Source organism: Syngnathus typhle, linkage group LG3 (assembly GCF_033458585.1).
Source record: "Syngnathus typhle isolate RoL2023-S1 ecotype Sweden linkage group LG3, RoL_Styp_1.0, whole genome shotgun sequence".
Taxonomy (NCBI): domain Eukaryota; kingdom Metazoa; phylum Chordata; class Actinopteri; order Syngnathiformes; family Syngnathidae; genus Syngnathus; species Syngnathus typhle.
In genome coordinates this window covers 22,294,114-22,366,202 of record NC_083740.1, presented here as the reverse complement: position 1 = coordinate 22,366,202, position 72,089 = coordinate 22,294,114, and the positions used below count along the sequence as shown (strand labels likewise).

Here is a 72,089-nt window from a genome sequence, read left to right as displayed (position 1 = left end):
ACGTCCATCATCATGAAGTGCTTTGAGCGGCTTGTCATGGAGCACATCAGATCCATTCTCCCCCCCACCATAGACCCCTTCCAGTTTGCGTACCAAGCCAAACGGTCCTCTGAGGATGCCATCTGCTCTGCCCTCCACTCGGCCCTCACCCACCTGGAGAGAAGGGACTCGTAAGTGAGATTGCTGTTTGTGGACTTCAGTTCTGCCTTCAACACCCTGAGCCACAACGAGTCATCCGCAAACTCGACAAGCTGGGCCTCAGTACCTACCTCTGCAACTGGGTGCTGGACTTCCTCTGTCAGAGGCCTCAGGTGGTACGTGTTGGCGACAAAATCTCCGCCAGCATCACGCTGAGCACGGGGGCCGGCCAAGGCTGCGTGCTCAGTCCGCTGCTCTTCACCCTGCTGACGCATGACTGCACTGCAACCTACAGCAACAACCGCATAGTGAAATTTGCTGACGACACGACTCTGGTGGGTCTCATCACCAAGGGCGACGAGACTCAATACAGGTTGGAGGTTGACCTTCTGACCACGTGGTGCAGGGACAACAACCTCCTGCTGAACGTCGACAAGACCAAAGAGATTGTTGTTGACTTCCCGGAAGGGTCACACCCAACACCTGCCGACGGTGCTGTGGTGGAGAGAGTGAGCAGCACCAGGTTCCTGGGGGTGCACATCAGTGAGGATCTCTCCTGGTCCACCAACACCGCAACACTGGTGAAGAAAGCTCAGCGCCACCTGTACTTCCTGCGGAAACTCAGGCGAGCAAGTGCTCCTCCGGCCGTCGTGACTACATTCTACCGTGGCACCATTGAGAGCGTCCTCTCCAGTTGTATCGCTGTTTGGCGCGGTAGCTGCACTGAATAGAACATGAAGGCCCTGCAGCGCATAGTGAACACGGCTGGTAAGATTATTGGTGCTTCACTCCCTGAAGGACATTTACACCTCCCATCTCACCCACAAGGCGACCTCGATTGTGTGATGTGCGTCACCCCGCTCACTCTTTGTTTGATCTTTTGCCCTCTGATAAGAGGTACGGGAGCCTGCCCTCCCGCACCACCAGACTCACCAACAGCTTCATACTCCAGGCTGTTAGGATCCTGAACGCTCTCCTCCCTTCTGCGTAGCGTCCTGTACTTTTGCGCTCTATTCTGACTGTCTGCTGTATGCACACTTGCTCCATTTTTGCTCCTCTTATTTATTATGTTATTTGTTTATTTATTATTTCTCATCACTCTTATTTATTCATTGTTTGTGCCTTCTTGTTTTTATTATTATTATTATGTTTATTTTTTTGTGTTGTTTACTTGTATGTATATTGTGTACTATGTCTTGTCACCGTGGGATAGTGGGAACGTAATTTCGATTTCTTTGTGTCTTGGCATGTGAAGAAATTGACAATCAAGCAGACTTTGACTTTGTCTTTTTTCGCATTACCAAAGTACCAGGCGAGACGTGGGTTTGGTAACCGGCTCTTTATTTCACAAAGCAAGAGCTCAACATATTAGCCAACACAGCAAACGATGATGGTCGTCCCCGGGGTCTCCTACCGGTGGGACATGCCCGGAACACCTCCCCAGGGAGGCGTCCAGGAAGCATCCTGATGAGATGCCCGAGCCACCTCATCTGGCTCCTTTTAACGTGGAGGAGCAGCGACTCTACTCTGAGTCTCTCCCGGATGACTGAGCTTCTCATCCTATCTCTAAGGGCGAGTCCGGAAATCCTGTGGAGAAAACTAATTTCGGCCGCTTGTATCCGGGATCTCGTTCTTTCGGTCACGACCCATAGCGTAAATCGACCGGTAAATTGAGCGCTTTGCCTTTTAACTCAGCTCTCTCTCTACCGCGACAGACCGGTACAGAGTCCGCATTACTGCCGACGCAGCACCGATCCGCCTGTCGATCTCGTGCTCCATCTTCCCCTCACTCGTGAACAAGACCCCAAGATACTTCAACTCCTCCACTTGGGGCAGGATCTCATCCCCGATCCGGAGAGGGCATTCCACCCTTTTCCGACCGAGGACCATGGACTCGGATTTGAAGGTGCTGACCCTCATCCCGACTGCTTCACACTCGGCTGCGAACCACTCCAGTGAGAGCTGAGGATCACGGCCTGAAGAAACCAACAGCACCACGTCGTCTGCAAAAAGCAGAGACGCGATGCTAAGGTCCCAAAACCGGACCCCCTCAATGCCTCGGCTGCACCTAGAAATTCTGTCCCTAAAAATTATGAACAGAATCGGTGACAAAGGGCAGCCTTGGCGGAGTCCAACCCTCACTGGGAGCGAAGCCGACTTACTGCCGGAAATGCGGACCAAACTCTGGCATCGGTGATACAGGGACCAAACCGCCCTTATTAGTTGGCTCGGCACCCCGTACTCCCGAAGCACCCTCCACAGAACCTCCCGAGGGAAACGGTCGAATGCCTTCTCCAAGTCCACAAAACACATGTGGACTGGTTGGACGAACTCCCATGCACCCTTGAGGATCCTGCCAAGAGTGTAGAGCTGGTCCACTGTTCCACGGCCTGGACGAAAGTAACACTGCTCCTCCTGAATCCAAGCTTCGACCTCTCGACGGACATTACTCTCCAGCACCCCTGAATAGACCTTACCAGGGAGGCTGAAGAGTGTGATTCCCCTGTAATTGGAACGCATCCTCCGGTCCCCCTTCTTAAAGAGGGGAACCACCACCCCAGTCTGCCAATCCAGAGGCACTGTCCCCGATGTCCACGCAATGTTGTAGAGGCGTGTCAGCCATGACAGCCCCACAACATCCAGAGCCTTTAAGAACTCCGGGCGGATCTCATCCACCCCCGGGGCCTTGCCACCAAGGAGTTTTTTAACTACCTCAGTGACTTCGACCCCAGAGATTGGAGAGTCCGCTTCAGAATCTCCAGGCTCTGCTTCCTCAATGGAAGCCGTGTAGGTGGAATTGAGGAGGTCTTCGAAGTATTCTCCCCATCGACACACGACGTCCCGAGTCGAGGTCAGCAGCACGCCATCTCCACTGTAAACAGCGTTGACGTTGCACTGCTTCCCGCTCCTGAGACGCCGGATGGTGGACCAGAATTTCCTCGAAGCCGTCTGGAAGTCATTCTCCATGGCCTCGCCAAACTCCTCCCACGCCCATGTTTTTGCCTCAGCAACAGCCGAAGCGGCGTTCTGCTTGGCCATCTGGTACCTGTCAAGCTGCCTCTGGAGTCCCGCAAGCCAGAACGGCCCGATAGGACTCCTTTTTCAGCTTGACGGCATCCCTTTCCGCCGGTGTCCACCAGCAGGTTCGGGGATTGCCGCCACGACAGGTACCAACAACCTTACGGCCACAGCTCCGGTCGGCCGCCTCAACAATGTTGGCACGGAAAATGGTCCACTCGGACTCAATGTCCCCCGCCTCCCCCGGGACGTGGGAAAAGCTCTGCCGGAGGTGGGAGTTGAAGCTCTTCCTGACAGGGGATTCTGCCAGACGTTCCCATTAGACCCTCACAGAGCGTTTGGGTCTGCGAGGTCGGACCGGCATCTTCCCCCACCATCGGGGCCAACCCACCACCAGGTGGTGATAAGTTGACAGCTCCGCCCCTCTCTTCGCCCGAGTGTCCAAAACATGCGGCCGCAAATCTGATGACACGACTACAAAGTCGATCATCGAACTGCGGCCTAGGGTGTCCTGGTAGCAAGTGCACACATGGACACCCTTATGTTTGAACATGGTGTTCATTATAGAAAATCCGTATCGAGCACAGAAGTCCAAGAATAGAACACAGCTCGGGTTCAGATCGGGGGGGGGGGGGGGCGTTCCTCCCAATCACGCCCTTCCAGGTCTGATTGTCATTGCCCACGTTAGCATTGAAGTCACCCAGTAGAACAATGGAGTCCCCAGAAGGAGCGCTCTCCAGCACTTCCTCCAGGGACCCCAAGAAGGGTGGGTACTCTGAGCTGCTGTTTGGTGCATAGACACAAGCAACAGTCAGGACCCGTCCCCCCACCTGAAGGCAGAGGGAGGCTACCTTCTCGTTCATCGGGGTGAACCCCAATGTGCAGGCGCCCAGCTGGGCAATAGACCTTCTACACTGCCATCATCCAGTCTGTCCTCTGCATCTCCATCACTGTCTGGTTTGGATCGGCCTCCAAACAAGACAAGCACAGACTACAACGGACAATCAGAACTGCAGAAAAGATCATTGGAATCAACCTCCCATCTATCCAAGACTTGTACCTGTCCAGGACCAGGAATCGGGCAAGGAACATCTCTACAGACCCTTCTCACCCAGGTTGCAGTCTGTTTGAACTACTCCCCTCCGGACGGTGTTATAGAGCTCGGTACGCCAAAACCAGCAGGCACAGAGACAGCTTCTTCCCCCAGGCTGTTGCTCTGATGAACTCACACCACTCATAGAGTCTCAGAGACATTACTGTGCAATAACATCCTGCTCTTCACACCTTTTTGAATTTGTCTACACTGTTTTTGCCATTATTCACATCTCCTGAATGTTGTTAGTCACCTAAATGTTGAACAGAGGGTGTGTTTTTACCGAAGTCAAATTCCTTGTTTGGCACGCTCAAACATGGCGAATAAAAAACTCTTGAATCTTGAATAAGTATACCCACACCTGCTCGACGCCTCTCACCGTGGGCAACTCCAAAGTGGAAGAGAGTCCAGCCCGTCTCAAGAGGGCTAGTACTGGAACCTAAACTGTGTGGAGGCAAGTCCGACTATATCTAGTGGAACTTTTCTGCCTCGCACACCAGTTCGGGCTCCTTTCCAGCCAGAGAGGTGACATTCCATGTCCCAAGAGCCAGCTTCTGCAGCCGGGGATCGGACAGCCAAGGTCCCTGCCTTTGGCCGCCGCCGAGCTCACAATGCATGTGACCCCTTTGGCCACTCCCATAGGTGGTGAGCCAATGGAAAGGGGGACCCACGTTTCCTTTTTGGGCTGTGCCCGGCCGGGCCCCATGGGCGAAGGCTCAGCCACCAGAGGCTCGCCTTTGAGCCCCACCTCCAGGCCTGGCTCCAGAGGGGGACCCCGGTGACCCGCGTCTGGGCGAGGGAAGTCCTTATATGTTTTTCTTCATAATGGGCTTTTTGAGCCGTGCTTTGTCTGGCCCCTCACCTAGGACCCTTTTGCCATGGGTGACCCTACCAGGGGCATGAAGCCCCAGACAACATGGCTCCTAGGATCATTGGGACATGCAAACCCCTCCACCACGGTAAGGTGACAACTCATGGAGGGGAAAAGCATACCAGTAAAAGTAAAAAAAAAAAGCTTCATCGTCTTCATCTTCCTCCTGTGCACTGAAACCATCGAAGTCTTCCTCCTCAGTGTCCGATTGGAATAGCGTTAGATATCTTTCGCCACATACTTTCTCAGTCTTTCTTTCGTCGTCGATTTTATGCCTTTCTTCTAGCATTTTCTATGATGAGGGTCTGTTCATGCTAATTTTAGTCATGCACGAAGCGCTAAATTACATTAAACTAGCAAGCGACACGTATAGCTCCAGAGTAGACGTGACCGGGAAATAAAGAAAACTACTGTATTTATTCTAATTCTCGCCCATATTCTAATAATCGCCCAGTGTGTTAGCGATGACATAAATAAAAAACATTGATACCTCTAATTGTCGCCCATGTTGCTAAAAATTCCCCCCAAAATGTACGTTTTCCTCCGCGACCGCATGCCGACGTCATTGCGCAAGTACAAATATGACTGATTTGACAGCACATCGAATGTCCCTTTTAAACTGTTTTCCTCCATATACTATGATACAATTACACTCGTCACTGCGCTGCAATATCCTCACATAATTACGTTATCGGGGCGTGCGCTCGAACAAGACGATCGCGATAACATGATGTGCGCAACATGCAACGTGTCGCATCGATGGAGCGTCATTTGACGCACCCCGCTGTTAGAGGTAGATCAAAACAGCCGCTGTTCTAGTGTTGAGAACACCAGTGAGATGCAAGTATTGAATACTACATAAGGAAAATATACATACTATTTTCAGTGCCCCTTGGCGATAGGACAATAATAGAATCGGCGATAATTAGAATAAATACGGTATTTGCCTGGCGGATGGACATGCGATCAACACACCACTTTTCTCCCCAGTGACAGTGTCATATATCCCTCCGCCCCGCAAAGCAAAACAGCGGTCCACAGGCTTTTTACGAGTGTATAAAAGTGATCAAGTCATCACAAAAATCACGGAAAAAATACTATATAAGCCCCCAATAATGACGGTTTGTGTATAAAAGCTTCCTTTCAGTAATGTCCATCTTGATCTCGTTCTGTCTCTTCTTTGTGTGAATTATACGGCACTATTTGCCTAGCGCAGGGGTGGCCAACCAGTCAGAGACTAAGAGCAACATTTTTTACTGTATCATCGCAAAGAGCCACATCATACACATGAGCACACGTGAACACACCCCCCCCCCACACACACACACGAACACGAACACGCACACACACACACGCACACGCACACACACACACACACACACACACACACACACACACACACACACACACACACACCTCTGCTCAGCCAAATTTAGTGTGTGACATTATTATGTCATGCACCAACATGATAATGACAAATTGACTCCTACAGTACTAAAACCACAGACCACATTTTCAACAATGAACATTGTCTGCATTGTCTCACACAGACAAACTCAGTTCAACAAATTCCACAAACAAAAACATAATACCGTTTTTTTCCGTGTATAATGCGCGAAATTTAACTAAATTATTGTCCTAAAATCTGGGGTGCGCATTATACATGGGTACAATTTTTTTTATTTTTTTTATTTTTTATTTTATTTTTTAAGAAAATCATGGTACAACAAAACCAACAACAGGACTGACCGAATTCCTCGGAAAGGGCTCAGGCACTCTCCATCTCCCTCTGCTGTTCCTGGACAGGTCCCCCCCTTCCCTTCTTGGCTCTTCTCATCCTCCACCTTCTCTGAGAGAGCAAACTACATCCCCATTACTTTTCTCTGTACAGAGGCCTACAATACCTAAACCCACACCTACCCTCCAGAGCTCTGAGTAAAACCTTTATTTTATCACAATGAATAAAGAATTCCTGTTAGTATCATTTACTTTACTTTCAGTAATACATGACATATGGACAGGGAGCTTCCTGAGTAATATTTTGTGGGGCAAAATTATTCACTCAGGACTTTCGGGACCATTTGAGCCTGGGAGGCTCCTCAAGAGTCAAGTATGTTACATTGGTCCCATTCAGAATTATAGTTTGTATTAACCTATGTGTTTTGTGTGTCCTATACCAAATACTGTGGGTGGTAAATGCATTCTTGGCCACCACGGTCAAAGGCCAGGAATCTTGTATTAAAGGTCATTTAACTGACTCTTATGAAATGACTTCCATTTGGCAGGGGAGGTCCAAGGGTCTTAGGAAGGTAAGAATGAGTTCAATTTATTCCTAAATTAACTACCATATTGGCCCGAATATAAGACAATGTTTTTTGCATTGAAATAAGACTGAAAAAGTGGGCGTCGTCTTACATTTGGCGTCTAGACCAGGGGTCACCAACAGGGTGCCCGCGGGCACCAGGTCGCCCGTGAGGACCGCATGAGTCGCCCGCAAGACTGTTCTAAAATTAGCTCAAACAGCGGCACTTGTCAGTGAGCTGCATCTATTTATTTTACAGTCAAACCTCGGTTTTCAAATGTCCTGGTTCTCAAACAAATCGGAATTCGAACAAAAAATTCGAGATGTTTTTGCTTCGGTTGTCGAACAAAATTCGGAGGTCGAACCTCGCGAGATGAGCCGGGAGGACCCGAGAAAACCCGACTGCACGGCCCAGATGCCGACTGACTCCGTTGTTATTGTATTTTTGTTACTTTGAGGATTGTATCAACCCCTAATCATGCCTCCAAAGAAAGCAAGTGGGAGCAGTAAAGTAAAACCTAAAACACATCCTAGAAAAATATTTGTTAGGGTTGGTAGATCAGTTTCATCCTATGCTTATGTTGGAATGTAACCTGTAATAATTAATCAAACATGTCCTGTCGTAACAAAGTAGTAGAATAAAGTGCTAAGATCCTTTGAACTGATTGACCAGCTGCAGAGGACGCAAATTTGTTTTGTTTACACAACATCGTAAATCACCCCCTGCTATGATTTGATCAGAGGCCAGGGGTTTCACCCCCACGCTCACCCCCACCCTGTTTCTCCCAATAAAAATGCTCTTGCAAGAGGCCTGAGTCAGACCTCATTCGATCATCAAAGGTTCAAAAGGTTCAAAGTCACTTTATTGTCAATCCCTTCATATGTCAAGACACACAAAGAAACCGAAATTCCGTTTCCTCCATCCCACGGTGACGAGACACAGTACACGATAAACATACAAGTAGACGACACAAAATAAAAACAAGAAGGCACAAACAATAACTAATAAATAATAAATAAATAAAATGAGTGATGAATAAATAATAAACAACTAACCCAATAAATAAGAGGAGCAAAACTGAGCCAGTGTGCGTACAGCAGACAGTAAGCATAGCGCAAAGTACAGGACGCTACGCAGAAAGGGGGGGCGAGTTCAGGATCCTAACAGCGACGAATGACTCTCCGCTTGCAAGTGTTTAAAAGGGCATACTGTCTCCCATGTGGTTCTTGCAAAATAAATTAGAGTGCACCACTCTAACAACAATAATGCGACCAGCACGGTGCAGTTGCGCGGTCGGCGACGCGCGACTGTTGCGCGTTCGGCGGTGGGCTGCAGTTTCGCGATCGGATAAAATTAAGCTCCCTGCGCACTGATGTCCACTTAAATTTTGGAAAGTAGCCCCCATGTATAATACGCCCCCTAAAAATGGCATGTCGATGCTGGAAAAAAGCCTGTACCCATGTATAATACGCACCCAAATTATGACTTTTTTTTTTTTTTTAAAGTCCCAATGATCGTCACACACGCATCTGGGTGTGGTGAAATTTGTCCTCTGCATTTGACCCATCCCCGTGTGATTTTGATCCATCCCCTGGGGCAGAGGGGAGCAGTGAGCAGCAGCGGCGCCGCGCTCGGGAATCATTTGGTGATCTAACCCCCCAATTCAGGCAATGGGTCCAATTTCTATAGTCTTTGGTATGACCCGGCCGGGTTACTTAAGTCCGTAAACGTAAAATTATTTCAGAAAAAAGATCATCTTTGGGAACAACCGGATGTTATTCTGCCGATCAGTATCACTGCGCTAGGAAACTCAATAGCGAAGAAATGTTTCGTATTTGTGTAGGGTACATTGTGACAGCAAACGTGCAGGTGATCGAGCAAGCGCCTGATACGAGAGCATTGTGTTCGTATGGAGCGTGTTTGAAGTGAACAGCAGAGAAGAAAGTGCATCAGTAATGGCGGCCTACGTATGATTTCCGGATAAAAAAAAATAAATAAAAAATTGTACCCATGTATAATGCGCACCCCAGATTTTAGGACAATAAATTACCGTAATTTCCGGACTAAAAGTCGCTCCGGAGTATAAATCGCACCAGCCATAAAATGCCCAAAAAAGCGAAAAAAAACCCCATATATAAGTCGCTCCGGAGTATAAGTAGCATTTTGGGGGGCAATTTATTCGACAAAATCCAACACCAAGAACAGTCATGAACGATATAGTAGATCTGTGGAATAACGACGAGGCTGACGTCAGGGTGCACGCGTGGCGATGTTGACAAAGGACGAGGAATTTGATCGATGGATTTAATGATTTAGAGTGCACAGATGGTTTGATAACATTATTGCTTATATAATAGTTATTTGATATATAATTTATATATCGTTATATGGGCCTGTGGAATATTTTGAAGTGCAAGAGCCGTCAGCGGCGCGCACGCATTGTTGATAAAGGACGATTGATGGATTTAATGAATTGGAGTGACGCAGATGGTTTTATTAACGTGTTATTTATGTAATAGTTTTTTGAATAACTCTGAATTTTACGTCAGGGCCGTTCTCAGCTCTTAGTTTGTGTTTGTCACGTTAGCATACCTATCGTTTAGCCTGTTGTTGCTCACGTGTTGTTGCTCACGTGTTGTTGCTCACGCGCGGCGGTTGTTTACATAAAGGACAAAGATTGACTCGATGAGCTGCTGCTGACGCGACGTTGCGCTGCTGTCGTCACTTGAAATTCAAATTACAGTAATCCCTTGCTACATTGCGGTTTCACTTTTTAATTTTTTTTTTTAGTTTTTGAAAAAAAAAAAACATATATGTCGCTCCTGAGTATAAGTCTTCACCCCACCCAAACTATGAAAAAAACAGCGACTTATAGTCCGAAAATTACGGTAGTTAAATTTTGCGCATTATACATGGAAAAAAACGGTAATTCATTTATGGTTATTTAGTATAGCGGAACCGTTACGCGCAGTTAGTTATGTAATGTGTGCCGTCTACTAGTGTTGTGTGACGTCAGAAATTGAGCGTGCTGTATTTCTGTCTGTTGGAGAACAACACACACGTACGCACGCACACACACACACACGCACACATCATCATCATCGGCGGTCACTCGTGACAAGTATGACGAGTATCTTCTTCGCGGGGTCGTCTACTTGTGGGTCCGCAGGTGGGCGTAGAGGCCGATCCGGGATCCACATATGTTTGTGCAGTGTGGACAGGGGAAAGTGGTGGTGGGTTGTGGTCGTGCTGGCGCCTGTTTTTGTCTTTCCCCACGGAGTTGTCATTTGGTTTCTGCGACACGGCGGAGTTCCATTTCGTGATGTGCTGCTCCTTTAAGTTTTCCTTGCATCGTACGAGTAGCCGTTACGCAGCGGCACGGCAACTAACGGTTGCCAGCAAATGTATTTTGTTGTCTCGATGACTTATGTTTGGTGTGTTGCCGAGAGTATTTCATTTATGGTTACCGTTTTTTTCCATGTGTAATGCGCAAAATTTAACTAATTTATTGTCCTAAAATCTGGGGTGTGCATTATACATGGGTACAATTTTTTTTTTCTTTTTTTCTTTTTTTTTTGATGAAAATCATGGTACAACAATTTTTGAAGAAAATCTTGTCACGGATGGAGTGTGGAAAGGAGCGGGGTGACCAAGTGCAGCTTGGACCAGGGTTTATTGAAGGAACTCAAAACACAGACTTGGTAAACTAATTGTGATAAATAACTGGAACATAACTCAAATATTGGTGATCCCGTTGAGAGTCTCACATATTTCTTCACTATCGAGTTTGCTACTGTATGCGCAGTGATACTGACCGGCAGAATAACATCCGGTTGTTCCCAAAGATGATCTTTTCTCTGAAATAATTTTACATTTACGGACTTAAGTAACCCGGGTCATTCCAAAGACTATAGAAATGGGACCATTGCCTCCCTGCTTGGCACTCAGCATTAAGGGTTGGAATTTGGGGGTTAGATCACCAAATGATTCCCGAGCGCGGCGCCGCTGCTGCTCACTGCTCCCCTTTCCCCCAGGGGATGGATCAAAATCACACGGAGATGGGTCAAATGCAGAGGACAAATTTCACCACACCCAGATGCGTGTGTGACGATCATTGGGACTTTAAAAAAAAAAAAAAAGTCATAATTTGGGTGCGTATTATACATGGGTACAGGCTTTTTTCCAGCATCGACATGCCATTTTTAGGGTGCGTATTATACATGGGGGTGCATTATACATGGAAAAAAACGGTAAATGGATTAGATTACGTCTAATATTAGATATTAATCAATCCGTTTATGCTGAGTTTTATTTTGTGCGCAGCATGGAGTTTCTTGTGCGCAGAGACTGCCCGACCAGTGCGCAATTGCGCAGCTGTGCAGCTTAGAGGGAACACTGCAGGCAAGTGGTCAAGGTAGGCAGCGATCAGAGCGTTGTCAGGACAGGCAGCGAGCAAGGCGAGTCGGGTCAGAACACGAGCAAATTCGGCAACGGGAATCGTTCGGGCAGGGCACAGTGAGCAGAGCACCGTGAGCAGTGGCATCACGGGCAGGGTAAAGAGACAAACGACAACCACTGACTTGATTCACCGAGTTTAAATAGAGCAGACACAACGAGCCATGGCAGCTGCTGGTAATTAGCTTGATTGGGGGCACGGCTGGAAGATAGGTGATGCAGGCACGTGACACAACCATTCGTGAAATTCTGTTCTCTCCACACTCTTTTTAATACGCAAAGCCAATAAATATATCATGGTGACACTGTTGCTTTAGTGCTTGGACCCATTACTTATGTGTCTAGAAAGTTGATCATGTCATAAATGCATAATGCCCTACTGCAGTTGGCGTGAAGCTTGGGAAAGCGACCCTGGTTGCAGTAGGTGTACGATAGCATAGCGGTTAAGCCAGGAGTGGGCAAACTTTTTGACTTGCGGGCTGAATTGGGTTCTAAATTTTGACCGGGGGTCCGAACCAGGAGCAGGTGGATGTAGTGTTTGTGTGAAGTATTATAAACGACATGTAAAGGTCATTGCATAAAAGGTTTTGGCATTTAGTAGGTAGTAAAGCATGGATATTCAAAAAAAGCTTTTTGAAAACAAATGCATTTATTAACAGCATTAAAAAAAGATTTCACAAAAAATCAGTGATTCTCAATAAATATGACACTGTTATCATGAATAACAGTTTCCATTATTTCAGCGCTTGCAGGTCAGATTTATGAAAGAATCATATTAAAGAATCAGTGAAAGAATACATCGAAATAAAGTAATAAAGAAATCAAAACGGCAACACGGTGACAGATATCTGAAAATCAGAGCAGAGCTTTAATTCACAAACACCTGGTGACAGAGGTGAGGAAATGGGAAACACTTCCTTAAAGTTGGGCTTAAGAATTTTAAATGTTAACAGGTGGCGCATCAATGTCCTTGAGTATCCTGCATTGTTTGAAAATGAGAATGATCGTTAGTTTCAGTCCCTGCTATTTGAACAAATTATCTTCCAAATGCATTTTCTTTTTACAACAAACTAGAGAAACTCCACTTCATTTTCAGTGGGAACAGTGTTTTTGATCTCCCTTTTTTGCTCGTGCATCATAGTCTGGAGTAAAATTTGTTGTGGCAATTCATAGGCTAGAGCCGAGGTGTTGGTCCGTTAACCTAGATCTGTGACGGGCTTTGGTGATCTTCATGTGGCTGAACGTCTGCTCACACACATGGGTCGAGCCAAATTGTCCACTCTTGAAGAGTGCCACCTTTCTTTACCTTTGGCCACTCATTTTAATGGAAGGATTCGAGGGGAGGATTTGTGGGTGGCTTTGGCGTAAAACTGTACCTGAAAGCTCAGCGTGTGAATTACGAGAATGCTAACGTCACAGCCCACACTCGAAAGTTGGCACTGATATAAATAGAGCAAGGAGTGCGCCGAGTCCGTACTACTGAGTGCGTACATGCACTTGTGAGTGTGCATCGAGCTTTCTGACACGGCTTCCGGGAGTAAATGCACGGAGGGGCGCTCGCCTATCTACTGGGGAAAAATAGTCATTGCAGGGACAATGACCAAAAAAAAATTAATAATACAATTTATTCATGTTTGGCGGGCAGGATTAAACGGCCCCGTGGGCCGGATGTGGCCCGCGGGCCGTAGTTTGCCCATATCTGGGTTAAGCCAATGGCCAGTGAGCTATTCTTTATTACTTTACATCACTGGTTCAAATCACGCTTATGTCTGTTCAGTTTTTTTTTTAGTGTTTGCTATTTCTTGCAGGCAGGCGGAAATTTAAACGAGATGTTTCATTCAACGTCCAGAACGGTGACGAGACTGCGTACAAACCGTGGAGATGACAATGGACTTCAGGAGAGACCCTTCGCCACTTCCATCCCTCACCATCCTCAGTAATGCTATTCCCACCACAGACACCTTCAAGTTCCTGGGATCCACAATCTCCTGGGACCTGAAATGGACCGGCCACTTAGATTGGCCACCAAACAGGACAAGCACAGACTGCAACGGACAAGCACAGACTGCAATGGACAATCAGGACTGCATAAAAGATAATCGGGTCCAACCTCCCATCTATTAAAGACTTGTACCTGTCCAGGACCAGGAAACGTGCAAGTAACATCTCTACAGACCCTTCTCACCCAGGTCACAGTCTGTTCGAACTACTCCCCTCCGGACGGCGTTACAGAGCGCTCTACGCCAAAACCAGCAGACACAGACACAGCTTTTTTCCCCAGGCTGTCGCTCTGATGAACTCACACCACTCATAGAGTCTCAGAGACATCACTGGGCAAAAACATCCTGCTCTTGCCACTTAAATGTTGTTAGTCACCTGAATGTTATTAGTCACTTAAATGTTGTACAGAGGCTGACATCAACCGGAGTCAAATTCCTTGTTTGCATGCACAAACTTGGACAATAAAGCTGAATCTGATTCTGATTCTGTTATTCCCGAAAGCTGCCGTCACCCTCAGTTCATCACTGCATCCGGAAGAATGTACAGCTGGCCGGTATCTTACAAATCAACACTAGCAAACACAAAAGTGCGGTGTGGAGCATACATTGCAACTTCATTAGAAAGTGTCAACTCGATGTAACTAATGTTGTGATGGTTTGTTGACACGGATGTCGATACACGCCGTCTTCTATTTCCAGTGTATTTGGTCAATCTCCCCATGTCAAAGTAATTTGTCCCAATCGCAATTGTGATGCATGAACCCGCAAGTCCGAATCGGACCAATATTTTGTGTTCATGAAAACAGCGCATCGAGTAAAACACGCAAAAACAGCAAACCCTGGGTGTCCTCCGAGATAAAGGCTCTGCTTAATGAGAAGAAGAGAGTCTTTAGTTCGGGGGACGTAGAGGAGCTGCGTAGAGTCCAGAAGGAACTCCGGCTGAAGATCAGGAAGGGGAAGGCGAACTACAGGAGGAGGCTGGAGAAGCAAATGGAGCTTAACAACGCCAGAAAAATCTGGAAAGGTCTGCAATCCATCTCAGGTCATGATAAAGGGGTTGATAGGAAACCAACTTGTGAGGACAAGGACTGGGCGGATGAACTCAATCTGTTCTTCAATAGATTTGATTCTTCCTCCCCCCAACCCTTTACCCACCCTGCTCCCATTCTTCACCTTTCCCGGCCTGCCTCCCCCCCCACCGCACCTCAGCCTAATGAGAAAAAATTGTAACAAAACGAAAACTACAGGTTCAAGATGTTCACTTTGGAGTTCCAAAGTTGAAACGGGTTGAATGGGACAAAATTGATAAAAGTTAGAGTAAATGTTATATTTAGTTGCCGTGGTGCTGAGTAACGGCTAGTCGTACAGTGCGAGGAAAACTTAAAGGAGCGCGGCGAAGCTATCACTCAAACGGTGCACACACGAAACAAACCGCGATCAGGCAAACGGCACAACAGCAGACAGTAGTAACATCCATCCATTTTCTGTACCGCTTAGTCCCCACGGGGGTCGTGGGCGTGCTGGAGCCTATCCCAGCCGTCATCGGGCAGTAGGCGGGGGACACCCTGAACCGGTTGCCAGCCAATCGCAGGGCACAGAGACAAACAACCATACGCACTCGCACTCACACCGAGGGACAATTTGGAGTGCTCAATCGGCCTACCAAGCATGTTTTTGGGATGTGGGAGTAAACCGGAGTGCCCGGAGATAACCCACGCGGGCCCGGGGAGAACAGGCAAACTCCACACAGGGAGGGCCGGAGGTGGAATCCCTCCTAACTGTGAGGCGGACGTGCTACCCAGTGCGCCACCGAGCCGCTCACAGTAGTAACAATGAAATATATATACTCACTTTGTGTCAAAGACGCACACGATCACAGCAACACACTCAGTCGATACCAACGACTTTTAACTTACAGCTGCGCACAAGCTCCAACAACTGCTGAGTTGACGTAACTGTCCAAAAATGTATAATGTCTAGACCCCGAATGTAAGACGACCCCCGTTTTTTCAGTCCTATTTCAATGCAAAAAACACCATCTTACATTCGGGCCAATACGGTATATAACATGTTCAGGATTCCAATACATGGCACATTTATACATACAATACATACATACAGACTTTTTTTTTTTTTACCAAACCCAATGATAACAGGCAATGCCAAAAATGTTTTGAGGTCATTCACTGAGTGGGGATTCTCTTCAGTTGTCGGTTTGCATGATACCAGCCGGAATAATTCCGTCATTTTCCTCATTTTATATTTTAGCATAGTTTTTATTTTGTAAATCACATTTAATCTCATATTTATTCATCAACAATTAGGCATTACAGATTTCGTTACAATTATCGTTATGTGACCACTATTTTCATTGCTTCTTGTCTCGTCACGAGAAAAAGCCTCTTTGGTGATGATATTTTGTCCTTATTTTTGTTGATGACAGCAACATAAACACCACAATGTAGATCTACACAGAGATACATAAATGTTATTTCGTTATTCAAACACATTCTTCTATTTAATTCAGTTATAAATAATAAAAATACAATTCAGCAAAAACAAAATTTTGTTTAGGATGGTTCTAGATGCCATTATGACCGGCTTCATTCTATACCACTAATCTTTATTAGGGTTGTGGGGGACCCTATCCTAGCTGACTTTAGTGGTATACAGCTGAAGTGGTCACCAGCCAATCTTAGCATGGACAGGTCTTCACAGATATTTAATACACTCTTATCGTCTTAAGGAATTATAGTTGTTTCCCTGGTGCTCAGATACATATATTTTAGATTAACATTGTGTGTGTATGTGTGCGTGCGTGCATGTGTGTGTGTGTGCATGTGTGTACTTTTATTGTGAGTCATTGGGAAGATGCTGCATCTTAAAGCCAAAGGCCATTTGGTTTAACACCTTGAATTCCCTTTCCATTAGCAGTCTCATTTGTTTAAATTAGCAGAAACTGGACCATTGCAGGCAGTGTGGATGCCTCTAATTAAAATGAATGCAAAATAAAATAAAATACACACACATAGAGAAGTAATTACTCCAAGTGTTAAAGGCTTGGTCTCCTGCCACTTTTCTTATCGTTTTATTGCTCTTATCCAAGAAAATACAGTGAAGGAGTAAATGGAACGCCAAATAGGTATGCTGCTGTTCATTACTGACTGCAGCTGATTATTAGGAACGGGAAGTTTTCAGTAAGGGCTGAGTAATTCTCTGATTTTTTTAATTGACATGGATTTGCTTTGATTGAAATTAAATATAAATGGCTTCTTAAGTAGCTTATCACAGCCTTGTGACAAGCTAGGCCAAAACGTTTTTGGTTACAAATAAAGTGCTCATGCATGAACAAAGAATTTATCAAGCATTATGTCTGGTACAATTAGAAGTTGTCACACCTCCATCCTAACATTTAACCTTTTGGGACATAAGGAAAAAAAAAAATCCGTGATGAGCATTAGCTTTCTCAGGCAGTTAAGATGGAACACATTTAGTTTTCTGGCATGTCTCTAATACACAGTCATGCCTCTGAATCATATAGCAGTGTTGTGAGAACAACCTTATACACTAGCACTATATTTTTGCCTTTTGAGCACAGGTAGTGATTCAAATATTTTTAATTCATTTTCATAATTATTCCACAAATTACCACATTTTAGAGACACACACGTCTGCTCTATGTTGGTTCTTATTTTATTTTTTTAAGTCACTAGTGGCCCTTAAGTTATAACAGCCACCTTCTTTAATTTCGAACATCTTCCGAATACCATGTCAAAGTTGGTTAATGTAAGGCTTATATGTTGTGCTGTTTTAGATTTAACTAAGTGATGAAATCTACGAGTGTTTAACCTGATAGGTCATGCATTGGTTGGAACAGTTGATAGTTTATATCGGGGTTTTTTAATGTACCGTATTTCGCGCCCTATTAGGCGCACCGGGTTATAAGGCACACCTTCAATGAACGGCCCATTTTAAAACTTTGTCCATATATAAGGCGCACCGGACTATAAGGCGCATAAAAATAGAAGCTTTACTGCAACAAACTGAGGTTGACTAGGGTTGCGGTATGCACCCACTAGCCAATAACCAACGAGCCCTCTGTAAACAATCGCGTTTCTCAAACGATCTCCTATAAAATGATTGGAATTGACCTAAGTTCGATCTAACGCATTGGTACTATTTACCTATGTTTCCCTTCCATATCGATCCGTAGATTTACTCGAAACATTAACAGAGCAGCCTATTTTGACATGAAATAGCCTCGCGCGTATAGCAGCTATCGTTATAGCATTAGCCATCCGCAATTTCCCATGAGCCTCAGCTCGCAATCTCCCATGAGCCTCAACAAAGTGTAAACAATCGCGTTTCTCAAACGATCTCGTATAAAATGATCAGAACTGACTAAAGTTCGATCTAACGCATTGGTACTGCTTACCTATGTTTCCCTTCCATATCGATCTGTAGATTTACTCAAAACATTAACAGAGCAGCCTATTTTGACATGAAATAGCCTCGCGCGTATTGGAGCTATCGTTATAGCATTAGCCATCCGCAAAATTCAAGATTCAAGAGTTCTTATTCGCCATGTTTGAGCGTGCCAAACAAGGAATTTGACTTCGGTAAAAACACACCCTCTGTTCAACATTTAGGTGATTAACAACATTCAGGACATGTGAGTAATGGAAAAAACAGTGTAGACAAATTCAAAAAGGTGTTAAGAGCAGGATGTTATTGCACAGTAATGTCTCTGAGACTCTATGAGTGGTGTGAGTTCATCCAGAGCAACAGCCTGGGGGAAGAAGCTGTCTCTGTGTCTCCTGGTTTTGGCGTACCGAGCTCTATAACGCCGTCCGGAGGGGAGTAGTTCAAACAGACTGCAACCTGAGTGAGAAGGGTCTGTAGAGATGTTCCTTGCCCGATTCCTGGTCCTGGACAGGTACAAGTCTTGGATAGATGGGAGGTTGATTCCAATGATCTTTTCTGCAGTTCTGATTGTCCGTTGTAGTCTGTGCTTGTCTTGTTTGGAGGCCGATCCAAACCAGACAGTGATGGAGGTGCAGATGACCGACTGGATGATGGCAGTGTAGAAGGTCTTCAGAAGCTCTCGCGGCAGGTTGAACTTCTTGAGCTGTCTCAGGAAGTACAGCCTCTGCTAGGCCTTCTTCCGGACAGAGTCTATGTGGCCGGTCCATTTCAGGTCCCGAGAGATTGTGGTTCCCAGGGACTTGAAGGTGTCTGTGGAGAGAATAGTATTACTGCGGATAGTGAGGGGTAAAGGTGGTGATGGGTCTCGCCTGAAGTCCACTGTCATCTCCACGGTCTTGAGCGGGTTCAGCTCCAGGTGGTTTTGGCTGCACCAGTGGACCAGCTGCTCAACCTCCTGTCTGTACGCAGTCTCATCATCGTCCTGGATCAGTCCGATGAGAGTGGTGTCGTCTGCATACTTCAGGAGCTTCACAGGAGAGTCACCTGAGGAGAAATCATTGGTGTAGAGAGAGAAGAGCAGTGGGGAGAGGACGCACCCCTGAAGGGCTCCAGTGTTGGTGGTCCGGGTGTCAGATGTGATGCCCCCCAGCCTCACACGCTGTCTCCTGTTGGTCAGGAAGCTGGTGATCCACTGACAGGTGGAGGCAGGCACCGCAAGCTGGATGAGCTTCTGTTCAAATCCCATGAGCCTCAGCTCGCAATCTCCCATGAGCCTCAGCAAAGTGTAAACAATCGCGTTTGTCAAACAATCTCCTATAAAATGATCGGATCTGACTAAAGTTCGATCTAACGCATTGGTACTACTTACCTATGTTTCCCTTCCATATCGATCCGTACATTAACGGAGCAGCCTATTTTGAAATGAAATAGCCTCACGGGTACAACAGCTATTCGGTGACGCTCCCTGACTACATTTACCGTAATGTTGGGAAGCGATGCGACCTTGTAATTTACTAGTCGTACTAAAACGTACTAAAACATTTTGGCAGAGCACTGTGTACAACCAGTATGGATCAACAAATTCATCAATTGATCCATATATAAGGCGCACCGGACTATAGGGCGCACTGTCGACTTTTGATAAAAATGTAGGTTTTTAGGTGCGCCTTATAGGGCGGACAATACCGTATTACCCCACATCTCCCCACAATAGGTCAGGTACAGTATGGCAATAATCAAGAACAGTATAAGTGTAGTATATGTGTAGAATGATTCCATTCTTAGGACATCCTTGTTTTTATGATGGATGCCTATAATTTTAGATATTTTTTTTTTTAAATTTTCTATTCGTGATTCCCAGCATCCCCTCTGTGAGTCGTCACCTTATCGTGGTGGAGGGGTTTGCGCGCCCCAATGATCCTAGGAGCCATGTTGTCTGGGGCTTCATGCCTCTGGTAGGGTCACCCATGGCAAAAGGGTCTTAAGTGAGGGGCCAGACAAGCCCCTTATGAAGAAAAACATAAATGAACTTCGTTTTCCCTTGTCCGGACACGGGTCACCCCTCTGGAGCCAGGCCTGGAGGTGGGGCTCGAAGGTGAGCGTCGGATTCAGGAGGAGCAGCGTGGCTTTTGTCCTGGCTGTGGAACAGTGGACCAGCTCTACACTCTCGCCATGATCCTCGAGGGGGCATGGGAGTTCGCTCAACAAGTCCACATGTGTTTTGCGGACTTGGAGAAGGCGTTCGACCGTGTCCTTCGGAAAGTTCTGTGGAGGGTGCTTCGGGAGTACGAGGTGCCGAGCCAACCGATAAGGGCGGTTCGGTCCCTGTATCACCGATGCCAGAGTTCGGTCCGCATTTCCGGCAATAAGTCGGATTCGTTCCCAGTGAGGCTTGGACTCCGCCAAGGCTGCCTTTTGTCACTGTTTGTGTCCATAACATTTATGGACAGAATTTCTAGTCGCAGCCGAGGCGTTTAGGGTGTCCGGTTTTGGGACCTCAGCATTGCGTCTCTGCTTTTTGCAGACGATGTGGTGCTGTTGGCTTCTTCAAGCCATGATCTCCAGCTCTCACTGGAGCGGTTCGCAGCCAAGTGTGAAGCGGTCGGGATGAGGGTCAGCACCTTCATGGTCCTCGGTCGGAAAAGGGTGGAATGCCCTCTCCGGATCGGGGATGAGATCCTGCCCCAAGTGGAAGACTTCAAGTATCTTAAGGTCTTGTTCACGAGTGAGGGCAGGATGAAGCGCGAGATCAACAGGCGGATCGGTGCAGCGTCGGCAGTAATGCAGACTCTGTACCGGTCCGTCGAGGTGAAGAGAGAGCGGAGCCAAAAGGCAAAGCTCTCAATTTCCCGGTCGATCTATGCTCCTACCCTTACCTATGGTCACGAGCTATGGGTCGTGACCGAAAGAACGAGAGCCCGGATACAAGCTGCAGAAATGAGTTTCTTCCGCAGGGTGTCCGGGCTCTCCCTTAGAGATAAGGTGAGAAGCTCGGTCATCCGTGAGGGACCCGGAGTCGAGCCGCTGACCTTCCACGTTGAGAGGAGCCAGATAAGGTGCCTCGGGCATCTCATCAGGATGCCTTCTGGACGCCTCCCTGGGGAGGTGTTCCGGGCATGTCTTACCGGTAGGAGACCTCGCGGACGACCCAGGACGCGTTGGAGAGACTATGTCTCTCGACTGGCCTGGGAACGCCTTGGGTTCCCCCAGGATGAGCTGGATGAAGTGGCTGGGGAGAGGGAAGTCTGGGAGTCCCTCCTAAAGCTGCTGCCCCCGCGACCCGACCTCGGATAAGCGGAAGAGGATGGATGGATGGATGGATTCCCAGCATCGTTTTGCATCAATTACAATACCGACAATTGAAAGCTCAAAATTAAATAATCATTTGTTAAAATTAATGGTATCACTTACAACATTCAAAGCATGATGTTACTAGCACTGTCAGGTGATTAAAGTTAGCCTAATTAATTACTGGATTTGTAAATAATTCATCGCATTTTAATCTCTTATCTGATAAATGTCCCCAAATAAAGATTTTGGAATCTAGGACATTACAAATTTGTGATGCATGACTAATCAGTTGAAATCACCAAGATGAGAAGATTTGAAATCTGCATTTTTATTATTGAGGTGTGCTTGATAAATGAAATTCAAAAGAAAAAAGGTCAAGCACATCAGCAAACACATAATGCCAGGTGCATTATTCAAGAATGCAATACAAAAACACTTAGATAAAATGTAACGTTGACTCAATACAGGAATTAAAAATTCAGAGATCTCCTGCATGAGTTGTACCTCAGGCTTCACACAGCCTGTTGCCACTCCAAATGTTTCTTTGAAATTGATCTTTTTTCTCTCTTTTTTTTACCAAGTAGATAACACTATTTACTACAAACATTTCTTAAGACGTCAACGTGACCCCCCTCCCCCTCAACAAAAAAGTGACTTGATGCACGAGTGACTCCCACCGGACGACTAGTTGGAGATTAATTCTCCCATAATGTACACAATTATTTCATGGTCCAAAATGAAAAGGTTTTAGTTGTGTGCATGTTAGTTGCTAAAGAGGTGTGTTTCACTTATTTTAATAATCTTATTATGTTTGTTAGAAACAAATTGTTGTGTAAAATTTGCACTATAGACCAAATAGGTGTGTTGATTGATGACTTGTTGGCTCATGTTAGGTTAAATCAGTGCTTCTCAATTATTTTCTGTTACGCCCCCCCTAGCAAGAAGAAATCTATTCGCGCCCCCCCTCCCCAGCGTGACTATCCTAACTTGTCTTGTAAGTCGTAAAATGTTGCACTGTCGCAAACGTGACAGAAGTAACAATGAGAGCGCCACTGCCCCCTGCTGTAGTAAACGCGCAATTACACTTTATTCTAGTACTGCCAAAAAAAAGCCTGTTCCCCAGGGTCACACGCGCGCCCCACTATTTGAGAAGCACTGGGTTAAATGATGCCTTCCTGCTACTACCACGGTGAAAAACATAATTAGTGGCCTTCACACTAATGTTATTCCACAGTATTCACTTTATTATTAGTGTGTTTATTATTAGTATATTATTCTACACATTCACTTTCTTCTTCTTCTATTTTATTCTCCTCACTTTTTGTCCTGCTACTACTTCCACATAATTCAACCAATTCACTCATTCCACTTTTGACGTATTCCACATATTCACGACATGAGCGATTGCATTTTTCTCATTCCAAAGATTTTCTGTTTTCGCAAAATTCGCAAATTTACGACTAATTTTTCTACATTCATTCTTAATGGCACATTCAACATTTACGTTGTTCCAGTTTGAAATTCACATCATTCAGCACATTCAAATCACATTTGGAAAGATTCTCGACGTTCCCAAAATTGCCAAATTAAACATTTTCACATTTCACATTTAAAATTTCCGCAAAATTGCACAAAATTTTGTTTATCACCTGTAATTATTCTCCAAATTTCATTTTTTCCTTTCTAATTTCTACATTTTTCCACCAATTCAACCCGTTCCAACTTTCAACTGTTCATCTTTAGCCTACCTATTCCACAACATTCAGCACATTCAAATCACATTCGGAAAGATTCTCGACATTCCCAAAATTAGCAATTTAAAAAATTTCACGTTTTTACGTTTAAAATTTCCGCAAAATTTCACAAAATTTCGTTTTTCACCTCTAATTTCTACATTTTTCAACTGATTCAACCCATTCAAACTTTCAACTGTTCATCTTTTGCCTACCTATTCCATAACTTCCCACTTACCAAAAATTATACATTTTCAAATTTGAAATTCCCGTCAAATTCTCCAAGATTTGATTTTTCCCCGCTAATTTCTACATTTTTCAACCGATTCAACCCATTCCAACTTTATTCACTTTGTTCACCTTATGCTTACCATATTCACCATATTCACCCCCACTTCCACTATGCTTACCCAAATCACCCCTTTACCCCTACTTCCACAGTGTGGCAACCATCTTGGATTGACCCAGAAGTGCCCCAAAATCAAAGTCAAAGTCAGCTTTATTGTCAATCTCTCCACATGTCACAACACACAAAGAGACCGAAATTACGTTTTTCTCCATCCCACGGTGACGAGACACATACCACGATAGACATACGAGTATGCGACACAATATAAAAACAAGAAGGCAAAAATTCAAACAATCAATAGTAAGAGTGATGAATAAATAATAAATAAACAGATAACACAATAAATAAGAGGAGCAAAACGGAGCGAGCAAGCATAGCGCAAAAGTAAAAAACATCATAAACAAAAAGGCACAAACAATAAATAATAAGAGTAATAATAAATAATAAATAAACAGATAACACAACAAATAAGAGCCAGTGTGCATACAGACAGTACAGACAGTAAAAGTACAGGACGCTACGCAGAACGGGGGAGCGAGTTCAGGATCCTAACAGCCTGGAGTATGAAGCAGTTTGAGAGTCTGGTGGTGCGGGAGCGCAGGCTTCTGTACCTCTTCCCAGAGGGCAGAAGCTCGAACAAAGAGTGAGCGGGGTGACTCACATCACTCACAATCGTGGTCGCCTTGCGGGTGAGATGGGAGGTGTAAATGTCCTTCAAGGAGGGGAGCGAACAAAGTGAACAGGAAGTGCCCCAAAACAAACAGGAAGGGCCCCAAAATGAACAGGAAGTGACCCAATATGAACAGGAAGTGAACCGGAAGTGCCCCAATTTTAACAGGAAACGAACCGGAAGTACCCCAAATCAAACTGGAAGTGACCCAAATTAAACCGGAAGAGCCCCAAATCAAACCAGGAGTGACCTAAATCAAACCGGAAGTTACCCAAATTAACCGGATGTGACCTAAATTAAACCGGAAGTGACCCAAATAAACCGGAAGTTACCTCAGCTAAACCAGAAGAGGCCCCAAATAAACCGAAAGTGCCCCAAATAAACTGAAAGTGACCTTATTTCAACCAGAAGTGCCCTAAATAAAACCAGAAGTGACCTAAATCAAACATTTGCTCTAACTTTTACAATTTTTGTCCGATTCAACCCGTTTCAACTTTAGAATTCCAAAGTGAACTTCTTAAACCCGTAGTTTTCATTTCGTTCCAAGTTTCCAAACATTTTGGCACAATTTGTTTTTTAAATTCCCATTCATTCTTTACGGAGCATTCAACATTTGTTCTAACTCAGGGGTGTCCAAACCTTTTGCAAGGAGGGCCCGATTTAATAAAGTGAAGGGCCCCGGGGGCCAATACTTTTTTCAGACATTTTTTAACTACAAAACATTCATGCAAATACACACTGTTATAAAACAAATTTCCTTGTCACAATTGTCTTTATTTTTCAAATGACAAAATAACCAAATATATGCCATTCAGGCAGATGTGAACAACTCTAAAAACACAAATTCTGCCTTTCATTCATATCTGAAGAGTCAGATAACATTGAACAAACTGTTTGAAATACCTTACATTTACATGAGTTTAAAATTATTTTTGCCTCATGAACATTTTAAACAGGAGTTATAAGTAATGCAAATTTGTCTGTTATTATTAAAACTTAAACAAGTGAGTTTTGCTCTTGTCATTTACAATATCTTTCAGAAAGTAATAGTTTGTGTCATGTCTACAGGTTTATAACACCAACAGTATTAACATGGCCACTTTGTATTATTTAATATTAAGTGATATTTAATTTTTATTTAATTTTGACTCACAGCCCCACGTGAAGAATCGCTGTTGTGATGCCATTTCAGCTTGGAGCTGCTTCACTTTATCAGCGCGGTTACTCCCTGTTAGCTTGTCGTATGTGTCAGCATGTTTAGTCTACTAGTGTCTCTTTAGGTTGAAATCCTTAAACAAGGCAACCGTCTCTTTAGAAATTAGAGAAACACAATTGCCTTGATTTTTAGCGAAGAAATATTGTAATTCCCATTTCTCTTGAAAGCGACGTTCCTCAATGTCAACTGTCGCCATGGCAGAAATGAGCGGCGAAGGGTGGTGCTGCCACTCTTTGGTAATATGAGGAATTACAGGTTCAAGTTTTTTTTTTTTATATATATATTCAGTTTGACAGTGCAGGCGGTCCATAAATAATACATTATAAGACCGAAGCTGCAGGCCACATGAAATCTGATCAGTGGCCGGATTTGGCCCGCTGGCCGGACTTTGAACATGGCTGTTTTTCTCCGATTCAACCCGTTTCAACTTTAGAATTTGAAAGTGAACCTCTTAAACCCGTAGTTTTCGTTTCATTGCAAATTTAAAGAAAGTTGGCGCAATTTTTTTTTAAAAATTCCCATTCATTCTCTATGCGGAATTTAACATTTGCTCTAACTTTTAAAATTTTTGTCCGATTCAACCTGTTTCAACTTTAGAATTCCAAAGTTAATCTTTTAAACCTGTAGTTTTCATTTCATTCTAAATTTATTTATTTATTTTTTTAAATTCCCATTCATTCTTTATGGGGCATTCAACATTTGCTCTAACTTCTACATTTTTCAACCGATTCAACCCATTTCAACTTTAAACTGTTCATCCTTTGCCTACCTATTCCACAATTTCCCATTTACCAAAAATTCCACATTTTCAATTTTGAAATTCATGCCAATTTTTCCAAAATTTTGTTTTTCCCTTCTAATTTCTAAATTTTTTGACCGATTCAACCCGTCCAAACTTTCAAATGTTCATCTTTTGCCTACCTATTCCACAACTTCCTACTCACCAAAAATTCAAAATATTCATTTTGGAAATTCACGCCAAATTCTCCAAAATTTCGTTTTTCCCTTCTAATTTCTACATTTTTCAACTACCGTTTTTTTCCGTGTATAGTGCGCAAAATTTACCGTTTTTTTCCGTGTATAGTGCGCAATATTTAACTAATTTATCGTCCTAAAATCTGGGGTGCGTATTATACATGGGTACAAAAACATTTTTTAATTTTTTTTTTTTTTAATTTTTTTTTTATTTTTTTAAAGAAAGTCATGGTACAACAAAACCAACAACAGGACTGACCGACAAAGTCGTGGAACAAAAAGACAGGGTGACATTACCAAAGACAGGAACAGAATGACAGTAACACATGCAATGATCCAACGGTGAGCGAGGGGCAGACAGGACTTAAATATAAAACACGTTACATCGATTGAGGTGACACAGGAAGAGCGGGGTGACGCGAACAGAAACTATGGCAACCTAGACACATAGCAAAACTTGGGACGAGACATGACAAATCTCCCCCGAAATAAAACTCACCTTTCTTCTTGTTTGTTGTCAATCGCGCATCGCATTCAGCCATCCTGCCCAACACACTTAGTAAAATTCATAATTGACGACACATCGTTTGATGCGATGGTGCGTGCAATCCTCGATGGTGTGTTATTGTCAAATATTGTTTGTTTTTTAATCTCCATCGCGGACCGGACGTCATACGGAGGCCGCCATTACAGATGCGCAGAACGGTTGCGCAAGACACGTCAGCTATATAAAGAGCGAGAGTTCAGTTCTCCACCTATTAGTTTCAATTCACAGTTTAATTAGCAGTTTCAATCAGCAAATAACAAAATGCGTATTACAGGTAATATTTTATTTCACAACACTTTGCCTTGTTCCTTTCGTCTCTGCTGTTCATTTCAAACACGCTCCATACGACCGCAATGCTCTTGTATCAGACGCTCGCTCGATCACCTGCTAGTTTGCTGTCTGTCACAATGTACCCTACACAAATCCGAAACATTTGTTGCGGCTCCGAGTCACGACGAGGGGCAAGTTTTGGTTTCCAAGGGTGTTTTTATTCCTCTTCAACGTCTCTCCCATACAGAGCCGCCTCTTTCCCGTGTGCGCACGGAGCGCGGTGGTGCGTTTAGGGGCAGTCGGAGAAATCAACGCCAACAAAAAAAATGACATCCAGCCTAGTTAAGACCATACCAAAGACTATAAAAATGGGACCCATTGCCTCCCTGCGTGTGTGACGATCTTTGGGACTTAAAAAAATAAATAAATAAATAAATAAATAAAATAAAAAAAAATTAAAAAAAATTCATAAAAATTGGGTGCGTATTATACATGGGTACAAGCTTTTTTCCAGCATCAGCATGCCATTTTTAGGGTGCGTACTATACATGGGGGCGCACTATATACGGAAAAAAACGGTAACTAATTTATTGTCCTAAAATCTGGGGTGCGCATTATACATGGGTACAAAAAAAGTTTAATCTTTTTTTTTTTTTTTTTTTAAATAAAGTCATGGTACAACAAAACCAACAACAGGACTGACCGACAAAGTCGTGGAACAAAAAGACATGGTGACATTACCAAAGACAGGAATAGAAACCACATCATGACAGTAACACATGCAATGATCCGACGGTGAGCGAGGGGCAGACAGGACTTAAATACAAAACACGTTACATCGATTGAGGTGACACAGGAAGAGAGGGGCGACGCGAACAGAAACTATGGCAACCTAGACACATAGCAAAACTGGGGACGAGACATGACAAATCTCCCACGAAATAAAACTTGAAATCACCTTTCTTCTTGTTTATTGTCAATCGCGCATCGCATTCAGCCATCCTGCCCAACACACTTAGTCAGTAAAATTCATAATTGACGACACATCGTTTGATGCGATGGTGCAATCCTTGATGGTGTGTTATTGTCATATATTGTTTGTTTTTTAATCTCCATCGCGGACCGGACGTCATACGGAGGCCGCCATTACAGATGCGCAGAACGGATGCGCAAGACACGTCAGCTATATAAAGAGCGAGAGTTGTTTTCTTCCTATTAGTTTCAATTCACAGTTTAATTAGCAGTTTCAATCAGTACCGTTTTTTTCCATGTATAATGCGCAAAATGTAACTAATTTATTGTCTTAAAATCTAGGGTGCGCATTATACATGGGTACAAAAAAAAATAATCAGACGCTTGCTCGATCACCTGCTCGTTTGCTGCCACAATGTACCCTACACAAACCCGAAATATTTCTTCGCCATTGAGTTTGCTAGCGCATGCGCAGTGATACAGACCGGCAGAATAACATCCGGTTGTTCCCAAAGATGATCTTTTTTCTGAAATAATTTTACGTTTACGGACTTAAGTAGGAGTCTGTGGTGAATTTTTATTCTGGTATCATGCAATGTTTATCTCACTAGTAAGCCTAAGTGTGACCGGGTCATGTTCGGGTCAGGTTCGTGTGGGGTTGTTTGGGGCTTGGTCCAGGAAGGTAGACTCGTTGGCGCCAGACACATCTGGCTTCCATTAACAACTGCTAAGATACCACCATGCAGAGGTAGGGAGGCAGGCAGCGCGGTCATAGGTCAGCCAACAGCCCCATGTGCGCGCTCCCGCGTGGAGGGAAGCGCAAGAGTATAAGGTTTAGGACGAGGGTAGACAAGGGGACTCGACATCTTAGCTAGGGCGCGAGACACTTCTCTCTGACATCGGTTGAATAAAATCTTTCCCCAATCAGCCATGTGTGACTGAAGTTTTCCTTCCCCAAGCCAGCCACTTTTTCACCATCTTGTTTGGAAGACCAGCTGACCATCGAAGAGAATTCACCACAAGTCAAAATTTGGGTGCGTATTATACATGGGTACAGGCTTTTTTCCAGCATCGACATGCCATTTTTAGGGTGCGTATTATACATGGGGGCGCATTATACATGGAAAGAAAGGGTAATTCAACCCGTTCCAAATTTAAACATAGCTGTCCCCAAATATTTATTCAACCTCTTCGCCTTCCCACGCAATTTCTCCAGAGATTACACTTTCTAGTGTTTAATTATGATTACATACACATTCTTGGCTCAGCATTATCAAAAACTCTGGATTGACAGCCAGAGCATGCACACTTGAGGTAAGTGTTGCAAATCTAAACATGAGAGACTCAGGGTGGAGCTTGGCAATGCAGCGCAACAAGGAAGTCTTGAGCCACCGCAGCCTTCAGGTAGCTCAATAGGCCAAAATCTTTAAGTGTACGCATTAACTTGACACTCACAAGTAATTGTGTTAATTTGTATAGTGAGTTGATTTACAACATAATTACCGTAATTTTCGGACTATAAGTCGCTCGGAGCACAAGTCGCATCAGCCATAAAATGCCCAAAAAAGTGAAAAAAAAAATATATATAAGTCGCTCCAGAGTATAAATCGCATTTTGGGGGGCAATTTTTTCGATAAAATCCAACACCATGAACAGTCATGAACGAGCAACAACAGGCTAAACAATAGGTATGCTAACGTGAACACAAACGAAGAGCTGAGAACGGCCCTGACGAAAAATTCAGAGTTATTCAAAAAACTGTTACATAAATAGCACGTTAATAAAACCATCTGTGTCACTCCAATTCATTAAATCCATCGATCGTCCTTTTTCAACAATGGGTGCGCGCAGCTGACGGCGCTTGGACTTTAGAATATTCCACAAGCCCATATAACAATATATAAATTAGATATCAAATAACTATTATATAAGCAATAATATTATCAAACCATCGTTCGGTAAACGGCTCTTTATTTAACAAAACAAACTTCCAGGTGTGTGGCGGCGTGGACTTCCACCCACGGAAGTGGAATAGAGCTCCATAGAATAGGACAGGGCGTGCGTAAAAGCCATGACCGAGCCCCATCCACCGTCCCTGGACAGCCACCCGGCCGAGCGCCTGCCCCAGACTTCCATCCACGGAGGTGAAAGAGAGCTCCATAAAATAAGACCGGGCGTGCGTAAAAGCCATAAACCTTCTGTGTCACTCCAAATCCTTAAATCCTTCAAACTCTTCGTCCGCCATGTCACCTAGAAACAAAGTCGCTAATGATGCCGGTAGTTCCTTTCTTCTCTGCTGTTCACTTCAAACACGCTCCATGCGACCGCAATGCTCTCGTATCAGACGCTTGCTCGATCACCTGCTCGTTTGCTGTCCCGTGCGCGCACGGAGCGCGGTGGTGCGTTTACGGGCAGTCGGAGAAATCAACGCCAACAAAAAAAATTACATCCAGCCTAGTTAAGACCATACCAAAGACTATAAAAATGGGACCCATTGCCTCCCTGCGTGTGTGACGATCATTGGGACTTAAAAAAAAAAAAAAAAAACTTTTTTTTGTACCCATGTATAATGCGCACCCCAGATTTTAGGACAATAAATTAGTTAAATTTTGCGCACTATACACGGAAAAAAACGGTATATATTTTTTTAAAATAAAAAATATAGAACAATATCCTGATTTATAACAATTATAAAAATTCATAAAAATTGGGTGCGTATTATACATGGGTACAGGCTTTTTTCCAGCATCAGCATGCCATTTTTAGGGTGCGTATTATACATGGGGGCGCACTATACACGGAAAAAAACGGTAACGACTGGTGCCCATCATCATCATCATCATCGGTTTAAAGTCCGCTTTCCAGGCGCCGCTGGGTTGGACTGGGTTCTCGATATGGCCTTCTTCCACCGGGAACGGTCCATGGCCATCTCGTGGTTGATGCCGAGTGCCTCCATGTCGGCTGCCACGGTCACCTGCCAGGTCTTTTTAGGTCGGCCACTGGGTCTTGTTCCCTCTACGTTATACGACATAACTTTCTTCACCCAGTCGTTCTCGTCCTTCCTCACTACATGTCCGTACCATCGCAGTCTGCCTCTCCTCACCACATCCACTATGGCCTCCACTCCCATCTTCTGTCTCAGCTCTGCACTGCTCTTTTCTTCCCTCATTGAAACACCACACATCCATCTGATCATTCTCATTTCTGCTCTGTTTAGTCTGTCTTCGTGTTCTTTTTTCAGGGCCCATGCCTCACTTCCGTACGTCATACTACCTCTAACACAGGCTGAGTACACTTGGCCTCTCATCTTCAGGGATGGGGCCTTAGATGTTAAAAAGGGCATGAGTTCCCTGAATTTCTTCCACCCGCTTCTCACCCTTGTGGTCACTGCTAGGTCCACCCCCCCATCAGCGTTAATCATGTCTCCAAGATAGCAGAAGCTGTCCACCACCTCGTACATCTCCCCATCTACCACGAGCCCCTCTCGCTCAGCTGGGTTTGCTTGGGCGACTTCTCCCCTACACCGCTTGCAATGGAAGGTCTCACTTGCAGCTAGTAGGCTGCCTTTTACTCCACTGCATCTTCGATGTACCCATCTCTGGCAACCCTTGCACCGGATAGAGTTAGCTTGCACTCCCTTCCCGCAAACTCCACATGGCCATGCTCCTGACTGCGATATCACTCCCAGGCCAGCACCACCGACCATGACCTTTGATTTTGCCGCATTCACCTTCATTCCTTTCACTTCCAGGCATGTCTTCCAGGCCGCTAGCTTGCTAGCTAGGTCTTCTCGGCTGTGAGCCATCAATACCAGGTCATCCGCGTAGAGCAGCTCCCATGGTAGTCCACCCCTCACTTCCCTCGATACCACATCCATCACGATAGCAAACAGTAATGGGCTGAGCACTGATCCCTGGTGCACCCCTACCCTTACTTCAAACCCATTACTGTCGCCAACTCTTGTTCTAACAGTTGTGCAGGCTCTGCAATAGAGAGCCATCACAGCCTTTACCAGTCCCTCTTCCACACCCGACTTCCTTAGGGCCCACCTCACCACCTCCCTTGGCACCCTGTCGAACGCTTTTTCCAGGTCGACAAAAGCAAAGTACAACCTCTTCCTCTTCTCCTGATGTTTCTCTTGAATCTGTCGGATGACAAAAATTGCATCTGTTGTACCTTTACCAGGCATGAAGCCATACTGCATCTCGTCCACCTTTACCCGTGTCCTCACCCTCCTTTCCAACACCCTCTCTAATAACTTCATTCCATGCTCCAGCAGCTTTATAGCCCTGTATGACCCGCATGCGAGTGGGTCCCCCTTCCCTTTGAATAGAGGCACCAGGACGCTTCTTGTCCATTCCTCCGGAACGTGCCCCTCAGCGATGACACTGTTACACAGGTCGGTCATCCACTGCACAGCGACGTCTCCCGCTGCCTTTAGCATCTCTGCCACCACTCCAGATGGTCCAGCTGCCTTTCCATCCTTCATGGCCTTCATGGCTTTTCCCACTTCTGTCCGTGTGATCGGGTCACATTCACCCTCCACTTCGTCGCATCCTGTCTCACCATCCCAGTCATTCTCCACATTCAGCAGCTTCTCCATGTACCTCCGCCATACTTCCTTCACTTCTCTGTTGTCTGTCACGATGTTGCCATCCTCGTCCTTCACACAGTTTGCACCGGTCACATCACGCCTCTCCTTAACCATTTGCTTCGCTATCTTGAAGAAGCTCTTTTGTCCTCTCTCACTCTCCAATTCACTTGCAAATTCTTTCCTCTTGGTCTCTTGGGCCTCCCACACTGCTGTCCGTGACGCCCTCCTTGCCTCTACATACTGCACTCGGTCTGCCTCCCTTTTAGATTTCTTCCATACTTTATGGCACCTCCTCTTCTCATTCACCGCTCTTTCGACGCTGTCATTCCACCACCATGTCTCTCTTTGTCTTGCTTTACCCTTGGACCATCCGCACACCTCCTCTGTGGCTTCAAGCAGAGCCTTCTTTATTGCCTGCCACTTGCCATCCACACCACCCGACTCCATCACCTCCTCCACTTCTTCTGCTATATGCTCAATCTTCTCCCTAAACTCGTTTTTATTCCCTCCGCTATGTAGCTTCCACACCTTCAACTTGGGAGGATACTTCTTAGCCCCCACATACTTGATCCACAGAGTTAGGTCTCCGATGACTAGGCGATGCTGAGATACACACTCTTCTCCGGGGATTGCCTTGACATCCCTAACCAGGACGCGGTCCTCCTTTCTGACCATGATGTAATCTATTGTGCTCTTACAGCCACCTGAACTGTATGTTACTAATTTGGCTTCGTCCTTCTTGAAAAACGTATTGCACAGCACCAGCTCCAGTGCGTCGCCGAACTCCAGGATCCTCTCTCCCTCTGCGTTCCGCATGCCGTACCCCTGTCCCCCATGTACCCCCTCAAAGCCATCTGACTCCCTCCCCACGTGTCCATTCAGATCACCTCCCAGAATTATAACCTCATTCTGGGGGATCCCTGACAGCACCATGATGGCCTTGTCCCAGAACGCATCCTTCTCGTCCTGACTTCTGCCAACTTGAGGGGCATAGATTGAAATTATGTTTGTCAGACGCTTCCCAACGATCAACTTCACAACAATGATCCGCTCATTTACCCTGCTAACAGTTAGCACTTGATCTATCCACTTTTCAGCAATAAGTACACCAACACCACCAGTCCCTTCGTTGCAGCCTTGCCAGAAGAACTTGTACCTTCTGCCAATTGCACCCAGCATCCTTGCACTACCACCCTTCCATCTTGACTCCTGGACACAGCAGACATCCACCCTTCTCCTGTGTAGAGCCTCAGCCACCTCCCCCGATCGGTGTGACATGCTGCCGATGTTCCATGTAGCCACCCTAACACGTGCCTCCTGCCCCTCTCTCTTCCGGTTCAGGCCTCCCCGCAGTCCATCGGGCTGAGGGCCGTCATATAATCTACCTGCGGTTTGGCCTCCTTTTCCATCATTCTTTTTGTCGTAGGCTGATGAAAATGCCCACGGAGTACTTAAGGCTGTACCCCGCCTCTCCTGTGTTTGTCTAGCCATACTGAGAATTTTTGGAGCAAAAAACTTTTTACAGCCGGATGCCCTTCCTGACACCAACCCATGGGGAAATTGATTTTCTGTAGGGGTTGACTCCCTTAGCCCATTCCTCTCCCGAGGAGCCCACTGGGCAGTGGTACTATTTAACCCATAGTTGGGGGCTGGTTCGTGGGCACCAGGGCGTGTCCACACACCGATGGGCCTGCATGCCGCACGTCTAGGGGCCAAACCTCCTCCGAGTCCCTTGTAGTTTAGCCTGGGTCCGTGTTGTACCCAGTTACCATGTGTCGCCGCGTGGAGGCACTACATAGGGCTTGCTGTTAGAGAGGCTGTGTACTGGCAGGGAGAGACTTACGCACTCGGCTCTCCCGTTCGCATACTGCTAGCCAGCGGTGAGGGTTGACAGTGAGAAGTGACATGCACTGGGCACTCCACCAACACACTAGACGCATCACAACAACCCGACTTAGTGTTATGAAGTCAGACACATCCTCCAGTCCTCACAAATATTTTCAATATCATTATTGCAACATTGACACTTTTGCTCAAAGTTGTACACCTTTATTGTGTTAATCCAGTATTGGTGCACACTGAGACTTGACGCAGGTTTTAGCATTAGAGCCAGAAAGCAATGTAATAAATATTTGGAGCTACTATATCCTGAAATTGCTGAATAAAATTAGACTCGCAACTAAAGAACAGCAAGTCTGCTTTAAGATGAATAAATAAATAAATAAATAAATAACGTTTTTTACACTATATAAAATTTTACTGAAAAAATACAGTGATTTAAACCAAATGAGTCAGAGGAGGGAGAAAATAAAGGTATACGATTTTACATTTTATAACAATCAAGTTCAGATTAATAGGCTCAGTGGCGCCCTGGTTAGCACGACCGCCTCACAGTTAGAAGGGTGCGGGTCCACCTCCGGTCCTCCCTGTGTGGAGTTTGCATGTTTTCCTCGGCCCCGCGTTGGTTTTCTCCGGGCGCTCCGGTTTCCTCCCACATCCCCAAAACATGCTCGGTAGGCCGATTGAGCACTCCAAATTGTCCCTAGGTGTGAGTGCAAGTGCGAATGATTGTTTGTCTCTGTGTGCCCTGCGACTGGCTGGACACCAGTTCAGGGTGTCTCCCGCCTGCTGCCCGATGACTGCTGGGATAGGCTCCAGCGCCCCCGTTAGAGGCGTGGTCCTATTGTCTGCCCCACAAAACCCCTCAAAACATTCAGAAGGACACTCAAAACAAAAACCTTACAGGTGGCTACACCACAACAGATGAAACCTGGAGTGGTTTGCATGATCCTTGGAACGAGGGATAAGGAATGTCACATCTCTGGGAGGGAAGGAGCCTAAGTTGGTGTGTGAGGGAGATAAGTTCAGCAAAGACAGTCAGACTCGCCTATCAAGAGGGGTTGGACTCTCTTCCACCCTGGAGTTGCCCATGGTGACAGTCAACCAGCTCTACAACCTCAACAGGGTCTCAAGGGAGCATGCGGGTTTGCCCAACCTACATGTGCTTGGAGAAGGCTGTGTCCTTCGCGGAGTTTTGTGGGGTGGTGAAGGGGCTTCAGAAGTACGGGGCACCAAACCTACTGATCAGGGCGGTTTGGTGCCTGTATTACCAATGCCACAGTCCGCATTGACAGCGGTTAGTCTGATTTGTCACCGTGAGTCGTCACCTTGTCGTGGTGGAGAGGTTTGCGTGTCCTAGTGATCCTAGGAGCCATGTTGTCTGAGGCATCATACCCCTGGCAGGGCCACCCATGGTAAAAGGGTCCTCGGTGAGGGGCCAGACAAAGCACGGCTCACAAGAACCCCTTATGATGAGTAAAATAAATGGACTTCATTTTCCCTCGCTCTGGAGCCAGGCCTGGAGGTGGGGCTCAAAGGCGAGCGTCTGGTTGGTGGGCCTTCCCATGGGCTCACCACCTGTGGGAGGGGCCAAAGGGGTCGGGTGAAAAGCAAGCTGGGCGGCGACCAAAGACCTTGGCCAGGGGTCGGCAACCCAAAATGTTCAAAGAGCCATATTGGCCCAAAAAAAAACAACCGATACCTGTCTGGAGCCGCAAAAATCTAAAAGCCTTTTATAAGGCAACATAGACTGTCAATACATAAGCTGTATTGAGGCCTACTATCAAAATAATTAAGGAAGTTAAAAATACAAAATGAACATTCACGATTAAATTTTTATTTTCCCTGCAGCGCATCCTGGAGAGAATTACGCACCACGTGACTACTCATGTTAAAGTTAAAAAAGTTAAAGTCGCAATGATCGTCACACACACATCTAGGTGTGGTGAAATTTGTCCTCTGCATTTAAGCCATCCCCGTGTGATTTTGATCCATCCCCTGGGGGAGAGGGGAGCAGTGAGCAGCAGCGGTGCCGCGCTCGGGAATTAATTGGTGATCTAACCCCCCAATTGAAACCCTTAATGCTGAGTGCCAAGCAGGGAGGCAGTGGGTCCCATTTTTAGTCTTTGGTATGACCCGGCCAGGGTTTGAACCCACAACCTTCCAGTCTCAGGGCGGACACTCTACCACTAGTCCACTGAGCTGGTTCATGTACAATAGGCTACTTCAAGTTTAGCCAAACTTCCATTACAATATTAATGTTTTGTTGCGGCCCATTAGAGTTCATGTACCTGAATCGCTGCATAGCAGAGCTGTCTGTTCGACATTGGTCACGTCACATGACTCGTCACAGGCCATTGAGAAAACTGGAGCTGAATTGATGCCCTTGATTTGCTGATATTGTTTGCCGTTTTAATTAACCTTTCCTTCACTGTTTTTGCGGCGAGAGGCATGTCTTTAATTTTCTGAATGATCTCGGTTTTGTTTTTGAAGTCCGAAAATAGGCACTCTGGTAGTTTAATGAATGAATCCTTCATGTACTCACCATTGGCGAATGGTTTTCCGAACTTTATTATCTCCCGGGCTGCAACAAAACTTACAGCAGTAGTAGAGTTTTGAGATGCAATCCACTTCTTGAAACCGTTTTTTCAGTCCTACAATTTCTCCACCAGCACTGCAATTGCACCTTTCTTTTCAGTTTCAACTGGGTGATTGGCAGCAAATTTAGCAGGTGGAAGGCACACACCTGTATCTTAGATGGGTTTGCACGTAGGTGGTTTTCTTCATAGTAGGGTGTTAGCTCTGTCAGAGCATTGGAGAGTCTGTCTTCCACAATTTTGAAATCAGTGGCCTGTACACCTATGCCAAGATCGTCTGCATAGATGAAGCGATGTGTCTGCACTTTTTGGTTGGTCGTTGGTGTAGATGTTGAAGAGAAATGGTGCAAGCACACTTCCCTGTGGGAGGCCATTCTTGAGTCTTCGTCACCTGCTTTTCTTTCCTCCAAGTTCAACAAGAAAAGCGCCTGTTTTCAAGTATGCTTTCAATCAGCTCTGTCAGACGGATGTCTCTTGTGGTCTCCAGGATCTTGCTCAGGAGACGTCTGTGGTTGACTGTATCGTAGGCAGCTGAGAGGTCGACAAACACCTCATAAGTTACCATCCCTTCCTCATATCCATCTTCAATGTACTGGGTGAGGTTGAGTACTTGGCTAGTTGTTGACTTGGTCGGGCGGAAACCTGTTTGTTCAGGGATGAGGTGTTCGTCAACAAAGGAGGCGATTCTGTTGAGGATAAGACGTTCGAAGAGCTTGTAGATATGACTCAGAAGTGAGATTGGTCTAAAGTTCTTGGGAGAGGATGGGTCTTTCCCTGGTTTCAGCAGTGCTATAATGTGGGCCTTCTTCCAGATGTTGGGGAGCTTGTGTGTTGTCAGGCACTCATTGTAGAGCTGTAGGAGCCATATCTTGGCCTTGTAACCGAAGTGCTTGATCTGTTCGGTTGCGATGTTATCCAGTCCAATGGCTTTTCCTGGTTTGAGGGTAGCGATTCCCCCTTCCAGCTCTTCCATGGTGAGCTGTCTTGCAAATGCAGGGTCCTCGATGTATTTCTTGCGGTTCAGCTTGATCTTTTTCGCGCTCTTTCCACTCTTTCCATTTTCAAGCAATTGGTTGGCATCTTGGTTGGCAGTGACTTTTGGGCACTGAGGAGCTGCTTTAGGGTCACCCCGTAGCTTCCGAGTAGGTGTCCATCCTTTTTTGCTGTTTTTTGACATGTCTGTGGACTCAATAAGAGCGTTCCAGGTCTTGCTTCGCTCTTGGGCAATGCTTTTCATCACCTTCTCACCTCGGGCAGTTGTCTCCTCTGAGAGGGGATCTGATTCAAACATGCTGATATAATTGTCATAGAGTCCTGCACAGTCCTTTGAGAGACCAGGTATATATTCAACTCTACAGCCACGGAGGATATGTTTCCGAGCAGTTTTCAGCACCAGGTTAGCAAAATGGTCATAGTTTGTGGTAACTGGTATTACATTCTTGATCTTCTCTTCCAGCTCGTTGGTGAATCCTTCCCAGTCTGCTTTCTTGTAGTTGAAGCACCTTTTGAAGGGCACAATGGTTGGGACTACAGCCGCATTTATTTGGATCCCAACGGGACGGTGTTGGCTTGATGGATTAGGGTCCAGCACTGTCTTTTTCCACAGTCCAGCGATGTTATTTGTGACCATCTGGATCTGGATTATAGCCCCGTTTCCAGTGAGCACTAAAGAACGAGTGTGGTAGCTTGGGGTCATAGATAAGACTTAATTGGTTGGCATCTATCCATTCCTCAACTGCTTCTCCATCCTTGTTCATTTCAGAGTAGCCCCACTAGATACTGTGGCTGTTGAAGTCACCAATAATGATCTGTGTGTGTGTGTGTGTTCCATCAGCACACAGGGCGTGTGATGCGTCAGTGCAGTAGTGTTGGAGTAGTAGTGCCTGTAGTTTGTGCATGCTGCATGCTGCCTCTGCTTGCCACTTTTCTGCTTTCAGCTACCGCCACCGGCTAGCCCTCTGTTTCCGGGGGTGAAAAGAGGAGCCAAGTGTGTAAGCCTCCTCGGTACACAGCCTCTCCATTGCCAAGACTTGCACACGCCTCCTCGTGGCCACACACAGTAACTGGCACCTTGCGGTCCCAGGCTAAGTTGTGCAGGGTCTCGGAGCAGCAGTGGGCCCCAGAGATGTGGCATGTAGGCCCACCGGTGTGTGGACACGCCCTACTGCCCATCAACCACTGTCCCGGCTGTGGGTAAACAGCTCCAGCTATGGGTAAATAGTGAAGACCTCAACGGTGGACCAGGCGGAGGATGATGGCTGACCTGAGGGGTGGCGTCACAACGGCTGGGAAGGCGGATGAAGGCTGCAGCAGAAAAGGGTCACCAGTCGTCTTGGTCTCCTCGCCACTGGACTCTGACCCCGATCTGTCAAGGACAGTGTGGTGACTGTCTGTGCACCAGTCTCCCCACTTTAAACAAAGTCACGCACAGGCGTCTTTTTCAGGGAATCCACCTTACATCCCGGATTAAAGTCCTGTGGCGACCAGTAAGTGGCAACGGGGGCAGGATTGTGAAGTCTGGAAGCCCCTAGTCACAAGCTGGCACATCAGGCGGTGGATGTTAGATGATCGTTGGGCTCTTGGACCGAGGCAGATAGAGCTCTTTGGTAGCTGCATCCACGACTGAGCAGCCCTTTTTAGGATCCACTCTGCTCACCCCTGAGGGGGAAGGGGCTAGAAAAGGTGCCCTAAATATAGCCTGCCTCAAACCTCCCGACTGGATTACAGCGTTCAGAGGGATCACCAATATGCGGTCGAAAACAGAGAAACATGAATTTTGGAGCATGGAATGTGCGCACACTAATGGACAGTGTAACCAGTGATAGGCCGGAGAGGAGATCCGCCATCATTGCCAGGGAACTGAGAAGATGCCGGATTGACATAGCTGCTCTTTCAGAAACCCGGCGGGCAGATGAAGGTCATCTGAAGGAGGAAAAGGGTGAATACACTTTCTTTTGGAAAGGAAAGGCCACAGATGAGCCTAGGATCCATGGGGTTGGTTTTGCCATCAAGAACCAACTGATCAGTCAGCTCTCTGAACTCCCTGTGGGAATCAGTGAGCGCCTGATGACCCTCCGTCTGGTGCTGGTCAACAACCAGACGGCAACAGTTCTTAGTGCTTATGCACCTACCCTTGTTTCCGATGAGGACAAAAAAGAGGCCTTCTATGCTTGTCTGGATGATGTATTGTCAAAAATCCCCAAAGAGGACAAGATTATTATATTGGGAGATTTCAATGCCAGAGTGGGCCGGGACCACCACCTCTGGAAGGGCACCAATGGAAAGGAAGGCATTGGAAACATCAACTCCAACGGGGTTTTGCTTCTTAGCAAATGTGCTCAATACGACCTTACCATCACGAATACCATCTTTCGCCAGAAGAACAAACTCAAGGGTTCATGAGACAGCCTCGCTCTAAACAATGGCATCTTATTGACTATGTCATTGTCAGAGCCAGGGATCAGCGCGACGTGAGCATCACAAAAGCCATGATGGATTCAGAAGCCTGCTGGACAGATCACCGCCTGATACAATCCACGATGTCCATCAGACTCTCGGGTACAAGGCCAGAAAGCATCAGGACTGGTTTGATGAGAACGACACAGAGATAGAACAGCTCATCTCCAAGAAAAGGGAAACTTTTCGTGTCTGGCAAAATGACATCACCTGCACAGCAAAGAGACAGGCCCACTCCAAAGCCAAGGCTGACGTCCAGAGCCGGGTGAGACAGATTAAAAACTCCTGGTGGACAGAAAGGGCACTGGAAATCCAGAGTTTGGCAGACTCTGGTGACACCAGAGGCTTTTTCAGCGCTACTAAGGCTGTCTACGGCCCAAGCCATCGCGGCCCAAAACCCCTACGCTCTAAAGACGGGCAGGAGCTGTTGAAGGACAATGAGTCCATAAACAACCGGTGGAGAGAGCACTTTCAGGAACTCCTCAACCGTGACAGCACAACTCAATCAGATTTCCTCAGTCACATCCCTCAGAGTCCCATCAGGGAAGACATGGGTGAACCTCCCACTTTAGTAGAGGTCCAAGAAGCCATCAGGAGCCTGAAGAACAACAAGGCCTCTGGGCCAGATGGGATCCCAGCTGAGGTCCTAAAGGAAGGTGGACTAGAGCTCCAGCGCCACCTCCATTCCCTCTTTCTGAAGGTCTGGGAAAAAGAAGTACTCCCCTCGGAGCACAGGGATGCTCTGATAGTGACCATTTTCAAGAAAGGGGACAAAGCGGATTGCGGAAACTATAGGGGCATCTCGCTCCTTTCAACAGTTGGCAAAGTACTTGCTCGTGTTCTTGCCAATCGCCTACTGCCACTGTCTGAGGAAATTCTCCCAGAATCGCAGTGCGGTTTTTGCCCATCTAGAGGCACTGCAGACATGATTTTTACAGCACGCCAACTCCAGGAGAAATGCCGTGAGCATAAACAGCCTTTGTTCATGGCTTTCATAGACCTTACAAAAGCCTTTGACACGGTGGATCGCCAGGCCCTATGGAGCATCCTTCTGAGGTATGGTTGCCCGGACAAATACGTCAGAATACTGTGTTTATTACATGACGGAATGACAGCCACAGTGCTCAACAACAGCTCCTTGACTGAGCCTTTCACTGTAGAGACAGGGGTCAAACAGGGATGCATTATTGCACCCACCCTGTTCTCTGTCTTCATTGCCGCCATACTCCACCTCATCAACAAAGAACTACCACACGGAATCCCAATATGGTACAGGACTGATGGCAGGCTCTTCAACCTTAACAGGTTCAAAGCCAAAACCAAGATCAGAACCACCACGGTCGTGGAGCTCCAGTATGCAGACGATAATGCCATTGCAGCACACTCTGCAGAAGACCTCCAGGGCATCCTGAACTCCTTCGCTAAGGCATACAGAGCCCTGGGTCTGACCGTGAACATCAAGAAGACCCAGGTGCTACATCAACCCCCACCCAACCAGCCATCTACTCCGCCCATCATAAATGCGGACAACACTGCACTTGAATATGTTCACCATTTCCCCTACCTCAGCTGCTTTCTCTCCTCCAAAGCGGACATTGACTCTGAGGTCAACCATCGCCTGAGCTGTGCCAGTGGAGCGTATGCCAGACTCCGGAAAAGAGTCTTTGAAGACAGAGACCTCCGGGTTGACACCAAGATCCTGGTTTACAAAGCTGTGGTTCTCCCCACCTTACTTTATGGGGCAGAGTCATGGACAACCTACAGCAGGCACCTAAGAGCTCTTGAACAACACCACCAGAGAACCTTGAGGAAAATACTCCGGATCAATTGGGAGGACAGACGCACAAACATCAGCGTTCTGGAGGAAGCCAGGATACCGAGCATCACCACCTTAATAATGCAGCACCAACTCCGATGGACAGGACATCTCATCCGCATGGCTGACACCCGCCTCCCCAAACAGATGTTATACTCCCAGCTGGAGAGAGGTCCGCGAGCCCCGGGCGGGCAAAAGAAACGTTTTAAGGACAACCTCAAGACCAATCTCAAGAAATTCCAAATAACATCTCGGGACTGGGAGCGCATCGCCTTGAACAGGAACTGCTGGAGGGCAGCGGTGCAAGAAGGTGCAGCACATCATGAAAAGGAACTCCGCCGTGTCGCAGAAACCAAACGACAACTCCGAAAGGAAAGACAGAAACAGGCTCCAGCACGACCACAACCCACCACCACTTTCCCCTGCCCACACTGCACAAAAATATGTGGATCGGCCTCTACGCCCACCTGCGGACCCACAAGTAGACGACCCTGAGAAGAAGACCGTCATACTCGTCCCGAGTGACCGCCGATGATGATGAAATAATGATCTGTGGTTTGTTGTGTACTTTGGGGATTAGCTGGGAAAATATGAAGTCTCCAGGTGGTGGTTTATAGACAGATGTTACTACAGCACCGCTTAGCTCTACAGATAGGACTTCGATATCACGGTCATCTGACATGTCTGTGTCTTCTATAGCTAAACCTGTTTTTACAAATATGGCACTGCCGTACTGACTGTGAGGTCGTTCAATGGCCAGGACCATTCCTGGTATGGTGGGGCGATTATTTTCTCTCCCTCTGTGCGTCTCTTGCGAGCAGAGCACATCACAGTGTTGTTTGCTGCATAGATCGGGTAAGATTGTTCGTTTTGCAGAGGAGAACCCTTCGATGTTCACAGATAGGATTGTCAATGCTGGTCGTGAGGAGGTTCCTCGTTTCCAAGATCGACCTTTGTGTCTATCTCCAGGCATGATGTTGTTTTCTGTTCTGTAGCTTTGTGGCTTGTAGCTTTCGGCGTAGCTTGTAGCTGTGTTGTATCTTGTAACTTTTGCTTGTAGTGGTGAAAGGATTAGCAGTATCTAGTCGATCTAGTTGATCTCGTCAATACTCCCGGGGCCGCGATGTGGACGCTCCTTTCATGACCCCCCTGCCCCAAGTGAAGGAGTTCAAGTATTTTGGGGTCTTGTTCACGAGCGAGGGCAGGATGGAGCGTGAGATTGACAGGCAGATCAGTGGAGCGTCGGCAGTAATGGGGACTCTGTACCGGTCTGTTGTGGTCAAGAGAGAGCTGAGCCAAAAGGCAAAGCTCTCAATTTACCAGTCGATTTACGCTCCTACCCTCACCTATGGTCACGAGCTATGGGTCGTGACCGAAAGAACGAGATCCCGGATACAAGCAGCCGAAATGAGTGATGGAGAGTGAGATCGACAGGTGGATCGGTGCAGCATCGGCTGTTATGCGGACTCTGTATCGGTCCATTGTGGTGAAGAGAGAGTTGAGCCAAAAGGCAAAGCTCTCAATTTACCGGTCGATTTACGCTCCTACCCTCACCTATGGTCACGAACTACGGAAGAACAAGATCCCGTATACAAGCGGACAAAAATTAGTTTCCTCCGCAGGGTGTCCGAGCTCTCCCTTGGAGATAGGGTGAGAAGCTCGGTCATCCGCGAGAGACTTGGAGTAGAGCCGCTGCCCTTCCACGTTGAGAGGAGCCAGATGAGGTGGCTCGGGCATCTCATCAGGATGCCTCCTGGATGCCTCCCTGGGGATGTGTTCTGGGCATGTCCCACCGGCAGGAAACCGGTCTATCAGCTGTCCTGGGAACACCTTGGGATCCCCCGGGATGAGCTGGACGAAGTGGCTGGGGAGAGGGAAGTCTGGGAGTCCCTCCTAAAGCTGCTGCCCCCGTGACCCGACCCCGGATAAGCGGAAGAGGATGGATTGATGGATGGATGGGTAGTATGATTTGTTTCTGGTGAGAGGAGACAGATGAGGTGGCTGAGGCACCTGTTTTGAATGTCTCCCGTTCCAAGCATGTCCCACCGTGAGAAAGAGGCCCCGGACACGACCTAGGGCACCTAACACTGTGGTGAGATTTTGAAGACCTCCTCCTCCTTACAACGCTGGACAGAAAATGTCTCTCGGCTGATCCTCCGGGATGAGCTGGATGAAGTGGCTAAGTAGAGGGAAGTCTGGGCTTCCCTGCTGAAGCTGCTGCCCCTGCAACCCGACTCTGGATAAGCGGTAGATGGAACAATGGATGAACTGATAGTCATTTTGAGTTTTTATTTTTCTCATTGGCTGACATTAAACAGATAGATTTATGTCCCTTAAAGTCTTACAAACATTTAAATACTATGCTTCCATTGAAGCCCTCACGTACAGTCACCAAAGTCACTTATTTTATAAAATACAAGCTGCCTTGTGATAGTTCCACTATTGAGCTGATGTCCTCATGACTGTCGTCCTCCCTTGCTCACACCGATTGGGAAGTCGACAGTTGTGCGGCACCGGCAATGGGTGGTCAACCGCTCGAAGTGCAAGGTCACCATTGCTACAATCTACTTCATAAAGTGTATTTATTGGGCTTGGCAGCGGGCAAATCTTGCTTGATTCTTAATCGTTTGTGAAGGTCTGTGTGACTGGGTGACATCATTACACTTAGAAAGTACCGTCTTCAGTACCAATGCCTACTCCCAAATGAGATCTACCACCTTTATGGTCTGTTTGAGGTGTGGCCAGTCACTTTTAATGAATACTTGGTAATAATGGGCTGATAATGTTTGATTATCCTTGGTGTGCTGCTGGTAAATAGTTAAGATACTTCTACTTACTAACTTAATTGGTTCCGCAATCGAATTTGTAAGTCGAAACATTTGTAAGTAGAAGCAACGTTTCTCATAGGAATCATAAATCATAAAAGCAAATTATGCGTGCCGGACTATCACACCTTTTGCCCTACTACTTTTTCTGTAAAACACACAGAAAACCAAAACAACACTTTTATTTTTGCTTTTTTTATTTATTACTTTATTCTTGATCTCCTAACTGCTTGGGGAGGGGGAAACCTGTTCTAATTGTCTACACTTACCGAGAAGACACACAAAAAGTCAGACTAATTATGGTATGCTTTCATGGTATGGTGTTTTGTTTTGTCGTTTAATGTGGGTTTGTCCGACAGTTTTGTGTGTTCGTCTCGTCGTACTGGGTTGTGCTACAAGTACAGCGGGCTGGTTCTGCTCGACATCGGCGAAAGCAAGTTTTGTGGCGTTCTGGACTTTGAAGCGGGGACATTAAAGGCGCTCGGTCTGCTCCGTCCTGAAGCGTCGTCAGACTCGCCTGCTATTCCTCCCCTGGTTGGGAAGCGTCGGAAGCGGTGTGCGAGGAGGCTGAAGAGGGGCGAGAGCGGGGGCGTCCGGGCCAGGCTGGCGGCCAACCCAGCTCGCCCGGCCGTGCCTTCCATTCTTTTGGCGAATGTTCGGTCGCTGGACATCAACGTGGTTTGCTTTCGCCTGCTGAGATCTACAAACCGGACAGTGCGTAACTGCTGTGTGCTCGTGTTCACTGGGACTTGGTTGACCGTCATCATTCCGGACTCTGCTGTGCATCTGGAGCGGCTAGCGTGCTATCGGGCGGACCGGGCCATTGTACGAGGGGGAAAGTCGCGAGGAGGTGGGATGTGCGTCTACATTTGTGACGGAGGGTGCCGGGACTCTGTGGTGGTATGCGAGCACTGCTCGCCACTGGCGGAGTTGTGATCTCCAGGCTGTTAGGGTCCTGAACTCTCTCCCCCCTTCTGCGTGGCGTCCTGTACTTTTGCGCTTTGTTCTGACTGTCTGCTGTGCGCTCTTGCTCCGTTTAACTCCTCTTATTTACTGTTGTTATTTGTTTATTTATTATTTATTCATCACTCTTATTGTTCATTGTTTGTGCCTTCTTGTTTTTATTTTGCGTTGTTTCCTTGTATGTTTATCGTGTACTGTGTCTCGTCACCGTGGGATAGGGGAAACGTAATTTTGGTTTTTGTGTGTCTTTTGTGTGTCTTTTGTGTGTCTTGGCATGAAGGAATTGACAATAAAGCTGACTCTCTCTCTCTGACTCATGTGCTACTCCTTGCAACCAGCAGTTGCCACAAAAGATGAATGTTCAAATAAACATCAGTTCGTAATCCCTGATGTTACAAGACAATTGAGAACATTAATGATGGAATAGACATTATATATTTGCACTTATCCTCCTGAGTGCTGGTTAAATCTTTAATTGAATGGCCAAATGCAAAGGGATTCTCTGACACCTGTTCAAACAACCACTATTTGAACCAACACTCAGTTTGTAGTTTAGCCTTTGAGGTGTGACAAGAAAGCAAAACATAGGTAGACAATGACATCTAGAAGATGATTGTATTCTGCAACCTTTTAAAGCCTTCATCTAAAACCCTCGAGTGTTTTTAAGTTGCTTCATTATTTCGAGAAAATGGGAAGGGAGAAAGAGGATATGTGCGTTATTTCATTATTAGTTGTGGAGGAGGTAGGAGTGAAGTACAAGAATTCTCCAAAGACTTAATTGGATGTCTAAAGCACCTTCTTAATTGACTTTTGTATTCTCACTAATATATAACGTGTACACCAAAATTGAACCCAGGGGTTCAGGGTTAGCAAGAGGAGAAGGGATTTCATGAGTTGAACACCGGACACTTCTGAAAAAAAAAATCAATTTAGACAACCTTAGATTGACTGGTTAATTTCTAACACCTTACCTGTAATAGCTTTCCTTACTGTCGCCTTAATTAAGTTCTCACAGTAACACATTACCTGGGGAACAGCACTAAAAAACTGTTAAGACATGTTTCCCTGGTGGTCAGAACACACAATACGTAAATGGAGAAATAAAAACACAACTGCTAATACAAGGTAACTAGGATGCACTTCCCAATATATACAAGTATTGTATTATATAAACATAGGATTGGTTCTTATTTTAAACATTTTAAAGGTTCATGCTCTCATCTCACCAATACACATTTGAAACAATAAAATGGGCAATTTTTTAATCAATATTAAATTAATATTTACCGGTTGCTCAAGACCTTTGAAATTTACACAATTTTACACATGTAGAGTATGCATATTATACAGGATTTTGTCAGCTGCCTTTGGAATCCCACCGACCAAAAAAAGCGTGATGACTCTTTTTTTTTTTTTCCCAGCTTGATTGCATTCTTTACCGACGCTATTCACCAGTGGGTGGGGTTACTGTCAAGACAGGCAGTGACCACTTTAAGACCACAGCTCCGATCAGCCACCTCAGCAATTGAGGTGCAGAGCATGGTCCTCTTTGTCATCCTTGAGAAATAAAATTGCACACAAGGAGGTAGGAGAATATTTACTGTAATAGGGGGAATATTTAATGACAATAAAACGATTTAACTTACTAAACTGTGATACTGTAGACTCTACAGTATCACAGTTTAGTAAGTTAAAATGTAATACAACCTGTAACACAACAGTGACATATTGCAAAGTTAAAGGTGACTTAGCTTGGATAAGAAGCATGGGTGCACGTACTAGTTGTTGAAAAGCTTTTGAAAAGGGTCTCTGTGTTTCAAAATTAGTGAGCTTGTTGATATTTAGAGATCTTCGTTGCTAAGAATGAAGGTGTGCTGACTGCTGATGGAATTGGTTTTATTGTTATCAAGTTTATAATGTGCGATGCTAGATGATTAAAAGGGAATCTTGGTCTTAGGAGAGTATGTCTGACTGTGGTTATGCTGAAGACGCAACGTGTGTGGCTTCTTAGATAACTGCAAGGCGAAGTGTTGCAAATGGATTCAAAAGATGATTAATGTAAGCATGATTGGATGATCGACCACTCCCATAAAAATAAAAATGGAGAAACTGGCCCAATTGTTACAATAAGTTAAAAAATGTAGTAGTATACACTATACTTAATAAAAAGTTTATATAATGAAGTGAAATTGGGCTGGGCCATAGTTAGTGATCTCAAAAGTAGCAGACCATCTTATAATGGTGGCAGACAATGCCCAACAACAAATAAGAGTGAAAAAACACAGAGGCCCTGTTTGGTCTGCGGTCCCTATAAAAGTTTCTTTCCAAACCACCCCTCCCCAAGCCCAGTTTGTCCCCCCGCCCCCACACACACATCATCTCAGTGTGTCTCTGTTCCCTTCCGCTTATAAGCATGGCTGGCTGTTTGGTCTCAAAATTCAGTTTTCTTTGTTTGATGCTCACTCTCAGTATGTTATCGTTAAATTGAATTTCCATATTGTGTTGCATGTAGTTCGATTTGTATTGTTCGACTGCCATAAATAAAGGTCACTAAAGTAGATTAGTAATTCTGCAGATCCTTTGAAAACTAATGTGTGGCCCGCTCTGGCAATTTATATATCTCCTGATAACACCTGTTAAATTATAATATTCATTCATCCTGTAGAAATAGCAAATAGATGTAGATCTATATGGTATAAAGCAGGGATCACCAACCTTTCTTAAACCGAGAGCTACTTCCTGGGTACTGATTAAGGCAAAGGGCTACCAGTTTGACACACACTTCTGAAATAGCCAATTTGCTCAATTTGGCTTTCACGATGTGTTATTATTGTCATTTCCAGGTCACATGCAAGTGTGACTTTCGCAACCAGCTCAGTGGGCTAGTGATAGAGTGTCCGCCCTGAGACTAGAAGGTTGTGGGTTCAAACCCCGGCGTGGGAAATGGGGGGTTAGATCGCCAAATGATTCCCGAGCGTGGCACCGCAGCTGCTCACTGCTCCCCTCTCCCCCAGGGAATGGATCAAAATCACATCGGGATGGGTTAAATGCAGAGGACAAATTTCACCACACCCAGATGTGTGTGGGACAATCATTGGGACTTTAACTTTATGAGGCAAAAATACAGTCAAACCTAGGTTTTTGACCACAATCCGTTCCAGAAGGCTGCTCAAGAAGTGAATCGTTCGACTTACAAATCATATTTTCCCATTACAAATAATGGAAAAAAAATGAATCCGTTCCAAGCCAAAAAACCCCCGCCTTTTTTAAGCATTTTTTCATTTGCATATTTTTGTCCAATCGCGCAACTGCACCGCACCGCTGATTGCAACCGTAGTGCGTCGCCGACCGCGCAACTGCACCGTGCTGGTCGCATTATTGTGACAGAGCCGCCGCTGAAATTTAGAAAAAAAAATTAAAGCCCTGATGTGCTTTCCAAAATTTAAGTGGACCTAAGTGCGCAGGGAGCTTAATTTTGTCCGATCGCGCAATTGCAGCGCACCGCCGAATGCGTAACAGTAGCGCTTCGCCGACCGCGCAACTGCACCGCGCTGGTCGCATTATTGTGACAGAGCCATCGCTAAAATTTAGAAAATATTTTTAAAGTCCTGATGTACTTTCCAAAATTTAAGTGGACCTCAGTGCGCAGGGAGCTTAATTTGGTCCAATCGCGTAACCGCGGATCGCCGAGCGCTCACTGTCGCATTGCTTTAAGAGCGTCTTTGTGCTTTACTGCTCCCACTTGCTTTTGATTAGGGGTGATGATTAGGCATGATTAGGGGTTACTACAATCCTCAAAGTAACGAAAATACAATAACAATGGAGTCAGCCGGCATCCGGGCCGTGCGGTCGGGTTTTCTCGGGTCTTCCCGGCTCATCTCGCGAGGTTCGACCTGCGAATTTTGTTGGACAACCGAAGCAAAAAAATCTCGAATTTTTTTCTCGAATTCCAATTTGTTCGAGAACCACGACGTTCGAAAACCAAGGTTTGACTGTAAAATAAATAGATGCAGCTCACTGATAAGTGCCGCTATTTGAGCTAATTTAGAACAGTCCTGAGGGCGACTCATGCGGTCCTCACGGGCGACCTGGTGCCCGCGGGCACCGTGTTGGTGACCACTGGACTATACAGGTTTCTAGCATCAACTCAAAGTATTTTATTCTCGGTCTTTCTCTCACATATGCGTTCACCCCCCACACCCACGCATGCACGCCCACACACAACACGCACACACGCGTTCGCACGCACACACACATGCACACACACACACCACCCGCTCACCTGAGGTGTGTGTACAAAGTGGGGGGGCTCAACAAGAGACGTTTCACGTGTGCCCTCAATAAGAACTTTGCTATAATCAAGGATGGCCAATAACACATGAAGATTTGATGTTATGGCAATCTCTGAAACATGATTTCGTGATGACAAAGACCTGGACAGTGAGCAGTAACTATTGGTGTAACTATTGGTTTGTTTGTAACAAGAGGAACAGAATGTAATATTGATAAGAATATGACAATGACCAGTGATGACCCAATGAAGCCATGACATCTATTGCCCACCATTATTATGTCTAGACCAGTGGTTCTTAACCTTATTGGAGGTACCGAACCCCACCAGTTTCATATGCGCATTCACCGCATATTTTTTTCTTTAGTGTCATTTTTTCAAATTCAAGACATCAATGTTTAATACTGGTGCACAAAATGAGCCATGCTTGAACATCACCTTGTTCAAAGAACATAACCAACTCAATGCATGAACTCAAAACAAATTACATACCTGCAAATCTGTGTGACTTCTGCTGTTGCCTTTGCGAGACCAGTTCAGATATGCATCACAAATCTACACAATAAATCCGGTGTGTTCATACCTTCGCAGTGGAGGCTATGCCAAATCCCTGAGACCAACTCACCTAACCCCTTGGGTTCGATCGAACCCAATTAAGAACCACTGGTCTAGACAAAGTTGTCAGGAGTATCTCTGAGTTGTGCTGCAAGCACAGTGGTAAGAGTCTGGTGGAATGTGGGTCTTTACTTTGTGCTGTCACTATCCATTTTCTACCATCCGTTTTCTGAACCACGTTTTCTCACGAGGGTTGCGGGTGAGCTGGAGCGTGTCCCAGCTGAATTTTGTCAGTCAGCAGAGGACAGCCTGAACCCGTTGCGAGCCACTTGCAGGGCACACAGACAAACAATTATTTACGCTCACATCTGTGGGAAATTTGGAGTGCTCAATGGGCCTACCATACATGTCTTTGGAATGTGGGAAGAAACCGAAATACCCGGAGCCGACCCACGCAAGCACGGGGAGACCATGCAAACTCGACACAGGAAGGCCGGAGCCAGAATCGAACACTGCACCTCTGCACTCTAAGGAAACCTGCTAACCTGTGCCCCACTGTGCCAGCTTGAAAATACATTCATCCATAACAATATACAGTAATTAAAGTCTAAAGATTAAAGTCCCAATGATTGTCACACACACTTCTGGGTGTGGTGCAATTTGTCCTCTGCATTTTACCCATCCCCGTGTGATTTTAATCCAAACCCTGGGGGAGAGGGGAGCAGTGAGCAGCAGCGATGCCGTGCTCGGGAATCATTTGGTGATCTAACCCCCCAATTCCAACCCTTAATGCTGAGTGCCAAGCAGGGAGGCAATGGGTCCCGTTTTTATAGTCTTTGGTACGACCCGGCCGGGGTTTGAACGCACAACCTTCTAGTCTCAGGGCGGACACTCTACCACTAGGTCACTGAGCCCTTGTTTATCACGGATAATTGGTTTCATGACCACCCGCGATAGGGGAAAATCAACAATATAGAGAAAATATATTGCTACAATATCCATAAAAGACTTTTATGAACCTTTATTGCAGTGTTTTTCAACCGGGGTGCCGCGGCACATATTGTCAACACACGAATGCAAGGCCGAAATGAAAACCTGCTTGCAAGCACAGATAAAATAAATGGATTCCGTTCCAAGGTGCAACTCGGGCAGCAACATGTGGAAAGTGGCAATCTTGAAATGTTCCCACTCACCAAGAAATGGCAAGATGTTAATACTGCTGCACTGTGTGAGATAATAGTTAAACATTTGAAAATTCTTGAGCAGAAGAAGTCATTTTATTGACTGGGTTAGGGATCCATTCAGCTCAGCATCAGCTGTTGGAAAGGACAGGACTTTACGGGAGCAGGAGGAACTAACTGAACTGAAACAAGATCGTGGTCTCAAGCTAAGCTTTGCTGGACAGTTTCTGGTTGGCAGCTGCCAAGGAGTTCCCCATGCTGGCCCACGAAGCTATTTTGACATTGCTCCCATTTTCCACAACATATCTGTGTGAGGTGAGCTTTTCAAGCCTGACTGCTGTAAAAACTAAAAACAGAGAAAGACTTAGAGCTGTGGAGGAAGAGCTTCGTGTGTGTCTTTCATTGATTCAAAGTCAAAGTCAAAGGCTGCTTTATTCCTGCCAGGATATCTGCTCTGTGTTTATCTGAACAGGCCCAGGTTTCACACTGAGTGAGAATAAATATGAATGATTGTGAAATACTTTTTGTCTTTGTTTTTATTTGATTACTATTCAAGATGTCCGATTCAACGTCATTCTTCTATGTAAAAAAAAAGCTTATATAAACAATATAACACTTATATTGTAAATATTAGGTTTTTTTTCGCATTTTCAGCTGTGGTGTGCCGCGGGATTTATTCGATAAAAAAAGTGTGCCTTGGCTCGAAAAAGGTTGCAAAACACTGTGTCAGGAATGAGTTGAGCCAGGGCGACCAAATGCAGCTTGGACTAGGATTTATTGAAGGGGAAGTGAGTGGGAAGGGAGTCAGGTAGGGAAACGAAGACACAAACGGGATAGAGACTCACGGCCAGCAAACAGACAGAAGTCTTCTTGGACACTTGGATACTTGAACACTTGGACAAGGATAAAATTCTGACCGTGAGCCTCCAGACAGACCGTGGAAAACCAAACGACAGGAACACTGGGCGCGGACAGGGACGGATCACAACAGTAGACACCGACAGGGAGAAATACACGGGCAGGGCTTAAATACACCGGGTAACAAGAGGAACCAGGTGACAGACATTACGGTAACGAAAGGGGTGTGGCCGAGGGAAGTGCAGGCAGCCCGTGCTCTGGCACGGTTGTGACAGTACCCCCCCCACAAGGGACGGCTCCCGACGTCCCAAAATCCAATCCCTCACGACGGCACACGGGGGGGGCGGGTGGGCAGAGAGCCGCACTCGGGCGGCGACTAGGGGCAGAGAGCCGCACTCGGGGGGCGGCGACTAGGGGCAGAGAGCCGCACTCGGGGGCGACTTGGGGGACAGAACTGCACTCAGCGGAGGTCAGGGGCCCAGGGCCACACTCGCGGCACACACTGGGGGCCTGACGCGCAATCGGCAGGAACTTGGGGAACAGAACTGCACTCAGCGGAGGTCAGGGGCCCAGGGCCACACTCGCGGCACACACTGGGGGCCTGACGCGCAATCGGCAGGAACTTGGGGAACAGAACTGCACTCAGCGGAGGTCAGGGGCCCAGGGCCACACTCGCGGCACACACTGGGGGCCTGACGCGCAATCGGCAGCGACTTTGGGGAACATGAACCGCACTCGAGCGGCGACTTGGGGGACATGAACCGCACTCGGGCGGCGACTTGGGGAACCGATGGCGTCGCAGATGGGGCTTGGCTTGGCTTGGCTTGGCTTGGCTTGGCTTGGCTTGGCTTGGCTTGGCTTGGCTTGGCTTGGCTTGGCTTGGCTTGGCTCGGCTTGGCTCGGCTTGGCTCGGCTCGGCTCGGCTTGGCTCGGCTCGGCTCGGCTCGGCTTGGCTCGGCTTGGCTCGGCTTGGCTCGGCTTGGCTCGGCTGTGGCTTCGCTCGGCTGTGGCTTCGCTCGGCTGTGGCTTGGGCTGTGGCTTGGGCTGTGGCTTGGGCTATGGCTTGGGCTATGGCTTGGGCTGTGGCTTGGGCTGTGGCTTGGGCTGTGGCTTGGGCTGTGGCTTGGGCTGTGGCTGTGGCTTGGGCTTGGCTGTGGCTTGGCTGTGGCCCGGCTGTGGCTTGGCATGGCTTCGGCTTGACTTTGGCTTTAGCAACGGAAGCTGGTGGTAGAGGGGGGTCCAAGCGCTGGTCGCTGTGTTGGTCGGTGTCTTCTGTCAGGAATGAGGTGAGCCAGGGCGACCAAATGCAGCTTGGACTAGGATTTATTGAAGGGAAAGGGAGTTGGAAGGGGGTCAGGTGGGGAAACGAAGACACAAACGGGATAGAGACTCACGGCCAGAAAACAGACAGAAGTCTTCTTGGAAACTTGGATACATGGACACTTGGACAAGGATAAAATTCTGACCGTGAGCCTCCAGACAGACCGAGGAAAACCAAACGACAGGAACACTGGGCGCGGACAGAGACGGATCACAGCAGTAGACACCGACAGGGAGAAATACACGGGCAGGGCTTAAATACACAGGGGAGGAACCAGGTGACAGACATTACGGTAACGAAAGGGGTGTGGCCGAGGGAAGTGCAGGCAGCCCGTGCTCTGGCACGGTTGTGACAAACCACACAAGACTTTTATGAAACTTTTTTGAAGTGTAAACGTGTCTGGCTCCTCTCTGCTCTTGCGTGCTGGCCGACTGACGTGTCCCCGCGGCCAGCACTTTTATGATTTCGTTTTTATACACTCTATTGTACTTTTAAATTATTTAAAATTTCAATTAAATACGTTATTGTATTTTGAACACTTTTAAAAATATTTTAAAGTGTCACGGCTCCTCTCTGCTCTTGCGACTGACGCGCCCCCGTGGCCCAACGCGAGTGCATCCGCGCAAGACTTTTATAATTTAATTTTTATACACTCTATTGTATTTTCAAATACGTTATTGTATTCTAAATACCTTTAAAATCATTTGAAAGTGTCTGCTTTTGCGTGCTGGCCGACTGACGCACACCCGCTGGGGGGAGCATCTGCACAAGACTTTTTTTTTGTAATTTAATTTTTAAACACTTTATTGTAATTTTAAACATTTAAACATTTTCAAGTGTAAATGTGTCACGGCTCCGCTTTGCTCTTGGGATGCTGACCGGCTGACGCAGCCCAGCGCGAGGGCTTCCACACATTGCTCAGAAGCACGCCCTCCGCTTAGTGCTCATTGCCGGTGTTGTGCTTGATTTGGTTCCCCCGTGAGATTTTGTTTCCCCTGCCGCGGGAGCGCGCACACCTTATTTGGAAAGCGAAAAACCGATGTCGTACGGCGTCGTACGGCGTCAGCACTACGTTGTTTTCAATAAAAACATGAAGAACTCACGTTTGCGTCAGTCAATTTTAATTTTTATAAGGGATTATTCTCATTTGATGTCTTTAAATTCATCCGCGTTCTGGCATTGAAGCGGGGTGCATTCAAAGACCAGTCGTACAGACGGAACACTCATTCACTTCACCAAAAGCAACAATATAATTAAGTGAGCTCTTTGCATAAACCTCGATGCAAAGAAACTCCTCTTTTTGGGTACAGGCTACAAGGAGTATATATTACAAAGGAGACTTTCTACTTAATTGTGATCATCATTCATTCATCCATCCATTTTATTACTCAGGTATTTTCAAAGCAAATTAATATTGTTGCGTTTATTAATTTGCTTTAACATGACAGCGCAATATAATTAAAAGCTGACACTATGGCAATCTCAAACGTGTTCATTTAAGAAAAAGCCACACACGTTTTGTGATCAAATCTTTCATAACGAGAATGATTTGAGTGAATTGATTTGAATGAATAATTGAGAAGAAATTTTAGTTCTGAAGGCTCCTTTTGTCCCAAGCAAAGTGACAGATGGTGGGGAGGGGGGATAAAAATTGTAACAAAAACTCTATAAAAAATGTCAAGCCGTGAGGATATGCTACCCCCCCCCCCCCCCTTATTTTGAGAACGGTGAGTGCTGTTTTTTTTCTGTCTTCCTGGGGGTCTGTTCAGGTTGTGTGGCAAATTTGAACAGGTTCCCTCACTCCTAGGCCAAATTACAGGGGGGAACACATCCTCACAGCTGCCCCGTGAAGATATGTCCCCCCCCCCCCCCCCTCTGATTTTGAGAACGGTGAGTGCTGGACTCCAGCTGTTTTTTTTTCTGTCTTCCTTATGTCCCCCCCCCCCCCCCCCCTTATTTTGAAAACGTTTTTTTTTCTGTCTTCCTGGGGGTCTGTTCAGGTTGTGTGGCAAATTTGAACAGGTTCCCTCATTCCTAGCCCAAGTTACAGGGGGGAACATATCCTCACGGGTGCCCTGTGAGAATATGTCCGCCCCCCCATTTAAAACGGTGTATATGTACAGTATTTTGCGCCCTATTAGGCGCACCGGGGTATAAGGCGCACCTTCAATGAACGGCCCATTTTAAAACTTTGTCCATATATAAGGCGCACCGGACTATAAGGCGCATAAAATAGAAGCTTTACTGCAACAAACTGAGGTTGACTAGGGTTGCGGTATGCACCCACTAGCCTATAACAAACGAGCCCTCTGTAAACAATCGCGTTTCTCAAACGATCTCCTATAAAATGATTGGAACTGACTAAGGTTCGATCTAACGCATTGGTACTAACCTATGTTTCCCTTCCATATCGATCCGTAGATTTACTCGAAACATGAACAGAGCAGCCTATTTTGACATGAAATAGCCTCGAGCGTATAGCAGCTATCGTTATAGCATTAGCCATCCGCAATTTCCTATGAGCCTCAGCTCGCAATCTCCCATGAGCCTCAGCAAAGTGTAAACAATCGCGTTTCTCAAACGATCTCCTATAAAATGATCAGAACTGACTACGTAAAGTTCGATCTAACGCATTGGTACTACTTACCTATGTTTCCCTTCCATATCGATCCGTAGATTTACTCGAAACATTAACAGAGCAGCCTATTTTGACATGAAATAGCCTCGCGCGTATAGCAGCTATCGTTATAGCATTAGCCATCCGCAATCTCCCATGAGCCTCAGCAAAGTGTAAACAATCGCGTTTCTCAAACGATCTCCGATAAAATGATCAGAACTGACTAAAGTTCGATCTAACACATTGGTACTACTTACCTATGTTTCCCTTCCATATCGATCCGTAGATTTACTCGAAACATTAACGGAGCAGCCTATTTTGAAATGAAATAGCCTCGCGGGTACAACAGCTATTCGGTGACGCCCCCTGACTACAGTTACCGTAATGTTGGGAAGCGATGCGACCTTGTAATTTACTAGTCGTACTAAAACGTACTAAAACATTTTTGCAGAGCACTGTGTACAACCAGTATGGATCAACAAATTCATCGCTCGATCCATATATAAGGCACCGGACTATAAGGCGCACTGTCGACTTTTGATAAAAATTTATGTTTTTAGGTGCGCCTTATAGGGCGGAAATTACGGTAAATAAATGATTTGTGCACTGATAACTATACAATATTGGATGTTAAATAAATAAATAAACAAATAGATAATAATGTTTTCTTTCCTTTGTTGGTCAAACAATATTGTCTTGAATTCAAACTTGTCACCAAAACACCCATTTTACCCCACCTTGTAAGTGCGCACTTCGCATCATTTCGCCATTGTTTTCTGACAACAATACGCTGCCGCACAATGGACCCAACTATTTACCCACAAATTATTGCCTACAAAACAAAACAAGAATACCCAAATTGTATTACGAAGAAGGAGAAGTACGTATTGAGAAGAAAAGCTTCTTTTTACAACGTTGAGGGTTAGATACACATCGTACATAAATCAAGCAAATTAGATCCAGAGACGCACCAAAAATTCACATTGCAGAACCTGCTAATTTCTACACTAACGTCAGAAACTTAAGTTTTAGAGTAATTACTCTATAAGACAAATAATTGACTTGTAAAATGTTGGAAGCAATATATATAACACACCTCACTATGAAGGAAATTGTTGAATTTGTCGAGTGCAACTCAAGCTGGGGTTTTTTTTTCCAAGTAACTATTTGTGGATCTATTGGGTAAATATTTGATAAATTATCAAACTAAGGTAACATATTTGGTTGTAGACCCATTGAGTGAACATTTGATATATTATGAAACTAATGTTTTTTTTTTTTTGTCCAAGTAGCAAATTTGCGATTAGGTGTATTGAGTGAGCACTTGATGAATTACCACAAGTATGGTGCTAATTCAACGTTTTATTTTTACTTCTACTCAGGAGGGGAACTGTATTATTGCCGCCAAGAAGGCACAGACCAGGCAGTCCAAGTGAAGGTTGTCTGTGGTGCTGAAGAGGCAAATGAAATTTTTAAGAATTTTCATGCCAGCCCGGCAGGGGCACACACCGGGCAAAATAAAACAAGACACAGCATCTCTCTGAGATATTACTGGCCAGCGATGTCTGTTGACATTAATGAGTGGGTATGTAAACAATACAAAAAGAGTATACTTGTTTGTTGATTTTTTTTAGCCTGCAAACATAATGAATGAAACTATTCCTTTGTATCTTTTGCAAACAATTCAAAATCATTATCTAAGATCTTGCCCGTTTTGCATGCGTTTAAGATAAGATAAGATAAGATAAGAGGAACTTTATTAATCTCACGTGTGAGAAACTGCATGTAACAACAGCTCGATTTACAGGAAGGTACAAGTAGGGGGACAAAGGTGCAAAAAGAGACTTCTGGACCGTAGTCCTCGGGCATAAAAAATAGAATACAATATAAAAAGAAAAATATGGAAAAATAACAGCAATTGTAGTAAAACTAAAAATATAAGCTATGAATATTTACAAAAAAAAGAAGAAGATAAAATGGTGGTAAAGTGTCGTAAAGTGTATGAAGTGTATGAAGTTTAGTAATGCTAATAACAAAAAGAAATAGTGCACGGGTTATAGAAGTGAAATAGATCTATGCATTGTGTGGCAGAGGATATTGCACATTGGGCTTAAATTGCACATAGGGGTTAAGAATTGCACGTTACGGGGAAAAGTATTGCACAGAAGGATGTGTTTAGAGGTTGTCATTGTACAGCCTGATTGCGGTGGGGATGAAGGAGCTGCGGTAGCGTTCCTTCTTACACGGGGGGAGTCTGAGTCTCTGACTGAAGGAGCTGCTCAAGTTCTCCAAGGTCAGATGCAGTGGGTGAGAGGGGTTGTTCCTGATGGATGCTAGCCTGGCTGGCACCCTCCTCTCGCCCACCTCCTCAACAGTGTCAAGAGGGCAGCCCACCACAGAGCTGGCCCTCTTAACCAGTTTGTTGAGCCTCTTCTTATCCCTCTCTGTGCTGCTCGGAGCCCAACAGACCACAGCGTAGAGGATAGCAGAGGCTACCACTGAGTCATAAAAGGTTTTTAGCAGAGGCCTGCTCACTCCAAAGGAGCTGAGTCTCCTCAGGAGGTGGAGGCGGCTCTGTCCCTTCTTGTAGACGGCGTTCATGTGGTCAGTCCAGTTCAGTTTATTGTTGAGGTGAACACCAAGGTACCTGAAACTGTCCACGACCTCAATGTCCTGACCCTGGATGTTCACCGGTGAGTGGGGAGGTGCTCCTCTCCTAAAGTCAATCACCAGCTCCTTCGTCTTACTGGTGTTCAAGCGCAGGTGATTGTGCTCACACCAGTCCACAAAGGCGCTGATGGCCGACAGGTACTCCAGCTCGCCCCCCTTAGACATACAGCCAACAATAGTTGAGTCATTGGAGAACTTCTGGAGATGGCAGATGTCAGTGTTATACGTGAAGTCCGAGGTGTACAGTGTGAAAAGAAATGGGGACTGTGCCCTGAGGTGCTCCAGTGCTGCAGACTACCCACCTCTGATCGGCAGCCATGCAGTTGCACGTACTGGGGCCGGTTAGTGAGGTAGTCAATGGTTCAGTCAGTGAGGTGATGGTCCACTCCAGTGTCTAGCAACTTCACTCGTAGCAGGGCCGGCGAGATGGTGTTGAAGGCACTGGAGAAGTCAAAGAACATGACCCTCACAGCGCTGCCGGCGGACTCCAGGTGGGTGAGCGTCCGCTGCAGCAGGTAGATGACGGCGTCTTCCACCCCAATGCCGATCTTGTAGGCAAACTGCAGCGGATCCAGAGTGGGGCTCACCACGGAGCGGAGGTGGCTGAGGACCAGGCGTTCCATCACCTTCATGATGTGGGAAGTGAGGGCGACGGGTCTGAAGTGGGCCGGTTCCTTGGCGTGCGGTGTTTTGGGAACTGGGACGATGGAGGATGTCTTCCATGCGCTAGGCACCTTCGCCAGGCTGAGGCTCAGGTTGAGGAGGTGGCACAGAACATGGCAGAGATCATCAGCACATATCCGTAGCAGCCTGGGGGAGATGCCATCCGGTCCCGGGGCCTTTCTCTGTTTCAGCTTCCCCAGCTCTCTCCTCACCTGAGCAGGAGTGAAGGAGAGGGGAGGGGGCTGAGATGAGGTTGAAGGCCGTGGTGAGTCATTGAGGGAGATGGGTGATTGTCCATGTGGTGGGCGGGAGGGTGTTAAGTGGCCATGAAGCAGGGGGGAGTGGGTTGATTGTCCATGAGGCAGGCGGGGGGGTGGATCCAGGTATCCAGGCAGTGGGAGGCTGGGGGGGGGGGGGCAGTGGACAGGGGGGTGAGAGGGAGTGGGGACAGGCCAAACCGGTTGAAGTGCTGGTTAAGCTCATCCGCCCAGCGTTGATCCCCGTCAATGCTGCCCCTCGCTCTCCGTCCAGAACCAGACATAGTCCTCAGGCCATGCCACACATCCCGCACGTTCCTCTGTGCGGGTTCCTCCTCCATCTTCCTGGCGTACTCCCACTTTGCTTCGCAGATCGTCCTCTGGAGCAGATGCTGCAGCCTCTTCTGCTCCTCTCTGTCCCCACGTCTAAAAGCCCACCACTTCTTGTTGATAAGGGCTTTCAGATGCGGGGTCATCCAGGGGTGGTTATTTGAGTAGCAACGCACCCGCTTAGTAGGTATAGTGCTCTCAACGCAGAAATTAATGTAGTCCGTGATGCAGTCAGTGAGGGCGTCGATGTCCTCGCCATGATCACTGTAGAAAGCTTCCCAGTCGGTAGACTCAAGGCAGCTTCTCAGATGCTCGATGGCTTCCTCGCTCCACACCCTCACTTCCTTTACCTGCGTGAGTAAAGGAGGGGTGTTGGGAGGTGAGTAGTACCAGGTTGTGGTCTGAACGGCCCAGTGGGGGGAGGGCAGAGGCTGGGAATGCTCCCTCAGCATTGCAATAGAAGTGGTCCAGTATCTTATTGTCCCTGGTAGCACAGTTTACGTACTGAGTGAAGGTGGGCAGCGTGGAAGACAGAGAGGCATGATTGAAATCACCGGTAATGGCAATGAAGGCCCGTGGATGGTCTGTCTGCAGCTTGCACACGGCGCTGTGAATGACGTCACGCGCGCGCGCCGCATTCGCAGACGGGGGAATGTAGACACACACCGGAATAATATGTCCAAATTCCCTCGGGAGGTAGTAAGGTCTCATGCTTATAGGCAGAAACTCGATGTCCTCGGAGCAGTGTTTCTCTCTGACGTAAACATGGGACTGCTTGCACCACGCTTCATTTATGTAAACCGCGATTCCACCGCCTCTCGTCTTACCGGTCTGAGCTGCACTCCTATCCGCTCTCTCCAGTCTGAACCCGGGTAGAGAAACAGCGGAGTCCGGGATGGTGTCAGTCAGCCACGATTCAGAAAAACACAGCAGACTCGCGTCCCTGTATAGTCCGTAGAATCGTGTCAGAGCCGCGAGTTCATCCATCTTCCCGTGTAGCGAGCGGACATTTCCCGTTACAACGGTCGGTAAACACGGCTGCTTTTTCCTCTTTCCCGATCCTCTACAGCCTCTCCTCTGTCTTCTTAGTTCCTCCGGAACCTTAGGATTCGTGGCGAAGTAGTAGGATCCGGGTCGTGCGGCAAGCAGCTGGTCTCGGCTGTAAACAATGAGACTCGCGGCGACTCCACTGAATGCACCACCACGTGCCGGTTGAAAAAGCAACGAAAAAAGAAGGACTACGGCCCAAAAAGCTCCCGAACTAGGTTTAACATGTGCAGGCTCGCACAAGGTTCCCCTTAGTAGAGAGAAAAACTTAGAAAGAAAACTAGAAATAATAAATAAAAGTGAAAAAGGGGGGAAAGAGGGGAGAGCTGTTGCAACAGGCTGCACGCAGGGCGGCGCCATTTCGATCGATCGTTTATTAACAATGACTACTTTTCCACAAAACTTGCCATTGTCAGGTGTCTCAGTGCACCGAACGTCAGGCAGCCGGCATATCAATAAAAAGCCCAACAGAGGTCATGCCTATACAGGTCAGTTAATCCAAATAATGTTCTCTATTTTGACTCAAGGTCTATATAGTATTTTGTATGTGGCATACTTTATATAACTATTTTTCCCAGCAACATCAGTTTAACACAATTGGTTTTTATAAATATTTATTTATTAGGTGTCTTAGCCATTCGAACTCTTGGGGATGGACCTCATTGGCTAACTGGCTCAGACAAATTAATTTATGTCGTTGTTGTCAGGTGTCGTGGGAAAGGACGACCCAATTGCAGCGAAGCAAGAAAGCAGGGCTGTGGTTCAGTCAAAAAATGCTTACTACACATCACGTTTATAAATCACCCCGTTTCATTCATTCAGTTGTGGTCCATATAAAGTGGAACAGTGATGGTTTTGTCCATTTGGATGACGGTGGGATCATGGATGCATTCGAAACCAAACACTGTCTCACCAACGCTCCAGTTTTGGCTTTCGCTTACACCAGCAAACCCTACGCGCTGCATGTGGAAGCCAGTCTTGCAGGACTTGGGGCCGTACTGTACCAGGTGGACTCTGAAGGGCTAAGACCAGTAGCCTTTGTCAGCTGAAAACTTAACCATTCAGAAAGTAATTCACCCATCCATCAGTTCGAATTTTTGTTGCTGAAATGGGCTATCGTGGAAAAGTTCCATGATTATCTGCATCACATGGAGCATGTTTCACAGTTTGCACTGATAACAACCCTAAATGCTCATGGATATTGTTAGCTGTCGGACTCAAAATTGTAAACTATTTTGATATCATACCGACCTGGTAAGAACAACGTTGATGCTGATTTGCTGTCGAGAATGAAGCCAAGAAAAGAGGCTGAAGTCTTGGAAAGTATAGCTTAGGCTGGTGTCAAGTCCTTTTGCAGAAAGGGAGGTGCACAGGTGTCCCCACAATCATCCCCAAGGTATGCAGAACAACTTGAAGCTTCTCACGAGTGTGTGCCTGACATACGTATATGCCTTCTCTACAAGTGTGGAAATGGACACACTTGGCCAAATGACCACACAGGAGTTAATCTTGGCTCAGGCCCGAGATCCACTTTAGGGACCGAAACAGAGAAAGTTGCCTGAGGATACGGAGTCTAATCCTGGGAGCTCAGCAATGAAAAGACATACTATGGGATAGTTGGTCATGAAAGGAGGCCGCACTAAATTCCTGGGGGTCCACATCACAGACGACCTCACCTGGAGTGGGAACACCTCGACACTGGTCAAGAGGGCACAGAAGCGCTTGTACTTCCTGCGGAGGATGAGGAGAGCCCACCTGCCCCCACCCATCATGAGGACGTGCTACCGAAGCACCATAGAGCAGTGGTCCCCAACCACCGGGCCGCGGACCGGTACCGGTCCGTGGGTTACTTGGTACCGGGCCGCCAAGCCGGACAGAAAAAAAAAAATTATCGACGATCAATTAATTCAGGTCAAGACACTCGTCCTGGTCACGTGACATGTTTCCCCAGTCGAGCCCGCAAAGCTAATATGTGGCGACAGGCTAACTAACCAGGCAATGAAGCATTCAAAACTTCTTCAACACATGGAGACCAAGCATCCTGCAATAAAAGACAAACCTTAATCACTTTGGGTGTCATTGTCTCCAATTACGTCGAGATGGGACCGGCTCGTTTCTGAGAAACAAACTCAGTGCTCCCACTAATTCAACGTAATGGTGAGTTTTATTTTTGTCATTTGTACTTGTTTTTATGTCAGTCGTATCATTTTATTTCATCGTATTTATATATTTATTAGAAATGTATTATTTATTTATTTATATAAAAGTATTATTTATTTATATAAATGCCGGTCCGCGGAAATATTCCTGACATGTAACCGGTCCGTGGCGCAAAAAAGGTTGGGGACCACTGCCATAGAGAGCATTCTAACAAGCTGTCTCTCGGTGTGGTGTGGGGGTTGCAGCGCCTCCGATTGGAAGAACGTAAGGAGAGTGGTGAGGACAGCAGAGAGTATCATCGGGGCTCCTCTTCCCTCCATTCAGGACTTGTCATCCCAGCGCTGCGTGTCCCGAGCCCGTAATATTATCAGTGACCCATCACACCCCCACCAAGGTCTGCTGGGAAGAGGTTTCGCAGCATCCGCTGCAGGTCTACCAGGTTCTGCAACAGTCGTCAGACAGTCAACTTAGCATTCCTCTGCGCACTTTGTAAATATTGTTTTTGTTTCCTGCACTGTTTACATGCTTTATCACTGCTGCACTCATACTTATCTTATTTCATATTTATATAGTAATGTCACTATTTATTCAGCCGAAATATCATTTCATTGTGGAGAGCCGTATGCAACGAAATTTCGTTTTGTGTGCACCAAGTGTTTACAAAATGACGATAAAGTCTGTCTAAGTCTAAGTCTAAGTACTACACCTCGTGAGCCAGACTCAGTCAGGAAAACAGAGTCAGAAACTGGTGCTGCCAGCTGACTTCAGACCTGTAGTATTAAAGTCTCTTCACAATGACCATGGTCACTTGGGAACAGAAAGAACAACTGACTTGTTGAGAAGCCGCTTCTGCTGGTCTAAAATGGTTGTCATTGTTTAGCAGCATGTCAAAAATTGTGTGAATGCCTAAATAGTTAGTACTGCACTATGAAATGCAGGATAAAATAATATTGACAAAAAACAGAATTAGAAAGAAAACAGACCAAAAAATGACATGCATCTTGCATCATGGGTAATTTTCTAGTGATTTCATAAATGTGCACTCAAATTAAAAAAAAGTTAAAGTAAAGTCCCAATGATCGTCACACACACATCTGGGTGTGGTGAAATTTGTCCTCTGCATTTAACCCATCCCCATGTGATTTTGATCCATCCCCTGGGGCAGAGGGGAGCAGTGAGCAGCAGCGGTGCCGCGCTCGGGAATCATTTGGTGATCTAACCCCCCAACTCCAACCCGTAATGCTGAGTGCCAAGCAGGGAGGCAATGGGTCCCATTTTTATAGTCTTTGGTATGGTCTTAACTAGGCTGGATGTATTTTTTTTGTTGGCGTTGATTTCTCCGACTGCCCGTAAAGGCAAAGCGCGGTCATGTGAAAAAGGCGGCTCTGTATGGGAGAGAAGTTGAAGAGGAATAAAAACACCCTTGGAAACCAAAACTTGCCCCTCGTCGTGACTCGGAGCCGCAACAAATGTTTCGGATTTGTGTAGAGTACATTGTGACAGCAAACGAGCAGGTGATCGAGCAAGCGTCTGATACGAGAGCATTGCGGTCGTATGGAGCGTGTTTGAAGTGAACAGCAGAGACGAAAGGAACAAGGCAAAGTGTTGTGAAGTAAAATATTACCTGTAATACGCATTTTGTTATTTGCTGATTGTAATAAACTATCACATTCATTGTCAGTCAAGAAGAGAAGAGGACTATTCGCATCGGATCCATAGTGCGCATGCGCTGTGATACTGCCTCGGTATGACGTCCGGTCCGCGATGGAGATTAAAAAACAAACAATATTTGACAATAACACACCATCAAGGATTGCACCATCGCATCAAACAATGTGTCGTCAATTATGAATTTTACTGACTAAGTGTGTTGGGCAGAATGGCTGAATGCGATGCGCAATCGACAACAAACAAGGTGATTTCAAGTTTTATTTCGAGGGAGATTTGTCATGTCTCGTCCCCAGTTTTGCTATGTGTCTAGGTTGTCATAGTTTCTGTTCGCATCGCCCCTCCCTTCCTGTGTCACCTCAATCAATGTAACGTGTTTTGTATTTAAGTCCTGTCTGCCCCTCGCTCACCGTCGGATCATTGCATGTGTTACTGTCATGATGTCTGTTTGGTTTATGTTCCTTTCTTTGGTAATGTCACCCTGTCTTTTTTTCCACGTCTTTGTCGGTCAGTCCTGTTGTTGGTTTTGTTGTACCATGATTTTCTTAAAAAAAAAAAAAAATTGTACCAATGTATAATGCGCACCCCAGATTTTAGGACAATAAATTAGTTAAATTTCGCGCATTATACACGGAAAAAAACGGTAAGTATAAAGTCTCCTTTGTAATATATACTCCTTGTAGCCTGTACCCCAAAAGAGGAGTTTCTTTGCATCGAGGTTTATGCAAAGAGCTCACGTAATTATATTGTTGCGTTTTGGTGAAGTGAATGAGTGTTCCGTCTGTACGACTGGTCTTTGAATGCACCCCGCTTCAATGGCAGAACGCGGATGAATTTAAAGACATCAAATGAGAATAATCCTTTATAAAAATTTAAATTGACTGACGCAAACGTGAGTTCTTCATGTGTTTATTGAAAACAACATAGTGCTGACGCCGTACGACATGGGTTTTTCGCTTTCCAAATAAGGGGTCGTCACTAATTATTTGTGTTTAGATAAATGTCTGAGCTATAATGGTGTAATTAATTATTAAAACTTGAAAGTATCAGTTTATTGTATTCGTTTATATGTTTAATAAAGACAAAGCCGTCACAAAACTGTTGTAATTATTTAGATTTTGATCTAAATTAGCCTTGAATAAAGACTAAGCAGTCACATGAATTAACAGAAAAAATGGACAGCCGGACTCGGACTCATGGTCAAGAGGCCGGACTCGGACTCGGTGCAAAAATCAGACCGAGTCCACAGCCCTGCTACAAACCATATGATGCTCACCTGGAAAAAGCTTGGACCTGAAGAGAAAAGACCCTTTCCATAATTCATGGGCAAAGTGAAGTCCAATTGGGAGCCAGTGACAGTCCGCCGGAGACAGAGCCCCCTGCTATAAGAGAATACCAGCCTGGTGCAGAATCAGAGCATTGCCCTCTAACTCGTGATGAAGATAATAATAATAATAATAATAAATTATATTTATAACGCACTTTACATTCGGGGGAATCTCAAAGTGCTACATGGCAGATAAATAACAAGAAAACAAAACAAGGACAAGTTTAAAACAACTGGACGACAACCAAGATATGAGAGAAATTACGGAAATGCTAAGGTAAAGAGGTGAGTTTTAAGTCCAGTTTTGAAAGAGTCAGTGGATTGGGGTGTTCTTAGGTGGTCGGGGCAGAAGGCCCGGTCGCCCATGGTGCGCAGCTTGGTTTTAGGAACGTCGAGAAGGTGTGAATTGGATGAGCGGAGGCTTCGGGTGGCAGGTTTTGGGGCAAGGAGTTCTTTGAGGTATGGGGGAGCATGTCCGAGGATACAATGGTGAGTGAGGAGGGCGATCTTATAATCAATTCGGAATTTGATGGGGAGCCAGTGCAGAGAACGGAGGATGGGTGTGATGTGATTGCTTTTCCGCACCCTCATCAGGATCCTAGCAGCGCTGTTTTGAATGTACTGAAGCCTCTGGAGGCTCTTGCTAGGGATCCCGATGAGGAGTGCGTTACAATAGTCTAGCCTTGAGGAGACAAAGGCGTGGACACGTTTCTCAGCATCCGTCAGGGTAAGTGTGGGGCGGAGTTTGGAGATATTTCTGAGGTGGAAGAAGGAGGTTTTGCAGATGTGTTTTATGTGTGACTCAAGGTTGAGTTGAGGGTCCAGTTTCACACCCAGGTTGGTGACAGTGGCTGAGAGGGGAATAGTGAGACCGGCGAATAAGATGCTTGTTATTGGGCAGGTATGGATCTGATGGGGAGTGCCAATTAACATGGCTTGTGTTTTGTCACTGTTAACTTGCAGGAAGCTGAGATTCATCCACGCCTTTATCTCCTCCAGACACAGGGAGAGGATGGATGAGGGAGATGGAGAAGGCTGGGTTATGAAGGCAAGGGGTCAAGTTTGAGGTATAGCTGGGTGACGTCCGCATAACAATGAAATGAGATGCCGAACTTCCTGATTATATTGCCGAGGGGTAGTATGTAGAGAGTGAAGAGGGTAGGACCGAGTACAGATCCCTGGGACACCGAAGGTGACAGTGTGAGTGTCTGATTTTTCCCCCCCCAGGGAAACGTACTCGGTCCGGTTTGAGAGGTAGGATTGAAGCCAGGTTAGAGCAGTGCCAGAGAATCCAGTGGAGTGAAGTTGGTTAAGGAGGATATTGTGGTGGACAGTGTCAAATGCAGCGGACAGATCCAACAGGATGAGAAGTGACGGGGAGCCTGCATCGGCAGCCATGAGAAGGTCGTTGGTGACCCTAACAAGTGCTGTTTCAGTGCTGTGGCCAGAGCGAAACCCGGATTGAAATTTCTCAGCGATGTTATTGCGGGTAAGATGAGTGTGAAGTTGGCCAGCTACCACTTTTTCCAGAACCTTGGAGAGGAACGGGAGGTTAGATATTGGTCTGTAGTTGGCAAGGTTGTCCGGGTCAAGTGAGGGTTTTTTGACCAGGGGGGTAATAATGGCAATCTTCAGTGCAGGGGGTACAGAGCCAGACTGGAGTGAGAGGTTGATGACGTTGGTTATTAGGGGACTAATGGCTGAGGTTTGTTGTTTAATGAGGGCTGTGGGGAAAGGGTCCAGGGCACATCTGGAGGGTTTCATCTTTTTGATGATGTCCTCTACCTCCGACTGCAAGATAGGGGAGAAGCAGCGGAGAGGCTGGACTGTCCCGGGTGGAAGGAAGGGGGGGGAGGAGGTGAAGTGGTGGGGCCAGAAGAGGAGAGGAGCTGGGTGCAGATGTTGTCAACCTTAGCGGTAAAAAAGGTCATAAAGTTATTGGACACTACCTCTGAGGATTCTGTTGGAGTGGTGTGATGGGGTTTGAGAAAGTGGTTGATGGTTGAAAAGAGTTGTTTTGAATTTTTGAAAAGATTGTATAAGCATTGTAGTAATAAAACACCTAAACAAACTAGACAGACAAAATTGTGCAGGCCAGTAATGAGGCTGACTTACGATAAGCTTGCTAGGCCCGTTGAGAAACCTGTTACTATTTTGCATGTGAATTTTTACTACGATTGGTGTGTTGTCTTCTTTATTCTATAATAATCAGACGAGGCGTGATTACTCAGTTTCCATGATTACTTAACAGCACCAGCATACCAACAGTAAAGAGCATGAAGACTGAACACTATTGGGTGCTGGGTAATGGAGTTTTAGAGCTACCATGCTCATAACATCACAATTGGGAGGTGTTAAAGCCTTGAGCTTCCTTTACATTGTAACCGCTAAGTTTCAGTCAGGCCCAGTTAATGAGACTCCGACGAGGACATCAGACATTTAGAAGGGGGAGGGTGTAACCCCGTAATTGTTTGGGTTGACAGTTTGTTAACGATTTGTCTGTTTACATTGAAAGAAAGAACAAAAATAAGAGTATTAGTAATGTTGAAAAACGAGCTCACAAAGTTTTTACTATTGGTAAGATATACGTTTACATATAGAGGTGATTGTGTTGTATTGTGAAAAACACATTTCGATAGTGTTAATTTTATTCGAAATGCCTATTTACCCACTCCCGTATTCTATTGTATTTGTAATGTATTTGGCTTTGTGCCTGTCAGACGGCCGTCAAAGAAGGAGAGCGAATGAGAGAGATAAAAGAGAACAGATGTGTGGTAACGTGTATCAAAGAAAAAAGTGATAAAACGTGTTAAATGCTTGTTAAGCACATTCTTTTAGCCCTCAAGTGATGACATATTGCCAAAAAGCGAGGACACCATAGGAACCAATGGACTGCGGATCACTCCGCTCTGTTGATGTGATAGTCCCTTCGCAGTGGTTGCTAACAGCTAGGTAGTTGAAAAAGAACTTTTTGGCCGGAATGAGCAAAGGTACCTTTGGAAAAGAAAGGTCACAGAAATCAATGAAAAAAACTTCTGTCCAGCTGTTAAGCATGGGGATGAATCAATTATGCTTTGGGATTGTATTGCAGTCAGTGGCACAGGGAACATTTTACGAGTAGAGAGAAAATGGATTCAAAACAATTTCAGCAACTTTTGGACGCTAACTTGATACCATCTGTGAAAAAGATCAAGTTAAAGATGGAGGATCGCTTTGACAAATGGACACTGATCTTAACCACACCTCATAATCCATTTTGGATTACACGAAAAGGCATAAACTGAAGGTTTTGCCATGTCCTGACCTCAACATCATTGAAAATCTATGGAAGAACCTTAAAAGAGCAGTGAGTGCCAAACAGCCAAGAAATCTCAAAGAACTGGAAGACTTTTTAAAGAAAAAATGGGCGAAGATACCTCAAACAATAATTGAAATACTTGGCCAGCTACAAAAAGTATTTACAATTTATGATACTTGCCAAAGGGGGCAGTACGAGATATTAACTTTGCAGGGTGCCCAAATTTATGCAAACGCAATTATTTTGTTTTCTATTATTTTTAAAGTGAAAATGATGGAAATAAAATTTAACTTTTTTGACATATATGTGAATGTTTTATCTGTAATTTGATGCCTTTTGTGGAGTTTTCCATCTTTCCTCAGCTTCTTTTTCAACATTACAACTTTTTACCTGGGGTGTCTAAAGTTTTCGATTTCCACTGTATACTGTGTAGTGAGTTTAGCCGAACAAAACATTTAAGTAGAAATGACTAAAACAAAAATTATAATCAGAAAATAACTGAAGATGCATATAAAAACACAAAGATAAAAAGGTTACACATGTTTAACTAAAAACAAACATCATGTACCTCATCTTGTACACCTGTTGTTGCTCTCTGATGCCTGACTTCCATTTTGGACCTACAGTCGGTCATTATGCACTAGGTAGCAGGTGGCCAATTAACAGCAGCCTGAGGCAGGGTCTCCTGTAGTGTTTATGGTACCTGACCAATTCGAGTGCTTGATTTATATGGGCAATAACTGTGATGCACAAAACCATTTCTCAGTGCTCACACATGCAGGGGCGTGAAGAGGGTGGGGCCAAAGGGGTGTTCGGGTTGATAGATGAGTTTGATTCTATGCTTATGTTGGAATGTAACCTGTAATAATTAACTAAACTTGTCCTGTCTTAACAAAGTAGTAGAACAAAGTGCTAAGATACTTTGAACTGATTGACCAGCTGCAGAGGAAGCAATCAAAGTTGTTCTGTTTACACAACATCGTAAAACACCCCCTGCTATGATTTGACCAGAGGCTAGGGGTTTCACCCCCATCCTGTCCACTCTCACCCCCACCCCGCCTCTCTCAATAAATATTCTCTTGCAAGAATACAAAGTCAGACTTCGTTCGAACATCGTGAACATGATGAACGACCTCTCCACTTGCAAGTGTTCAAAAGGCATACTGTCTCCCGTCAATCCACTGTTGTCAGACGAAGGCAGACTTAAGATGCTGGCCCAGCGAAGAATTTTCTTCCCAGGTCTTTCTTTTCCAGGTCCTCCTAATGAACGCTGGTTTGTCTACAATGCAGCACGTCATCCTCCGTCCATCAGCAGTGGGCATGTTTGGGATCCGGGTCACGGCACCAATATGTTAGAGTGGCGCTCGCTCTAACTTATTTTGCAAGAACCACACGAGAGCAGTAAAGCCATCGTAAAACACAAAGACGCT

The 72,089-nt window shown here is 45.9% G+C and overlaps 1 pseudogene; it reads left to right on the top strand.

The window, feature by feature from the left end:
• Positions 1-40,125: 40,125 nt before the first annotated feature.
• LOC133151190 (uncharacterized) lies at positions 40,126-42,319 on the top strand (annotated as a pseudogene).
• The last annotated feature ends 29,770 nt before the right edge of the window (positions 42,320-72,089 follow it).